The sequence below is a fragment of the Equus przewalskii genome, chromosome 1, assembly GCF_037783145.1.
Source record: "Equus przewalskii isolate Varuska chromosome 1, EquPr2, whole genome shotgun sequence".
Taxonomy (NCBI): domain Eukaryota; kingdom Metazoa; phylum Chordata; class Mammalia; order Perissodactyla; family Equidae; genus Equus; species Equus przewalskii.
This window is the reverse complement of record NC_091831.1, coordinates 138,192,916-138,263,765: the sequence shown is the minus strand read 5'-3', so window position 1 is coordinate 138,263,765 and position 70,850 is coordinate 138,192,916. Positions and strand designations below refer to the sequence as shown.

The 70,850-nt window shown below is 46.9% G+C and overlaps 1 protein-coding gene and 1 long non-coding RNA gene across 3 annotated transcripts; one reads left to right on the top strand and one right to left on the bottom strand.

The window, feature by feature from the left end:
• Positions 1–20,950: 20,950 nt before the first annotated feature.
• On the bottom strand, positions 20,951–53,810 carry ONECUT1 (one cut homeobox 1). 2 transcript variants are annotated; one of them, XM_070623873.1, is made up of 3 exons: positions 52,262–53,771; positions 49,023–49,115; positions 20,951–23,145 (listed from the first exon to the last, which is right to left on the bottom strand). In XM_070623873.1, exons 1-3 carry the CDS (start codon positions 53,364–53,366, stop codon positions 22,856–22,858), a joined length of 1,488 nt encoding a protein of 495 aa, XP_070479974.1. In that variant the 5' UTR covers positions 53,367–53,771; the 3' UTR covers positions 20,951–22,855. The 2 variants fall into 2 exon arrangements, with proteins under 2 accessions (XP_070479974.1, XP_008514476.2); XM_008516254.2 differs by lacking the exon at positions 49,023–49,115 and having other exon boundaries at positions 52,262–53,810.
• An 8,647-nt stretch (positions 53,811–62,457) lies between these two features.
• On the top strand, positions 62,458–64,697 carry LOC139083935 (uncharacterized). The gene is made up of 5 exons (XR_011541097.1): positions 62,458–62,512; positions 62,633–62,714; positions 62,871–63,059; positions 63,321–63,428; positions 64,086–64,697. It is a non-coding gene; the product is annotated as an uncharacterized lncRNA (long non-coding RNA).
• The last annotated feature ends 6,153 nt before the right edge of the window (positions 64,698–70,850 follow it).

The window sequence follows — 70,850 nt, the reverse complement described above, 5'->3', positions numbered from 1 at the left end:
CAGCTCCTGCAGGGTCTTTAAGTGACTGTGTGTCCTGGTTTGCTGAGCATATTGTTTAGACGATAACTTTTGTGGTCATCTTACTTATTGGCTATGGTAAGCAACATACATATAAAGAATATGAATTTTATCCTATGTGCAATGGAAAGCCATGGGTTTGAGGGAGGAGAAAAATCTTTGGATTTTTTTTTTTTTTTTGAGGAAGATTAGCCCTGAGCTAACATCTGCTGCCAATCCTCCTCTTTTTGCTGAGGAAGACTGGCCCTGAGCTAACATCTGTGCCTGTCTTCCTCTACTTATACGTGGGACGCTTGCCACAGCGTGGCTTGATGAGCGGTGCGTAGATCCACACCCGGAATCCGGACCAGCGAACCCCGGGCTGCTGGGGCAGAATGTGTGAACTTAACTACTTGCCACCAGGCGGGCCCCAGGAGAAAAATCTTGATTGGGAAGTTTGACTGGGCCACAAAGTAAGGGAAGGTTAAACCCAACCAGCTCTTACCCAGACTGTTCCACAGACCTCATCAAATTGTTGACAGTGAGCTAATGAGGTTCCCTACTGTTATTGTAGTGTTGTCTATTTCTCCCTACAGATTTGGTAGTACTTGTTTAATATATTTACGTGCTCCAGTGTTGACCATATATATATTTACAATTGTTATATCCCTCAATGAGTTGACCCCTTTACCATTATGTAATGATCTTCTTTGTCTCTTGTTACAATGTTGTTTTCAATTATTTTATTGAGGTCATTTTGGTTTATAACATTGTGTAATTTCAGATGTACATTATTATATATTAGTTTCTGTATAGACTGCATTGTGCTCACCACCAATAGTCTAATTTTTATCAATCACCATACATATATGCCCCTTTACCTCTTCCACCCCCTTCCCCTCTGGTAACCACTAATCTGTTCTCTTTATCCATGTGTTTGTCTATCTGCCACATATGAGTGAATTCATGTGGTGTTTCTGTTTTCTGTCTGGCTTATTTTGCTTAACATAATACCCTCAAGGTCCATCCATGTTGTTGCAAATGGGATGATTTTGTATTTTTTTATAGCTGTGTAGTATTCCATTGTATATATATATACCACATCTTCTTTATCCATTCATCAGTCTATGGGCACTTGGGTTGCTTCCACATCTTGGCTATTGTGAGTAACCCTGCAATGAACATAGGGGTGCATAAATCTCTTTGAATTGTTGATTTCATGTTCTTTGGATAAATATCCAGTAGTGGGATAGCTGGAGGGTGTGGTATTTCTATATATACATATATAATTTTTTTTGCTCAGGAAGATTCACCCTGAGCTAACATCTATTGCCAATCTTTCTCTCTTTTTTTTTTTTTTTGTATGTGAGCCACTGCCACAGCATGGCCACTGACAGACAAATGGTGTAGGTCTGCACCCAGAAATGGAACCCAGGCTGCCAAAGCAGAGAATGCAGAACTTAAACACTAGGCCCCTGGGGCTTTCCCTGGTATTTCTATTTTTAATTTTTTGAGAAATCTCCATACTGTTTTCCATAGTGGCTACACCAGTTTGTATTCCCACCAGCAGTGTATGAGGGTTCCCTTTTCTCCACATCTTCTCCAATGTTTGTTATTTTTTGTCTTGGTGATTATAGCCATTCTGACAGGTGTAAGGTGATATCTCATTGTAGTTTTAATTTGCGTTTCTCTAATAATTAGTGATGTTGAGCATCTTTTGATAGCCTGTTTGCTATCTGTATATCTTCCTTAGAAAAATGTCTGTTCATATCCTCTGCCCATTTTTTGATGAGGTTGTTTTTTTTTGTTGCTTAGTTGTATGAGTGCTTTATAGATTTTGGAAATTAATCCCTTATCAGATATATGATTTGCAAATATCTTCTTCCAGTTGGTGGGTTGTCTTTCCATTTTGTTCATGGTATCCTTTGCCTTGCAGAAGCTTTTTAGTCTGATGTAGTCCCATTTTTTTTTTTTTTTAAGATTGGCACCTGAGCTAACAACTGTTGGCAATCTTCTTTTTTTCTCCCCAAATCCCCCCAGTATATAGTTGTATATTTTTTAGTTGTGGGTCCTTCTAGTCGTGGCACGTGGGATGCCACCTCAGTGTGGCCTGAGGAGTAGTGCCATGTCTGCTCCCAGGATCTGAACCAGCAAAACCCTGGGCCTCTGAAGCAGAGCACACAAACTTAACCACTCGGCCACAGGGCCAGCCCCAAGTCCCATGTTTTTAATCTTTTCTTCTGTTTCTCTCATCCGAGTAGACATCGTATACAAAAAGATCCTTCTAAGACTGATGTCAAAAAGCGTACTACCTATATTTTTTTCAAGGAGTTTTATGGTTTCAGGTCTTACATTCAAGTCTTTAATCCATTTCGAGTTAATTTTTGTGTATGGTGTAAGATAATGGTCTACTTTCATTCTTTTGCATGTGGCTGTCCAGTTTTCCCAACACCATTTATTGAAGAGACTTTCCTTTCGCCATTGTATTGTCTTGGCTCCTTTGTCGAAGATTAGCTGTCCATAGATGTGTGGTTTTATTTCTGGGCTTTCAATGCTGTTCTATTGATCTGTGTCTCTGTTTTTGTACCAGTACCATGCTGTTTTGATTATATAGCTTTGTAGTATATTTTGAAGTCAGGGGTTGTGATGCCTCCAGCTTTGTTCTTATTTCTCAGGATTGCTTTGGCTATTTGGGGTCTTTTGTTGTTCCATATAAATTTTAGGATTCTTTGTTCTATTTCCATTAAGAATGTCACTGGGATTCTGATTGGCATCGTATTGAATCTGTAGATTGCTTTAGGTAACATAGACATTTTAACTATGTTTATTCTTCCAATCCATGAGCATGAAATATCTTTCCATTTCTTTACATCTTCTTCGATTTGTTTCAATAATGTTTTATAGTTTTCAGTGTATAGGTCTTTCACCTCCTTGGTTAAATTTATTCCTAGATATTTTATTCTTTTTGTTGTGATTGTAAATGGGATTGTATCCTTGACTTTTCTTTCTGCTAGTACATTATTAGCATATAGAAATGCAACTGATTTTTGTAAGCTGATTTTGTACTCTGCAACTTTGCTGTAGTTGTTGATTATTTCTAATAGCTTTCTGGGAGATTCTTTAGGGTTTTCTATATGTAAAATCATGTCGTCCACAAACAGCAAGAGTTTCAATTCGTCTTTTCCAATTTGGATACCTTTTATTTCTTGTTCTTGCCTAATTGCACTTGCCAAAACCTCCAGTACTCTGTTGAATAGGAGTGGTGAGAGTGGGCACCCTTGTTCCTGTTTGCAGAGGGATGGCTTTCAGTTTTTCACCATTAAGTATGATGTTGGCTGTGGGTCTGTCATATATGGCCTTTATCATGTTGAGGTACTTTCCTTCTATACTCGTTTTATTGAGAGTTTTTATCATAAATGGGTGTTGGGTCTTGTCAAATGCTTTCTCTGCATCTATTGAGATGATCATGTGATTTTTATTCCTCATTTTGTTAATGTGGTGTATCACATTGATTGATTTGTGGATGTTGAATCATCCCTGCATCCCTTGTATAAATCCCACTTGATCACGGTGTATGATCCTTTTAACGTATTGCTGTATTCAGTTTGCCACTATTTTGTTGAGGATTTTTGTTTCAGTGTTTATCAGCTATATTGGCCTGTAGTTTTCCTTCTTTGTGTTGTCCTTATCTGGTTTTGGTATCAGGGTAATGTTGGTCTCATAGAATGAGTTAGGAAGCATTCTGTCTTCTTCAATTTTTTGGAATAGTTTGAGAAATATAGGTAGTAAATCTTTTTTGAATGTTTGATAGAATTCTCCAGAGACAACACCTGGTCCTGGGCTTTTGTTTTTTGGGTTTGTTTGTTTGTTTTGTTTTGGCGAGGAAGATTGGTTTTGAGCTAACATCCGTCACCAATCTTCTTCTTTTTGCTTGAGGAAGATTGCTGCTGAGCTAACATCTGTGCCAATCGTCCTCTCTTTTGTATGTGGGACACCACCACAGCATGGCTTGATGAGTGGTGTGTGGGTCTGTGCCAGGGATCCAAACCCATGGACTCTGGGCTGCTAAAGTGGAGTGCACAAACTTAACCACTATACCACCGGGCCAGCCCCTGGGAGGTCTTTTTTTAAAATTTGAGTTCATAACAGTTTATATCATTGTGAAGTTTCAGTTGTACATTATTTCTTGTCTGTCACCACATAAGTGCTCCCCTCTCTCCCTGTGCCCACCCACACCCCCTTCTTCTGGTAACCACTGAACTGTTTTCTTTGTCCATGTGTTTGTTTATATTCCACATATGAGTGAAATAATCTTGTGTTTGTCTTTCTCAGTCTGGCTTATTTTGCTTAGCATAATTCCCTCCATGCTGTTGATGGACCAGCATAAGGTCCATCCGTATTGTTGCAAATGGGATGATTTTGTCTTTTTTTTTTTGGCTGAGTAGTATTCTATTGTGTGTGTGTGTGTGTGTGTATATATATATATATATATATATATATATATATATATATATACCACATCTTTTTTTTTTTTTTAAAGATTTTATTTTTTCCTTTTTCTCCCCAAAGCCCCCCAGTACTTAGTTGTATATTCTTTGTTGTGGGTTCTTCTAGTTGTGGCATGTGGGACGCTGCCTCAGCGTGTACCACATCTTCTTTATCCAATCATTAGTTGATGGGCACTTGGGTTGCTTCCATGCCTTGGTTATTGTGAACAGTGCTGCAGCGAACATAGGGATACATATGTTACTTTGGATTGCTGATTTCAAGTGTTTGGGTAGATATGCAGTAGTGGGATAGCTGGGTCATATGGTAGTTCTGTTTTTAGTTGTTTTTTTTTTTAAAGATTGGCACCTGAGCTAACAAATGTTGCCAATCTTCTTTTTATTTTTTCTGCTTTTTCTCCCCAAATCCCCCCAGTGCCTAGTTGTATATTCTAGTTGTGACTGCCTCTGGTTGTGCTATGTGGGACACCGCCTGAGCATGGCCTGACAAACGGTGCTATGTCGTCACCCAGGATCCGAACCAGGGAAACCCTGGGCTGCCGAAGTGGAGCGTGCGAACTTAACCACTTGGCCACAGGGCCAGGCCCTATTTTTAGTTTTTTGAAGAATCTCCATACTGTTTTCCAAGGTGGCTGCACCCGTTTGCATTTCTACCAGCAGTGTATGAGAGTTCTCTTTTCTCCACACCCTCTCCAAGATTTGTTATTTTTAGTCTTAGTGACTATAGCCATTTTAACAGGCATAAGGTGGTATCTTAGTGTAGTTTTGATTTGCATTTTCCTGATGATTAGTGATGCTGTACATCTTTTCATGTGTTTATTGGCCCCTGTATATCTTCTTTGGAAAAATGTCTGTTCATATCCTCTGCCCATTTTATGATCGGGCTGTTGGTTTTTGTTGTTTAGTTATGTGAGTTCCTTATATATTATGGAGATTAACCCCTTATCGGATATATGATTTGCAAATGTCTTCTTCCAATTGGTGGGTTATCTTTTTGTTTTGATCCTCATTTCTTTTGCCTTGCAGAAGCTCTTTAGTCTAATGAAGTCCCACCTGTTTATTTTTTCTTTTGTTTTGCTTGTCTGAAAAGACATGGTATTTGAAAAGATTCTTTTAAGTTTGATGTCAGAGTGTACTACCTATATTATCTTCCAGGAGTTTTATGGTTTCAGGACTTATCTTCAAGTTTTTGATCCATTTTGAGTTTATTTTTCTGTATGGCATGAGATAATGGTCTGCTTCCATTCTTTTGCACATGGCTGTCCAGTTTTCAGCCCCTGGGAGGTTTTTGTTTACTGTTTCAATCTCTTGTGATTGGTCTATTCAGATTCTCTGTTTCTTGTTGATTCAGTTTTGGGAAGTTGTACGATTCTAAGAATTTATCAATTTCTTCTAGGTTGTCCAATTTGTTGAAATATAGTTTCTCATCTTATAATCCTTTCTATTTCTATGGTATCCATTGTAATTATTTCTCTTTCATTTTATTTTTTTGAGGAAGATCGGCCCTGAGCTAACATCTGTGGCCATCTTCCTCTACTTTATATGTGGGAAGCCTGCCACAGTGTGGCTTGACAAGTGGTACATATGTCTACGCCTGGGATCTGAACTGGCGAACTCTAGGCTGTCAAAGCTGAGCATGCAAACTTAAACCGCTATGCCATGGGGCGGGCCCCAACTTCTCTTTCATTTTTAATTTTATTTATTTGAGACTTGTCTCTTTTTTCCTTAGTGAATCTGGCTAAAGGCTTGTCAGTTTTGTTTATGTTCTCAAAGAACCAGCTCTCACTGATCCTTTCTATTGTTTTTTTAGTCTCTATTTCATATATTTCTGCTCTAATTTTTATTATTTCCCTCCTTCTTCTGGCTTTGGGCTTTGTTTGTTCTTCGTTTTCTAATTCTGTTAGGTGTAGTTTAAGATTACTTATTTGAGATTTTTCTTGTTTGTTGAAGTAAGCATGTATTGCTATAAATTTCCCTCTTAGCACCACTTTTGCTGCATCCCATAAGAGTTGGTATGTTGTTTTCATTTTCATTTGTCTCTAGGTAGGTTTTAAATTTTTAAATTTTTTTGCTGAGGAAGACCAGCCCTGAGCTGACATCCGTGCCCATCTTCCTCCACTTTATATGTGGGACGCCCACCACAGCATAGCTTGCCAAGCGGCACCATGTCCGCATCCGGGATCCGAACCGGTGAACCCTGGGCCACCGAAGCAGAACATGCAAACCTAAGTGCTGAGCCACTGGGCTGGCCCTCCAGGTATTTTTTTAATTTCTCCTTTTATTTCTTCATTGATCCAATGGTTGTTCAGTAGCATGTTGTTTAGTCTCCACATATTTTTAACTTTCCCTGCCATTTTCTTGTAGTTGCTTTCTAGTTTCACAGCATTGCGGTGAAAAAAGATGCTTGATATGATTTCCTTCTTCCTAAGTTTATTGAGTTGTCTTGTTTCCCAACATATGGTCTATCTTTGAGACTATTCCATGCGTACTTGAGAAGAATGTGTATTCTGCTGTTTTTGGATGGAATGTTCTATATATATCTATTAAGTCCGTCTGTTCTAGTATTTTGTTCCTTTAAATGAAATACTATTTCCTTGTAGACTTTCTGTCTGGATGATCTATCCATTGATGTAAGTATGGTGTTGAGGTCTCCCACTATTATTGTGTTGCTGTCAACTTCTTCCTTTAGGTCTGTTAATAGTTGCTTTATGTATTTTGGTGCTCCTGTGTTAGGTGCATGTATATTCATGTGCTATGTCCTCTTGGTGGAATGTCCCTTTTTCATTATATACTGCCTCTCTTTGTCTCTCATTGTCTTTTTTTATCTTGAAGTCTGCTTTGTCTGATATAAGTATGGCAACATCTGCTTTCTTTTGCTTGCTCTTAGCTTGGAGTATCATCTTCCATCCCTTCACTTTGAGGCTATGTTTGTTTTTAGAGCTGAGATGTGTTTCTTGGAGGCAACATATTTTTTTTTAAATTAAGATTATGATAGTTTACAACCTTGTGAAATTTCAGTTGTACATTATTGTTAGTCATGTTGTGGGTACACCACTTCACACTTTGTGCCCTCCCCCCACTCCCCCTTTTCCCTGGTAACCGCTGATCAGTTCTCTTTGTGTATATGATAACTTCCACCTATGAGTGGAGTCATACAGAGTTTGTCTTTCTCTGTCTGGCTTATTTCACTTAACATAATGCCCTCAAGGTCCAACTATGTTGTTGGGAATGGGACGATTTTGTCCTTTTTTACGGCTGAGTAGTATTCCATTGTATATATATACTGTATCTTCTTTATCCAATCATCAGTTGCTGGGCACTTAGGTTGGTTCCATGTCTTGGCTATTGCAAATAATGCTGCGATGAACATAAGGGTGCATGGGACTTTTGGAATTGCAGGAGGCAGCATATTTTTGAGTCTTGTTTTTTAATCCATCCCACCACTCTGTGTCTTTTGATTGCAGAATTCAATCCATTTACATTTAAAGTGATTATTGATATATGAGGGCTTAATACTGCCATTTTATCTCTTGTTTTCTAGTTGTTCTATATTTCCATTGTTTTTTCCCCTTGTATTTTGGACTGCCAATTCAGTTTGGTGATGGTGATGATTTTCTCAGTTTTTCTCTTTATTTATAATTTGTGGCTCTGCTCTCATTTTTTGCTTGGTGGCTACCATGAGGTTTATATAAAAGATCTCATAGATGAGACGGTCCATATTCTGATAGCCTCTTATCTCCTTTAGCCCAAGCAGGTTTCATCCCTTTCCTCTTCTCCTCTGAGTTAGTGCTGTCACAAATTGTTCCTTTTTTTTGTTGTAAGTCTGCAACTAAATTGAAGTGTTTATAGTTATTTTTGATGATTTCCTCCCTTTTGTCTTTTATGTTATAATTGGTTACTGACCTATTCTGAAATAGAGCTGCAGCTTTCTGATTCTGTCTGTCTATTTATCCTCTTGTTCAAGGTTTTGCAAACCTTTGCCTTTTTGTTACAGGTAGGAGGGCTTCCTTCATCATTTCTTGTAAACGAGGTCTTGTGGTGATGAACTCCTTCAGCTTTTGTTTATCTCGGAAAGCTTTTATTTCTCCATGATATCTGAAGGATAGTTTCACTGGATAGAGTATTCTTGGCTGAAAGTTTTTGTCTCTCAATGTTTCGAATGTATCATTCCATTCTTTCTTAGTGTGTAAAGTTTCTGCTGAGAAATCTGCTGAAAGCCTGATAGGGGTTCTTTTGTAGTTTATTTTCTTCTGTCTTTCTGCCCTTAATATTTTTTCTTTGTCATTGACTTTCACCAGTTTTAAAACTATATGCCTTGGAGAAGGTCTTTTTGCTTTAATATAATTAGGAGTTCTATTGGCTTCATGTACTTGTAAGTCCAGTTTCTTCCCCAGGTTTGGGAAATTCTCAGCTATTATTTCTTTGAACAAGCTCTCTGTGTCTTTCTGCTTCTCTTCTCCCTCTGGAATACCTATAATTCTTATGTTGCTTTTCCTAATTGTCAGATATTTCTCAAAGAATTTCTTCATTTTTAAAAAAATCTTAGTTCTTTCTCCTCCTCCACTAGAAGCATTTCTATATTTCTATCCTCTCAATCACTAATTCTGTCCTCCATAATGGCAGCTGTATTTTTTATGGAGTCTAGATTTTTTTTTTTATCTCATTAATCGTGTTCTTCATCTCCAGAATTTCTGTTTGGTTTTTTCCCGAGTTTCCATCTCTTTGGTGAAGTATTTCTTCTGCTCGTTGATTTTATTCCTGAGCTCATTGAACTGTCTCTCTCAGTTTTCTTGTAACTCATTGAGTTTCTCTGTGATATCTGTTTTGAATTCCATGTCATTTAGATTGTAAATTTCTGTGAGTTCAGGATTGGTTTCTGGAGACTTGTCATTTTCCTTCTACTCTGAAGTGTCAATGTAGTTCTTAGTGGTGTTTGATGAAATGATCCTTTGCCAGCACATTTGTAGTAGTATCAGGTTGCAGATTCTACCTGCTACTGCTGGGGGGGTGGTGGAGTAGGAGCTGTGTTTCTGATCCTGCCCCATCTGCTGGAAGTTTTGTGGGTAGGGCTACTCTGCATTTGCCTGAGCTGGCCACAGCCACTCTGCAGGTTGTGCTCATGTGGGCAGGGCCTCTGCGTGGGTGGGCACATTGGGAACCATAGGCAGGGCCTCTGTGTCCCAGCATGGGACTGGCTGAGCTGCTGTGCACTAGGCAGGAGGGGTGTCTATACAGGGGCTGAACCACCACTCAGTGGGTCCTGCAGTTTGCTGTGTTCCACAAGCAGGGGCACCTTCATAGTAGGTATAGCACCTTCTAAAGTGTCCTGTGTTCAGCAGGTGGGTGCCTTTGTTGGGGGCTGAGCCACTGCCACTTGGTATAGAGCTTTCCTGCCAGTGGGGCCACCATGGCATGGGAGATACTCGCATGGGCTGGGCTGCAACTCCAAAAGTGCTTTTGCAGATTGGGCTGTCCCTGCCTCCTCTTATTGTTGCACTGGATGCTGTGTGAGGGTCCATGACCTGGCTTGCTGCCACTGGGGTGGGGGAGGGGTGTGCTCACCTAGTTCCACTGCCTCCTGGGGATGCAGTCCACCCACCTTCAGATGCACAGCTGCATGGATCTCTCAGACGTCCTGTTGTGCTGTGCAGGTAATCCTCTGCTGGTTAATGAATGTCCATTTAACTTAAAGGGGAGAGACTAAAGGAACAATTCAGTTTGCCACGATGCTGACATCCCCTCTACAAATTCTGAGTTAAAGTCTATATTCTCTGATATAAGTATAGCTACCCATGATCTCTTTTGGTTTCCACTTGCATGGAATATCTTTTTCCATCCCTTCACTTTGAGCCTACGTATGTCCTTGAAGTTGAAGTGAGTCCCTTGTAGGCAGCATGTAGTTGGGTCTTATTTGTTTGTTTGTTTGTTTTCAAATGTCACCATTTAATTACTTCTTAGAAACCCTTTAAAAGCCTCAATGACCAGCCCACAGTGGACAGGAAGGGGAGAGAGAGCTGCTCCTGACCTCCACTCAACATTACCTGCCTTGTGCTTTTCCTCTGGCCCACAAGCAGGACCCATGAATCCTGTAGGGAGCTTCCAAGTCCAAGGTGGAGTCAGGGCTCCACAGGATGCCACCTCCTCTCATGTCTGGCCAGAGAGTGGAGCAGGAGCATGGGGGCAGAGGGAGGAGTAGGGGCACAGACAGGGGCTGGACCAGGGATACCAGCAGGCACAAGGCATCTGGAAGCAGCAGTGCAGAGTGCAGACTGGGCCCTGAGGCCAACTTGGTGCAGTGGCAAGGGCCCCTCGAGTGTGGACAGCATGCCATGCACAAGGCCCCAGGGAAGCCCCCTTGGGCTCATCTGAAGGCTCTGCCCAGGTACCACAGTGCAGGCACCATGGCCTGCACCTCCTCCTCTGTCAGCCTGACTCTGGGTCTTGTTTTTCTATGCATTCAGCCACTCTGTGCCTTTCGATTGGAGAATTTAATCCATTCACATTTAGAGTAATTATTGATAGGCAAGGACTTAGTAATGCCATCTAATTGTTTTCTGGCTGTTTTATAGTTCCCTTGTTCCTTTCCTCCTCTCTTGCTGCCTTCCTTTGTGAATTGATGATTTTCCATAGTGGTATATTTTGATTCCCTTCTCTTTGCCTTTTGTATATCTACTGTAGGTTTTTACTTTGTGGTTACCATGAGGCTTATATAAAACTTTCATAGATATAACAGTCTATTTTACACTGATAACAACTTAATTTTTATTGTCTACAAAAATTCTACCCTTTTACTCCTTCCCTTTTATGTTTTTGACATCACAATTTATCTCTCTTTATATTTTGTATTCATTAACAAATTATTGTAATTATAGTTATTTTTAATACTTTTGTCCTTTAACTTTTTTTTTTTTTTTTTTTTTTAAAGATTTTATTTTTTCCTTTTTCTCCCCAAAGCCCCCCGGTACATAGTTGTGTATTTTTCGTTGTGGGTTCTTCTAGTTGTGGCATGTGGGACGCTGCCTCAGCGCGGTCCAATGAGCAGTGCCATGTCCGCGCCCAGGATTCGAACCAACGAAACACTGGCCTGCCTGCTGCGGAGTGCGCGAACCCAACCACTCGGCCACGGGGCCAGCCCCTGTCCTTTAACTTTTATACCAGAGGTAAGTGGTTAACCCACCACCATATTATAGTATTCAGAATTTGAATATACGCTTACCTTTATCAGTGTGTTGTACATTTTAATGTTTTCATGTTACTAATTAACATCCTTTTATTTCAGCATGAAGAATGCCTTTCAGTGTTTCTTGTAAGGCAGATCTAGTGGTGATGAACTCCGTTAAGTTTTGTCTGTCTGGAAAAGTCTTTGTCTCTCCTTTGTTTCTAAAGGACAATTTTGCCAGATAGAGTATTCTTGATTGGCATATTTTTTTTTCTTTCAGCCATTTTGAGTTCTCAGCCATTACTTCTTTAAATAAGCTCTCTGCTTCCTTCTCCCTCTCTTCTCCTTCTGAGACTCCAATAATTCACAGATTGTTTCTTTGATGGTATCCCATAGATCACATAGGCTGTCCTTAATCTTTTTCATTCTTTTTTCTTTGTTCTCCTCTGATTGGATAATTTCAAAAGTCCTGTCTTCTAATTCACAGGTGTTTTTCTTCTGCCTGATCCATTCTGTTGTTGATGCTTTCTACTCCACTGTTTTATATTTTATATTTATATTTCATTTTATATCTCATTCATTATATTCTTCAGCTCCAGAATTTCTGTGTGGTTCTTTTTTATGATTTCTATCTTTCTGTTAAACTTCTCATTTGGTTCCTGTATTGTTTTCCTGATTTCATTGAATTGTCTTTCTATGTTTTCTTGTAGCTCATAGAGCTTCACTAAAATAGCTGTTTTGAATTCTTTATTAGGTGAAATCACAGATCTCCATGTCCTTGGGGAAGTTTACTGGAAGATTATTGTAATCCTTTGGTAGTCTCATGCTTCCTTAATTTTTTTCATGTCCCTTGAAGTCTTGCATTGCTATCTTCACATTTTAAGCCACAGTCACCTCCTCCAGTCTTTAATGACTGACTTCAGGAGAGAAATACTTTCCATAAGCTCTGCTAGGGATTCTGAGGCTTTCTCAAATCTTCTATGGATACGTCTGCTCCACACTTCTTTCTCCCTCTTGTGGCAGAATTATTAAGCTTGTATGCCTTCTCTTGATCCTGCAACACACCAGGTCAAGTGCAGACAGCCTCCCTTTTGCTTTCCCAAGCGTGGTGCTAAAGCTCAAGTTTGTGGTCTCACTCTGGCCCGTGGATACGGACTGTCTTTCTGTGTGTGCTCACTAGCTCTTTCACTGCTGTCGGGAGCACACACAGGGAGCTTGTCACAGGATGTAGGGGGTGTAGGTGAGGCTTGAGGAGTGCTGGGGGTGCCTGTGGCCAGTTGGGGGATCTGCAGGTGAGGCCTCCCGAGTAGATCATGCATGAGCTTCTTGATGGATTCCATGGCAAAGGATCTGCATCTCCTATTGCCCTCTGAGAATCCTATCTGTGACTCTCCCAGCCATTTCCCACGCCCCACTTGTGAGCTCATGGTTTAGTATTCTGAATGGAGTAAGAGAGAAATGGGCCACTTTGGCAGCATCCTGCACAGCTGGGGAAGCTGGGTGCTCACTCATATGCTCTCACTTTCCCCTGTGGGAGAAATCACGGGCCAAGAAGGTCTCTCTTGGCCCGGAGCTGTGCCGCCTTGGGGGAGGGATGACGCAGGTAAAGTCAAACCTTTCTCTTACCCTCTCCAGTGCATCCAAAATCATATGTTTTTGCTCCAATAGTGTGTTGGAGCTTCTCTGCTGGACTCCTGGACTTCCACAACAGCTCTCTCGTCCATGGGTAATTGTCTAAGACAGTGTTCGCCAGGAGCTCCTGGACCATGGCCAAGAGGGGCTGGAGCCAGTTCACAGTCCATTGCAGGGTCCACAGTAGGGTCTATAGCCAGCACTGAGGTCTGTATGCCTATTACTCAATGCACGGGTGGGCGAGACTCCTCTCAAGTCCCTTGGCTTATGGTGCTGGATCCCATAGCCCCCACAAAGCCACTTTTGTCCATGGATGCATGGACAGATGGATGCCAAGTTGTTATTGTTGAAGAGAGGATAGGAGTGAACGACTTCTTATTTGACCAATGTTGATATCATTCCCCAGATGTCAGTTTCAACAGCTGTTTTCTTAGGCTGCTGGTTAAGAAAAAGTGCTGTATCCTATGACTGAAATTCTTGCTGTTTTGGAGAGATGGCTTTTGAGATCTAACCCTTTTTCCCCCAAAAACAAAAATCCTTAAGGAAGAAGCCAAAACAAAAATACTCCTGCTTAATGTTTTCTAAGGAACCGGCTGATAGAATAAACAATGTGTGGTCCTGACCATGGCAACTTGATTAAAATTCAAGTGGAGGGAAGTGAATGACCTGGTTTCGGAGACTTCTAGGGGTAACACATCAAAGGGTTAGAGGTGGGAGTAAAGGTTTAAACACCTGAAAAGAGAGCAAGGTGAATTCTTTCCCATCACCCTCTTCATGCTCATGAACACCTCTATTGAGTGCTCATGCTCTTCATGAATGCGGTCGCTGGAAGCAAGGACCCGCCCAATAGGGTAGAAATAGGAAAAACTGCTTTGGAAGTAATGGAAACCAATTAAAGTTTATAGATCTTTATTTGCCATCTGCAGTCAGTATGTACACTATTTTCAGTGCTTTAATGAGATAGAAGAACAATACTGACCCCATCTGGGAGGCTTCCATTTTTCTTCTGGCTTTCCTCCCCTGGGCTTCATTTATAACATTTTCCTCAGGTACTCTTAGCTTCCATAGGATCTCCCTGTGGAGCTTTCCAAATCTACCCAAATTAGCTCCAGTCTCCTGTAGATTCTACAGTTGAGGCTTTCATGGGACACTGTTTGGGATGCCTCCAGGAGTCTCTTCCTCCTCTGTAAGGTTCAAAGTCAACTCGTCCTTCAAAAATTTCTTCTTCACAGAGAACTGTTTTTTCCTTTCTGGTGTCCTGGTACTTAGACATTAAGCTAGAGACTGCTTCAGGGTCAATGCACTGGACCACTTGAGAGGGCCCCATTCACATTTTATTCCACAGCTTCTTCCCCTTACCTTTAGAGAATAATTATCATAATTACTAGAATTATGTGAAGAAAGCAGCCCTGTTCTTATATTTTAAAAAATGAAAAACCTGACTTAGAAATGAGTGATTTTTTTAAATTGGAAAAAACATCTGCATTTTAAGATGTTTACTGATAATAATAAAAATAGCTAAGATTTATTGAGGGTTTGTTATACGCTAGACACTGTGCTAAGCTTTACTTACTTCTAATTTCCAAACTTCAAAGCAATCCTGTAATATAGACATTTATCCCTATTTTACAGATGAGGAAACTGAGATTTGGGGAAGTTAAATAACTACCGAAAAATCACTTGCCCGAGGTCACACAGCTAGTAATCAGCATGACAGGAATTCAAACCCAGTTTTCCTTTTCTCAGAGCTAGGCCTCTTGATCAATCACTACACTCTATTAAATACAAGTGGATCCTAATTTCCCGGCTTGCCTCTAGCTCCTGAGACACACACACACACACACACACACATTATCTTACTGGAAAGGACTTTTAAAGGCCATCCTCTCTAAGAATAATTTTTATTTCTTCCGAGAGTCAATCAGGTTAATACTATAAATGGCTAACATCCACAAATAGAATGTTCCACTTCCATTTAAAAACATCCTCTTGCTCCACTAGAGAACACCTCCTTCTTTTTTCCCCTTAATTCATCTTTCTGTAAACCATGGCAGTGACTTTAGTTCTCAAGTGTCTTGTCCTCCCGGCTTCACCCTGCCTCCAACGAAATCCATGAGTGACTTGCTGAGGATTGCAGAGAGAATAAAAACAAAAGAAGGCAAGAATTCTCTAAATTTAAAGTGCTGGAAAATCCAACATTTTATTTACTACATTTTGGTGACTACATAAATGCTGAAACATTTTAACACTGAAAAGCATGATGGCATCATCACTTGCTTTTTTTTCTTTTTTTCTTTTTTGCTTAGCAAACACAGCAGATGATATTGCACGGCATAAAGTGAGAACAGTAGCGAAGCTTAAAAAAAAATAAAAGAAACCTTAATGCAGTACAGGAAATACTCATAAACAAACCAGAATAATGCCTAATGCATTACACTTTTTGTTGCTACACACAAAAATACAGAAGAAGCATTGGACAGAGAGAAAGAGAGAGAGACAAAATATTTGCAAACAACCGTAACTGGGTACAATAATCATTTAGTCTGAAATGTAGATGCAACATAGAAACTACTACTGCTTTCTAATTGACAAAGAAAATGACAGCAACATTTGTCTTTTATCAAAAAATCTTCTAAGCCCCTCATGGTTAGGTTTTTAAATTAATTATTTAATTATGTATTTACCTTTTTTTTTTTTCATTGCTAAGGATGAACTCCCTCTGCTCTTGGAAAATTTCCTACTCTACTGATCTTTTTTTTAATTTTAATTTAATTTTAATTTTTTTTTTACCTGATGATTGTCTTAGGCACCCTCCTTACATAATAAACCATCAAGCTATCTTGAACAGGGAAACTGAGTCACACTCAAACAATAGCTAAGGGTAAAGGTATACTGAAAATAGAAGAGGGGGAAGGGACAGACCTAAGTGAGTGACAGATGGGCTGACTCCAGAAGGGACAAGAAACACAGGAGATATGAAGACAACTACCAAAGCAAGTGGAAGACAATGTTTTAAAGTTTATTTTGTTAGAAAATACTTGTCACTTGGTTCAGACGACAAATCTAAAAGGAGCCCACAATGATTATGTAATAAATGCAGAACATACCACGAACAAATCGAGACTAAGAGAGAAACAGAAAATATGACCTTGTGAATACAACTCTGTTCAGCGTTTCACTGCTGATGGTAAAAATCTACTCCCTCAACCATTTTCCTGGGCTTTCTATAACTCACTGCACAGCGTTTGTGTTAAAAACAAATAGTCAGTGTTTACCACCAGAGCACTGAATGGTCCTGCAACTCAGAGCAGATTTATTGCCCTATTCAAATACATAACCTGTATAAAAATGTTTCTAAGAAAATGTAACATTTGACCAAAAGTCTAAGCCCTCCCTTTGCTTCCCCCCCACCCCAAACACCCCTGCAAAAGAAAATAAGGTCAAATTCTTGTATTGGGAGGAAAAGTATTTACATCTATGGATTTATCCCATGTAGTTGAAATAACTTATTTCAGCAAAATAAACTAAAATAGTGGGTACTGGGCATTCTGAGGATGCCACCAGGCAGCTGAGAACTCTGTGTGTGTGTGCCGATCTTAAAGCTGAGCCAAGTATCTGAACAGCCTCGATTAAGAGGGCCTGGGGCAGGGATCATCTCTAGTGTGGAAAAGAAAACTAGTGGGAGGATGAAGAGTGGGAAACGACAAACCCAAATAGGCTTGGGGTCCATTCACCCGGGGCCCTGACATTCGAGGAGAATTCTTCCAATTTTGTTGGCGTGGGCGTGGTTGGGGAGGGGAGGGGGTAACTGTGGGTAGCAGATTCCAAGAAACAGATGTGGGGAGGAATACGTAACTTTGAAACCTTTTCTTTAAACTCGATAGCTAGTTGGGGTCCAGCAACCATGTTTTGCTTCTTGCATGGGTTAACCACATGGGCAAGGAGCCTGGTCCCAGAACAGTCTGGAATTTCTCCGTAAGGGCGTAAAGCCATTATCCTCTCCTCCCAGCTCTGCAAAAGGAACTCTGTCTCCCTGCCTTGCCCGCTGCCTTGAAGCAGTTCAGAGACTTGGTGAAACTTCAGAGGATTTCCAAACTCAAGTTAGCTTGTCTCTTTGCGTTTTCACACTCATGACTTCTCATACCCGTGCGAATGGTTTTAAAAAAAAAATGCAAAGTATCTCACCAATGCCGGTGCTTTGAAACATTAAATGAGTCTTAAATTCTCTGGAATTTCATTCAGGTCTAACCTGCAAAGTAATCTTTTCCCAAAAAAAGAAAAATTAATAAATTAAAGGAAGAATACAAATAATGCCTTTCTTCTTTCTAAGTGACAAAAAGGACGACCTTGAAACACTCATTTTGGCATGTACAAATTTTTCGAGGGGGGAACCTGGCAGTGTTCACAACACACACTGAAGTGCCTGCTAAGAAAAAGCTAAAGATACACCCTGCAGTTAAGAGAAGCTCTTGCCTTCAGCTTATCTTAGCATCAAGAACGAAAAGATTGTAACATAAAGCTTTGGCCATTTCGAATCTACTATATACATTTTAAAAACTACACAGTCATAAATTAAAGCAGTGATTAAATAAGCTCATATAAAATGTAATTAAATTAAAAAAATCACAGCACATTAGAGAGAAAAATAGGAACCAGTTTCACAAAAAAGAGATTATATATATATATTTTACCCTGTGGAAACAAATTTACTACGAAACACAAAAACTTCATAAGTAACCACCAAAATGAAAATCATTTCTTATTCCATTCTTGCATTTTTACACAACCCTTAACCCACCTGGGGGACATTTCCAGAAATTAATTCTTCCTTGAGCATCAGAGCAGTTCCGCCAAGAAAATAAACCCCAAACCGAAGAGGGTGGGGTGGGGGGGAACATCCCAAACATACAAACTACAAAATAAATAAGAATTATAAAGTTTCTTTTAAAAGTAACCTTAACAATTATCAAACTAGTAAGTTCTGCCTTATCACATAGACTCTCTATACGACATAACCCTAAAACTTTATTACTATGAGGTATTTGGAAGAATTGGTAAAAGTGATGCACGGCCTGCCTGGGGAAGGGACCCGGTGAAGTGGGGGGAGCCTTGAGAGGGAACGAGGAGCAGGAGGAGCTTTGGTTTATCAGCAAGAAATTGGGAACAAAAAGTCATCCTTTGGTATCAAAGAAAGTTTCATTGCATGGTTGCACGGAAAAAGCACCACGGTGAATAATTATTCGTTTTTTTTTTTTTTTCATTAGTGGCCTTTCTAAGAGGCTGAGGTATTCAAAGAGTATAAGGTGAGAGAGGTCAACAGCGGTTTAACACTTTGGTTCAAGCAAGGCACTCATCCTAGGAGTTTACAAAGTTTGCAACATGTTTGCCTAGAGATTTACAAGTAGAACTAGCAGTAATAAGAGTAGTATTTCCTAACGTTGTTGTTATTATTGTATCATTATTATTAAGAATGAAGACAAGTTTACACACTGAGTGAAGAGTGAGGAGGGTGGGAGAGGAGGTGGGGGAGGGGAAAGGGAAAGGGGCGGAGTTCCCTCTGCAGACCAAGGCCGTGCATGAAAATATCTTTGGTATTCTTTGGTATCATCAATGTGATTAAAATCACCAATGGAAATCGAGTGAGGTAGCGTCTTTGGTTCACACTATAAATAGTAGATCTTTACACTTTTTTTTTTTTTTTTTTTTTACACGTGGAAGTAGCTATTTCTTACCTTCTGTTTCTTTGTCCTTACTATTTAGGAAATAGTTACCAAATGTATTGTAAAGCTAACCACACCACAAGAATAGTCCAGAAGGCCCATCGTGTCTCAAAACAGCCTCTGGGGTTTGAATGAACCCTAAACAACTAGATAGGAAAAGAAGTGCTTTCTCTTTGTTTGCTAAATGCATAGTTTTCATTCTTTATGTACAAAGAAGGGAGGACCTTTCTTAGGGAAAATGCCTTTATAGCTCATGTGAAAATGTCCTAGGACTCTTTGGTATAGCGAAATTTGCATCTAACCTGCAAAGGCGGGTCATTCACCTGGGGTAGCAATGGGAGTGGCATGAGTCCCACCATAACATAATGCTTTGACTTTTTTTCCTGGAAAATTAATTACGCTTTCTTTGGGCAGAGTGAGTGACGTGTTCAGTTGGAACTTCTGAATTTCCCCACACATTTTCTTTGGTTTGGGGGGTCTGTTCCAGCTGCATCCAGGGACTGAAATACTCACTTACTGACATCCAGAATTCTTTCACCTGAACATTGCCTGAAGTCTGGGCTTGTGGGGTGTCCAGACGTCACATCTCCCATCTTTCTCTTGACCCCCTTTCAGGGAAGCTTCCGGTCACGAGAGGACCTGAATGGTTTATGGCCAAAACAGTCTAACTTTCATTCTACCAAAAAAAACCCCAAAACATGTTATTTGCAGTGCAGTTTTGGAGTAAACAAACATAAAAATAAAAGAGTGGCATACCTTTTGAGATGAATTTTGCTAAAGGATTGAGAAATGAAGGGTGAACAAATGGCACGTGATCTGCTCTGTTGAATGCGGCAGGTTAAGAAAGCTGAGCCATAACTTAATGCCATATGAAAGGGGAATGGAAGCATTTTCTCTCTACATGCCAAGCAGAAGCAGTAAAGAACCAGTCATACATGATGGGAGTAGTGTATTGCTTGGGAGAAGCTGAGTTTGTTCACTACGATTTCTAAAAAGCAAAGGCTGTGAGTATGCTTAAACAGTCAAGTAAAAAAATTGCTTTTCAGGCTCTGATTTGTGCATCTGTTTATGAGAAAATATATCTCTAGCCCCTGAAATTGCATAATGGGTGCAAATTCAATGCTGGTATGAAAATTATCTTTGGTGTTAGCAAAGAGGATCACTGGTTATTTTTCAAAAAACCATTATGGTGGGAATATTAAAAATGTAGTAATATTCTTTGAGACTGTGTCTACACAGTACTAAAATTCTTGGTTGAAAATTTAAAATGCAGTTGGATAAATTTGAGGGAGTAATATAATAAAAACAAACAAAAAAAACCCATGGTTGTCTGAATTCAACTTTCATTTTTCCTAGGGTATTGAATTTGGTAAGATTGTGTGTAGACACAGCTTGAATTTCCCTGCCTTTAAAATTCTCATGTTTTAAATAAATAAGGCTTTCCTCCCTCCTAAATTATAAATACCTTATATAGCTGTACCCTTGGCCCCCTCCATTCCTGGAGAGAGGGAAAAAGTTAATCAGTTTTTTTCCTTTTTGTTTATGTCATTGACAAGATGATATTTTTAGCAAATCTCAAAGGGTGGCCATTTAAATGGTGTCTTTAACAGCTGAATTATAATTGTGCCATATTTAGAAGGGAAAACTTTAAGCTGGAATTTGGGGTGAGATTAAAAAAAATACTCAGACAAAATGTGTCAAGGCAAACGCGCTATTTCATCAAAGGAGAAGGAGGTGTTCGTTTCCTTTTCTCGTTATACAGCAAACACGCAGGAGACACAGATGGTTTGTTGGTCTGGCCTCCTTCCTCCAGGTGCCTGCCTCTTCCAGACCTAGACAAGATGCTGAGATTTGATCCTAAGGAGTTAGGTTTTGTGTCAAGATAGTTGAATTTTTTTTCTTTAGTGTTTTAGTGAATCTCAATAAACAACTTATTGTTCAGCTAATATTTAAGTTTATATTTCTAGTTAGGTGTGTTAATTAACCAAGAGTATCCAATTCTTACTTAACAGTGCAAAAGGCATCCACTTATATGAGTTACAATTCAACGGAATTCAGAGAATTTTTCTAGGAATCAAGTGATTCATTCAGGTACTACTTTTACAACTGTTATCTTTTTTTTTGGCCTTGATTTCTATAGCCCTGGTTAAGTGATTTGAAAAAGTAGAAATTTAAAATGTCGTATTTCGAAGCCCAGGTCTAGTTTTTCATCTGTCCCTGCTAGAGAGTGGAATTTATGTTATAAAGCTTCCAGCTTAATGCAGTAGCAAGAAAGAATGCAGTATGTTTTAGAGGCTATGCTGTGAAATAAATAGCTTCATACGTATAGAACCCAATGTCTTGTCTTTCACTAGAGCTCAGGCTTTTTCTATGCAGTTCCACCAATTCTACCATTTCTTGGTCGTACCTGCTATTTTTGTTGATGTCCAAGTCATAAAATGTCTGGGACTGGCAATAAAATCAGTTGGATTACATTTTAAGGATGATTACAAATACTATATAGTTAATTTTAATAATATTGTTGGTCTACTCACTCTATTTGTGTTTGTAAAGTATTTTAAAAAGCTATTTGGTGTCAAATGCATAAAGTGAATTTAAGTCAAATTAACCTAAGTATGGAGTCTTTTATTCAGTGGTCTTTTACTAAAAAGCATTACTTGGAACAAATTTTCCAATTTAGTTACCTGCCCTGTTAAACATAGTTGTGTAGTTTACAAACGGGGCCCTACTTTGGAAGAATCTCCAGGTTTTCTCAGCTGTGAACAGATTATGGAATCATGTCTGTGTCTACTTATGCGACATTTATGGATCCCGAAAGGGAGTGTGCCATCTGGATGTACACGTGTTCTGCATCGACCTCTCTGTTATGATATTAATTGCTTCCCTGAAGCTACATTCTTTCTTGCCAGTTCTGAAAACTAATATTTCAAATGCTTCCAGAGTCATAAATAATAGTCATGGTTCTATGTGGCATGTGTATTACAGCTAGATCAGTTCACACGTATAACTTTACATAGTATCTTGTGTAAAAATAGCTTTGGTTATTAAAATCATTGCAATAAAATACCTGCACTATAATATTAAGTGTGTTCTTTGGTACCTAGGTGATTTTTTTTTAATGGGTGGATTCTTGTTTCATTTCTTAAAAAATATCTGAACATTCCTTAACAAACAAAGAGAATGCACTGGTTTAGGTGTCATTCAAATTTCCTCTGCTGGGTTTGAATCTGCATTTCGGTTGCGGGCCTGGCAGGTTCAAACACTCTAGGCTAGGCGAGCGAAACCACACTCCGAATCCAATGAACTCAGACAACCCCACACTGTGTTGGTTGCACTCCTACAGCACAACCGTTCCTGAAGACCAGCCCTGCCTAAGTCCCTAACCACTGGTGGGGTGTGTGTGTGTGTGTGTGTGCATGTGTGTGTACACACGCACACATGCACACACAGTACTGAGACACCGTACACCTTCATGGCATAGTGGAACAGATAAGAAAGTTCGATCTTAAGAGATGTCCACTCAACGGCTCCCAACCACTATGCTCCAAACCACAAAACAGCCAAGCACAGCGAGAACAATCCTAGATTAAAGGGATGAGATCCACTGGTGTCTTCCCGCTCATAATTTTTCTTGCCAAGTTGTCGCCCCGCTGAAGTGTGTGTCTCCGAACAAAGTCAGAATGCAGGTGAGCTCAGTCTTTGGTTTCTTTGGACTATAAATAACACTTTTTTTTCTTCAAATATTTCTAAGTATAAACCTGCTATCTTGAGGTCCTGGTCTTTTAAAAATTTTTTTTTTATTTAAAGCTTTTCCACCGAGGTTTCAGTTTGTGGTTACTCCTTCATGCTTTGGTACAAGTGCTTGATGAAGATGAGTTGCCTGAATTGGAGCTGCCCTCGTCCTGCCACTTGTCCAGACTCCTCCTCCTCGCGTTCATGAAGAAGTTGCTGACGGTGCTCAGCTCCAACCCCAGCTGCTGGGAAATGGTGATTTGTAATTCTTTGGATGGACGCTTATTTTCCTTGAATATTGCATGGAGAGTTCGACGCTGGACATCTGTGAAGACCAACCTGGGCTTTTTGGGTGTGTTGCCTCTATCCTTCCCGTGTTCTTGCTCTTTCCTTTTGCATGCTGCAAAGAAACACAGAGGATGTTAGGATAAACTGCCCGGGGGAATCAAGAGTAGAAAAGTAGAGCCAATAAAATTTGTTAGTCATTCTTCACGCCCGCTTTCTGTCTGCTGACTTCTGATTTCAGGGCCATGGTGGGCTGGGAGGGAAGTGTAACAAAAGGATAGAGAATTAGGAGGAGGGGGAATTCCGTGAGTCCTGGGCTGGGTCCTGGCTTTGAAAAGCATCTGCATTTTGTCTGTGGTAAATCAATTAACCCTACCTGGGCCTCAGATTCCTCATAGCAGAACGTAGGGTCCTGGCTAAATGAACTTATTGTTTGAATTTTTATAACATCATCTGCAAAATGGTTATGAGAATACCTACCTTGCTGGGTTGCCGTAGGGATATGTGAAATAATACATGTAAAAGTTTATGTTTACCGAAGTGCTTTACAAACGTAAAATATTATTAGCTAGAAGTGGGTGTATTCTTCAAAGGCTTTAGTCTGCTGCTGGTAGAATACCAAGAGCCTAAGTGAGACTCTTAAAACCAAATAAAAAATAATTGCATTTGTTTCCCTTCTGATCTTTTTTGTTTTCCAGGAAACTCTGTATGTAAGAAGATTCTGCATATCGTGTCCCACCACGCCCATCAAACAGTCTTCCACTGACTCTTTAGTGGCACTGGGACTGGTGGCAGTGTGAAGCCAGCTTCCTCACTGTGGGACTAAAGCTGTCGAGTGAGCCGTGTTCACCTTTGGGGTCTCTCTGGGCCTCCTTTTTGATCGTGGTGAGAGTCTTGCCCTTGGAGCCCCCTCTTCCCTTACCTCATCTCCCACTGAGAAGGTCCATTCCTTGCTCATGCCCTTTGGTCCTGGATCATGAAGCTGCTTCTTGGCTACTAGAGCTATTATGGAGCACCCTATCACAAGATGCCCTCAGGCCCACAGGGCTTGGTGCTGGGTCAGGGTCTCTCCCCACCTCAGAAGCTGTCCTCCTCTTTCTAGCCTAATGTGGCTCACTGGCTTCCACCTGCCAGAGGGGCACTGAGGGCTGCATTGCTAACCGCCTCTCACTCTCCACCATCATCCCTACGGCCATCCCCAAAGAACCATATGACTCAAGTAAAAGCAGTGCTCTGGTTATGCTGATGCAACTTTAAGACAAGGCTCCTCTGCCCTGACTCCTATCAGATTGCTGTCTCTTGGGCCCCTAGGTAGGCGTTCTAGAGCAGCCACTGCTATCTTCATATCTGGCTGGCTCACTCTGACATGCGCTCCAACCATAGTGAGAGGCAGGTGGGCCATCTTCCTGGTGGAGGTTGGGACTGTTGCTCTTTTGTATCTCCCCAGTCCTCCAGTTGGCTGCCCTGCCTGTTGCTGTTTCCTGCTCCACCTCCTGCCTTTCTATATCCCAGTTCTCAGTCTCTCACTAGGTGTCCACCAGCTCTGGCTACGTGTAGCCTCTGCTCCCCATGTCGCTCTGCTCCCCTGCCTGCCCCTACCTGTCATTCTTAGCTGTCCAGATCCTGGATTTCAGAGTTCCCCTAAGGCCTTAGGTGCCCAACAATCAGATCCGCTGAGAAGCTAATAGGTGAAGGGTGAAGACATTTCCAGTCTTTCGAGTCCAATTGAGGGGTCTTCAGATTTTTTAATGATGTACTACTTAGTAAAAAATGTTTTGAGTGTATACTCTCTTATATTATTTGTTTATAAATTATATATATATGTATTATTGTATTACTATATTATGGACATTACAAAGCATTCATAAAATAAAAATAAATAGACATACAAATTCCCTTCAACAGAGGCATCAGCTTGCCCAGGCTCTAGAGTGCTCTCACCCCCCTCACAGGACGACTGGTCCAACCGTTAGGAAAAATAAGGGTAAGAATTTCAGAATGGACGCGAAGGGAGACCCCAGTCATCAAAGAGAGATTTTTAGGCAAGTCAGGCCTTACGGTACCTTTCATAACATATCCCGTAGGTCACTGGCTATGCCCCCTGCCCTGCGTGAGGGGCGGCATCAACATCATGAGAAGTATTCATTTGATGCCCAATTCCCTCAAAGTGTTGAGCTGCATATACTGAACCAGATGAGATGCCCCAAACAGAGTCCCTCCCCCCAGGGACCTAAGCCTTCATTGAGCAACTGGATTAAGTCCCTGAAAACACAGCTGACTAGACTGAAGTAAGCTTCAATTAGTTTGAGACAACCCATGTGGACGCAGCTTTATGCAATACTGATGTGTATGGCTGATGGGTTCACTCACATTCAAAACTGAATATAACCCAGGCTCTGCTCTTAAGGAGGTCAGTCTAGCAGTCACATAAGTAAATAACTGCAAGAGTATAAAGAGAGTATACAGGATGTTAGTACTGCCTGAGCACATTAAGGAAGGCATCACAGAGGAGGGGGTGCTTACGCTGGGCCCTAAAGGATGAATACGAGTTTGCTAGCAAGAGAAGTGGGGAAAACTCATTCCCAGCAGGGGGAGCAGCATCTGTGAAGGATTGATAAGTATTAGTAGATTGGTGTTAGTGGCACAATAGTGCATGCAAAGAGGAAAGCTGTGGGAGCAAGGCTAGAGACTAGATATGAATTATCTTGTAGGCAAGGAAGAGTTATTGAAAGGTCTTGAATGAGGGTGTAGTGTGATTAAATTTGGGTTTAGAAAACTTCGCTGTTGTGGGGCATGAATTGGAAAGTAGCAAGGTTAGGGCCAAGGATGCTGTGGCGCATCACCCTGATCCCCCTCAAGACTAAGGCACACATTCCTCCACCTGCTGTAAGAGTTGGGGGCTGGTGGCTCTCAGCTGAGGTCCATTCTGGAATTGCCATTGGCCAAAGGTTGCACCACCCTTGGGGGGAGAGGGGGGCTGCCCACATCCAGTGGGGGTGGGAGGATAGGGAATGTGGGTATGGAGGGTGGAGGCTGAAGAGAGTGGGAATGTGTTGGTTGAAGGCTCCCACCTCCCATCCCCTTGCAGCAAGTTGGGACAGGTCTGAAGGGTCATCCAGTTCCAGAACATTCCATAGGATTCGTTGAGGCTATTCTCCCAACTACATCAAAGTTCAACTTCTCCCTCTGCCTGGGCTTACTTCCTCTGCTCTCCACCCTCTCCTCTGCCCCCCTGGAGTTATTCTCCATAGCTCTCTCCAATAACCTTCCTGCATGCAAGTCTCAGAAACCCAGAGTCTGTTTCCCAGAAAACCTGGCCTAAGATAGAAGCCAATTAGAAAACCACTACAGTGAGGACCCCAAATTAGATGATGGCAGTTGAGGATGGAAAATAGGGAGAAAATTCAAGAGCTTCTTGGAAAGTAGAATCAGGAAGACTTAATGACTACTTGGCTGGGAGGGTGAAGTTCAGAAGATCTCCCAGGTTTCTGCTTGGATGGTAGTAATGGGGCCATTAGGGAATGTGGATAGAGAACTGGGTTTTATGAGGGCAGTAATCACTTCTGTGTGGGACAAATTGCATTTGAAGTGCTTGTTGGACATTCTGTTAAAGATCTCCAATAGGTGGTTGTCCAGCAGATAGCAGGATATATGGGGTCTGGAGCTCAGGGGAGAGGTCTGGGCTAGGAGTATAGACTGGGAAGTCATTAGGGCTCTAGATGGTAAGTTACATAGAACACACACATATGGAAAAGTAAATAACTGAGTGTCAGGTGCACACAACTTCTTTATCATTCAAAGGGCATAGCTAAGGGAAGTCACAAAGAGATATCCGTTTTCCACCTAACCAGGATGTATGTTCGAATGACTTCAATTTGGTCCTTGGCATTTGGCAGGACTGACTGGGCTGAAGCTACTTTCCAGCCAGCAGCTCCCAAATGGCGTCAGAGGAATGATACTGTCTCAAATAGGGGTTCCTTGAAAAGATGGTTTGCAGGTCAAGTACATTTAGAAAAACCTACTATATATCGCCTCCTCCTCAACATTCATAATATGTGTTTAGCATGTGTAATTCTATTTCCAAAATTTCCTTAACCCCAGAACCCTGTTTGGTAGAGACCATCTAATAATGTCTCCTCCATTACTAACGTTGGGGAAACACAGTTTGGGAGTTTCTGCCCCCAGCTCTCAAGCATTGTCGACATCACAGTGTCAGAACCTGGGAAGGGAGATTCTCCCAGAGCAGGGAGCCTGGCTGGCTCATTCTGTGTCTCCAGGGCATCCTGGCATAGTGTCTGGCTTGAAGGGGAGCTCAGTACCCGTGTGGGTCCTGGAGGGGGTGTCTGTGACTAAATGCACGTGGTATATTTGGAGAGAACTCTGTGTAGAAGTTGAAGTTGCTTAATAAGAAAGCAGAGACATCAGCAGAATGGAGAGTGGAATAAAATTTGTTGAGGGTCACTGGGTGATCTCAACAAGGAGGCTAGGAGAGGCAACCCACATAAATAAAACCATGCTTCTAGAAGGTTGTACAAAATTATAGTTTTTGGAACTGTTAAGAGAACATGAATGAGAGCAATGTTTTGGAATTTCCACGGAATTCATTGCAGGGCAGAGATTACTCATTATAAGGTAGGAAGCCCCCAAGTGGAGCACACGAGAGTCCACACAAGTGTGCAAGGCAGAGAGAGTAAGGGAGTGGGAGCGGAGCATGACAAGAGTTACTGTTGCTTGGGGAGCAGTACTGCACGTGTTTTATGTGAAAGTTATTTTGTGTTTTATATGAAATTTTCTGTTTGGGTATGCAGTTTCCACTAAGAATAGAGAAGTATTTATTATCCAACTGGGTTAAAGAGAAGGAGATTCCTATCGTTTGTGAAAGGCAGTACTGAAAAGGAAGATGACCTGTCATGAGTCACCTCCACGACGTGGGCAAGCAGATGTATCTGGAGGATGCAGTGGCAAAGTGTCGTCAGGGCTGTCTCAGACAGGTGACTTTGATCTTCTCTGTGGGTGAGGTCACCCACAGTTGGTACCACATAGGAGGAAGAAGTTGGCATGGAAGATGGTAAAAGGCAGAGCATGACTTTGTGCACCACAAGAATAAAAGATCATAATGAGTAAAAAAAAAAAAAGCAAAAGGCAATGCATGAGGATGTGGGCAAAGGACAGAGGCTTTCATTTCAGGTATGCCAGGGCCCGTGCTTTGCCCACAGTTGGCAAGACAGAGCCAAGGGTACTCCAGGAAATATGAATTCTGAATGATATTGAAAGATATTCCATGCACAATGAGTTTTCAGGTCAGTCAGTTTCGGAAATGCTGAGCTAATGAACAATTAAACAAGCTTCTTCATTGCAGGACTTCTCAGAGCCTTTAATATGCTAATATGCACTGATACTTTCTAGTTTATGGAGTCTCCCAAACTTATTTGATTTAGGAACTCTTTATTCAGGAAATTTCTCTCAGGAATGGTATTGCTTACAACAGTGTTCTTCAAAATGGGGTTGCCAGACCCATGCTGGTCTGTGAACTGTCACTGACCTGCAGCAAGATCAGTACAGAAAATTGAGAAAAAGTAATTAGAAATTTTTACGGCAGTTTGACATTGCTGCAACATTCAAGTGTGTGATTATTTTTTTTGTACTATCAAAACTATTGGTCCAGGACAAATGGAAATTAGAAATGAACAACTAGTCCTTTACTACATAGAGTTTAAGAAGCCCTGCCTTAGAGCACACTTTATCAAACATGGTACAGAGAAACATCCTAGAATCACTGTCAGCCAAGCATTCGTGTACCAACTTATATCCATTTTCCTGATTTAATGACACAAAGGACGTTACAGCGTGGAAACTGCTGATCGAGCTGTGCAAACGTCTGCCAAGAATTCGTCTGGGAGTATGTAGGCACAGACATATTGGCCTGGGAGACACTTATAAAGCCAGAGGGATTTATAATACAACTTCTTAGATGAACCTGGGCTCAGAGGAGACAAGCTCAAGTCCCAGCTCTGTGGCCACTGACAGATGTGTGATCTGGGGCAAGTCCCTCACCCTCTTTGAGCCTTAGTTTACCCAGTTGTAAAACAGGGGACAGTGGCCTTCTTTCCTCACAAGATTGTCATAGGAATTAAATAAGATATACTGAAGCGACTGTTAAAACTATAAACTCTCAAGGAGTATTCTAGACGTTTGCAACTTGATTTTCTGATCCTTCCTTCCTTCTTTAGTTGAGACAAAAGGATAAACGTCGAATTACAAAGCAGGCTTGCATCTCTGCTGTCTCTAGCCTGTGCTGTGAACTTGGATGCATCACTTGATCAAACGAGCAGGCTGTGTTCTAAGGCCCCTGCGGGCTCGAAAGCCCTGGAGTCAACAAATGCACGGCTGCAGGGTGCCCCCGGATTCCAAAGGCTCTCATTCTCTCAGTTCAAAACATCCGAGCTAACCTTAGCCCATCACTTAGAATACATCGCCACTCTGTTGACTTTTCCACCGCATCTTCTCCATCCCTACGGCTGCTCAGAGAGAGCAGACAATGGCTGTGCAGGGACATCAGCCGGTCCAGCCAATCCTCCACACCACGTTCATCTGAATGAAGGTGATACAACATAAGCTCACAGTTCCTTTGACCTCATGAGCTTAGAGGTTAAAACAACTACCACCATCACCACAGACCCTGCGGATAGTCAAGTATCTACCTGCCTAGGACTCTGAGCCATTAAACGACAGGTACTATATTTTTACTGAGTTCCTACTTTTCATTAAAATTGTAGGACAATTTGTTTAACTTGCTTCCTGAGGTCCTTGGTATATTTGTCCCAGAATTGGTTGCTTCACATAGAATGCAACTGTGGATTAGAATAGGCTGTCTTCTTGGGGGCAGCAGAGCTGTGTGTGTTCCAGTGTGTACTTTCTGGAAGTACGCTGATGGTCCAGCTCTAGTCAGAGGGTGCTCTACATTCCTGGCTTATGACGGAGGAAGCTTCTGTCAAACACATTGCACTAGCTGTCAGAAGGTCTGGGTTCTGGTCCTGGCTCTGTCATGAATTAGTTGAATGACTGGGTCAAATCCCTTAACCAAGCTGGGTCCAGGTTCTTTGGTTGTATAACGAAGGGATTGCACTAAGTAACTTACAGTCCCTTCTAGGTGCCGCTCTATGACTGGATGTGTGTAAACAGCTGTCAACATCCCTCTGGGGGAAGCAGCAGGTGGTACCGTACAGGCAGGACCATTGGTTTCTACATCATAAATGGGCGCCTGGAGAGTGTGAGGGTTAAGCTGTTCACTCTAGGGGCAGCTGGGCCACCCTTCCAGTCCATGCCCCTCTTTGGTCAGACTATCCACATACCACTACCTGCATGTCACTCCTGGCAGGCAAAGATGGGCCGGGGGGGGGGGGGGAAGGGGGCAGTTTGGGGAGGAGAGCACCTTTAGATGAGGTAGGAAAGGAAACAAGACCTGTGTGCTTAGTAAACAATATTATCAGGTAAGGTCAGAAAATTGGACTTCATCAATTGAGTTATTCTTAGACATAATTCGTAAATTTATGTAATTTTGTAAATCTTTGGGAAATTCTAGCTTATCTTAGTTACACTCAGGAGGAGAATGGAGAATGTGTGTTTTTGGTGGGGGGACGGTGGGTGCACAAACAGACAAGAGAAAATCAGGGATTGGCGCACTTCTAGGGCGGCATGGCATCTGACAGAATAAGACGGGAGTGGAGCCAATGAATGGTAAACCGTGTGTCTCCCGCTTTAGACACATTATTTATTTAATTTTGGCAACAGCTCTCTGAGGTGTTGCATTTGATGGGCTAAAGGAAATTGAGGAACTTAACCTGAGGAGAGGACAGTTTCAGCCTCGAAGTCTGGATGGAGAACCCTAGAGACAGGATGCAAGGATTGAGGGGGCTGGCGCAGAGCCAGGCCTGAGTGACTGAAGTCAGATTTACTTGGTAGTCCAAATCGAATGGACTGAAGAAGGGGACTATGCCTACAGCTTCCCCATTCACGTGTGGCTTGTACCCTGTGAGTCTTTACACTGTGGCCACACAGTTTCTCCCTCCAAACTCCTGAGTGCCTGCTGTCCTCACGTGATTGCAGGGGAGAGCAGGAAAGGAGAAAGGCTGAGATTTTCAGGGCACCGTGAAACTGCCTTGCCACCTAAAGACAGCGTGGCATTTAATAGGGGCTGCTAAAGGCCCAGTGTCTTCACCCCAAAGGCCAATGCCAGTGCTGAAAATGGCAAGCCACAAGGTCAAGGACTTTTGAGCAGGTAAGCCTGTGATGTCCCCAGTCGCAAGCCTGGATATAGAGGAAAGCCAGGCACGGCCGAGGCCCCTCAGCTCCTCTGCTGCTCCAGTGCCTCTGGGGGCAGGGAGGGTGCACGGGTGAGGCAAAAGCACACCCTTGATTCTACCCAAATTCCAGATGGGCTTGGCAGGGACATCCCTGCACCTCTGCTCAGGGGAGCTGGGGGCTTCAGGGGCAGGAAAAAAGGATAAAAAAGCAGCCGGGCCAGAATAGGCAAATCCATAGGGACAGAAAGTAGGTTGGTGGTTGCCCATGGGAGCAAGTGGTGGAAGGAAATGGGATTGAGTGCTAATGGTTTAGAGTTTCTTTTTTTGGAGGCAATGAAAGGTTCTAAAATTGATTGTGGTAATAGCTGCATAGCTCTGTGACTATACTAAAAGCCACTGAATTATATACTCTAAATGGGTAAATTGTATGGCACGTAAAGTATATCTCAATAAAATTGTTTAAGAAAAAAGCAGCTGGGCATGCACACAGGGCGAGCCCTCTGCTCTCACCCCTCCTGCCCCTCTGTCTGCCACTGAGAGGGAACCTTTCTGGACTGCGGCAAGGACAAGAGGGGGTCGGCTGTTACTGAGGTCTACTGAGCCCCCAAAGACCCCTTCTTGACAGCTGAAGCTGTTTTTCAAAGTTAACTCTACAAGATGATGTATATGGATGAGCAAGCATGCAAATACAACAGATTTCAGTAAAACAAGATCGGGGCCGGGAGGGACATAAAGGGGAGCTATGGGAGCGAACGTGGCAGGTTCCTGAACCCATTTTACAGGCCAGTACCCACACTGTGGAGGTCAAAGCCACAGCCTCAGGATTAGAGCTTTGACTCCAGGAGTCCTGGGTCATCACGTTACCTGCTTTGCTTCAGATTATTTTGCTGCACTGTGCATATATTTATAAGCCGGGTCCCCCAACTGTTTTTGGAATGAGGCAGCTCTCAAGTGGCAAATTTAGAGGGCACAGCACAATGTCCAATTTGAAAAGCCGCTCTAGTGAGTTCTAACTGATAGGGACAAGGGCAGCCTTGCACGGGAAGCGAACTTGTGCACCGACTGTCAGGAAAGTGAGACGCCCAGGAGAGGGAGGTGGAGCCAATGCAACGTGCTGGACACGGCTAGCTGTGCTTGTGTCTGTGAGTTTGTGGGTAGCCGGAGCACCTGCAGAGACTCTCCTGAGCATGGACACGAAAGGCTTAGTGAAAACACACAAAGAGCAGACATCCCCAGTCGGGAACGATCCCTGTAACTCACCCCTGTACCTTGCTTTACAGTGCTTAGACCACCTCCATAAAGCCTGACTATGTGATCCCCACAAAACTCAGGGGAGGTAGAAATGGGTAATATTTCCTTTTCTGTAGATGAAGAACACAATGTCAGGTTAGGTAACTTGCCTATGGGCACACAGCTAAAAGTTGGGGACCTCCAACTCCACTGTGCCCTGGAGGCAGATGTCAGCACAGTGGACACATCATGAAAACTTTCCCTAGGATGGTTCAACAGGCAGGAGCAGCTGGGGAAGGGGAGCCCAGGGAACCCGCAGCCAGGGTGAGCGGAACGGGAGCAGTTGGCCTGCGGGCAGCGGGCTGGCTGTCAGCCAGACCTGCCTGGCTGTGGCTAAAAGGATTGTGTTGGCCCATGCAGGAAAGTGGGCTGCATGGAAGCTGAGATGGTGGGGGTTCGGGCAGCATAGGGGACTGCACACCCACACTGGCCTGGGAGAGGGACCGGAGTGAGTCTGGTTTCAGTAGGGGTGCAGAAGAACACTGTCTCCACATGGTTCTTGGCTTTGAGAGAAAACTGAAGGAAACTGAGCTGACCCACGGGAAAAGGAAAAATGGGGAAGGTGGGCTTCAGCTACAGCTAAGAGAGGTCTGTTCCATCAAACTCAGGTTGGAAAGTCGCCCAAACCTCTCACCACTCCACTTGGTTTGCTTTTTTAACAGAGCTGTCCAGGACAGAGACCTGCCTTCCCACGCACCTGCTGCCTGGAGTCTTCTGAAGTCAGCAGAGAAAACATTTCCATCAACCGCTCTTCTATAGATACAGCTCCCTAGCTGTAGTCCAGGAGAGGCAGGCCTATTGGACTTTACCATCAAAGGAGGGCAGAAGATGCCTGGACCTGGGAAGGGTGGAACAGGACCAGCTGAAACATATGGCTGCTTCCTCTGTGCTAAGCCAGCAAGCGCACCACTTTACAGAGCCTCACGACAACAATGGGAGATAGGTATCACTATTATCTCTAGTTTAAAAGAGGGCAGCCTGAGGCTCAGAGGTTAAGAGACTGGCCCAACGTCACCTTGCCAGTAAACGGTGGAGCAGGTGTTTGAGCCCGTGCGGGGGCCCAGCAATGGTCCTGGAGGAGACCAGGGCATGTGGCCTGGGTATTCTTCTGGCACAGGGGGGAAGTCAGGGAATTACCAGCTTCCACTTTTCATGGCTCCTCAAACAGCCCTTTTTGTGTGATTCTAGACTATCTTCATTCTTCTCCCCAAACTCTTTTTATCCTGTATTCCCTCTGGCACAGGCTGAACCTGAGACAGGAAGATGAGCTGGGCATCCTTGTTGAAGGAACGCACGTCCAAACCGCTAAGAGTCTTGCATCATCCTCTTGCTGCCCGTTCCCGCTCACAGGCACACATCTTCCTGAGCACAGGCTCAAGGTTTCTCATACTCACAGGAAGAGACACCACCCTCTGACCCTCTCTCCATGAAGCCCTTTCCCTGCATTGCGGCTTCAGAGAAACTGGTGGGGAGAGAAGCCGCTGCCTTGCGCCTGCTCTTCAGTTAGTGACGAAAGGTAACGTGGCTCTTTTCTGAACGGTTGCTTCAGGAATTCTGATTTTTAAATTCCTAAACTTCTGTTAATGCCTGATCCATTGGCATTTTATTACATCAGTATCCCTCATCTTAAAGAGCCCCCCCAATAGTCTGGACCCCAATCATTGGAAATACATGATACTGAGGCCCTAGTTATGATGATTCCACAAAACAGTCAAAACAAATGACTCATCTGATGACTTACACACTTATTACGCATTGTTATCTCATATAGGCCTACTGCGAATTCTAAGTCTTAGTGGCTTGATCCCATTTCTTTAATTAATAGCTGTATATAATACTTCATAACATTCACATCAATTTAAAGTTACAAAATGGAATTCCTTCAAAAATAACCTACAATTTTGACTATTCACTAAGTCATCAGACATTTTCCACAAACAATTTCAAATTACTGGTTTTCCTTGTTTCCATTTCTGGAAAGTTGTCAGTAGAGTCAAATTGTAAATGCCAGTCTCCCAATCACATGTATCATACAATTAGCCTCACAAGGGTCTCCCGAAAGCCTGAGAGGAAAGCCCTTGGTTGCTGCTCCATCATGATATTCAAGGACCTTGACACTCTGACCCCAACCACCTTTCCCATCTCACTCGCTCTGGTGCCCACCCACCACCCACACTGAGCCACACTGCTCAGATGTCAGTCCTGCAACCACTATGAACTTTCACACCTCGATTCCTTTGTTCAAATCGTTCCTTCCTTCCTTTTCTTTGATGTCCTTCCTTCTCTTTTTTTTCCATACGAAAGGTTCCCTATGTGATCAAAGCTCAGCTCAAGCCTTTCGTTTTCTGCTGTCTTCTCCATCTCCTCTCCCACCCAGGGAGAACTTCTGTCTCCTGTGCTGATAGAGCCCCCTGAATAATTAGTTATCTCCCTACCCACCTCTCTCCCCAGACCATGAGTTCCATAAGAGTAGACCATGGCTTCTTTCTGTGGTATGCTCAGCATGCTTGTTGGATAAATAAGTTGGATGTGGCCCCATAGAAAATGGAGATGCTCAAGACACAACTCTTTATCTTTCAAAAATGGGTACATAGGGTGAAGCTCCATGAGATCTCCTTAATCCTTTTACTGGATAATTTATTTTGAAGCAGTTTAATGACATTGTGGGGGGATATTTCTGAATTGTCATTGAGAAGTCAGTGAAAGAGGGGCTGAGCTCCTGGTGAAGGAAGCTGGTAGTGTCACCACACTTAGGATTGAGTCAGAAGGTGGTTCAGGGCCAGGTAGGGAGGAGGCTACAGTAACAGAGCTGGAAGAGCAGAAGGTGCGGAGGGGCTGAATTTGGGCTGGGGCACTGAAATGAGCTAGGAATAGGGCAATCATCCCCACCCAGATGAGGTGCCCAGGTGGGGCACTGGGTATCAGAGGGCAGAGGGATACTGTCTGTGTCTGCTTTTGCTAAGTCTGGGTGGTGATTGGTCGAGATATACCTTAGTCAAGTACAGAGTTGATAAAGATCTGATTTATGGATAATCTCAGCAAATATCCATTGCAGAGTCTGTGCGGTGGAAACCATAACAATAAATTAATGAGATGACCCCAGGGGAATAATCTTGGAGAAATTCAATTGACAGGATGAAGGACTCAGATGAAGAATGCTTTATAAAGAAGGCGAAATGAAATACCACTTTGTTTCTTTTTCTTCTGGCAACTGCCAAGTCATTGGACTTCTTGGGTAGGGCCTCTGGCTGTTGGTGGCCTGGATCCATGGGTGGGGGTGTCATTTCCCCTGGGTTTCAGGATTGGCCTGAATTTTGCAGTGGGAGAGGCTGGAGGGACCCTCAGAAGTTCTTAGCCTTTGCTATAAATTGGAATCACCCAGGAAACTTCAAGAACACTGATGCCTGGGATGGATCTTCAGAGATACTGATTTATTCAGCCTAGTGGAGGCCTGGGCCTGGGATTTTTCAAAGATTCCAGGAGATTTTAACACATACCCAAGGATGCACCACTACTCTAAACCAGTGCTGCTCCAACTTGAGTGTACAAATTTGAGTCATTTGGATGTCTTGTTAAGATGATTGTCTGATTCAGCAGGCCTGGGTGGGGCTGGAGATTCTGCCATCTAACAAGCTCCCAGGTAACCCCCAGCTGCTGGTCCAGGACAGCTCTCTGAGTAACCACGGTCTAGAGTCCGGAGCAGAAACTCTAACTAAGGTGTAGGCCAAATACATCAACATCACCTGGGAGCATGAAGGGGAAGCTTGTTGAAAATGCACATTCCAGAAGCCCATTCTATCCCTACTGAATTAGATTCTCGGAGAGAATGGGATCAACAAACATACATTTTAAATAAGCTTCCCAGGTAATTCAGACGCCCAATAAAGTCGGAGAGCCACTTGCCAAGACCAAAAGAATCAACCCATACGGTTGTCAAAAATACAGACGGGCTAAATTCGAATTTTAGTAGTGGCCTGGGAATCTATATTTTAAGAAGAGTGCCAGGTGATCTCTCTGATTTCAGGTTGAGGAAAGCCTGCTTGGTGAGATCTTTCGGTGGGGCTGCGGAAGGTCCAGGTAACCCTTCTCCCTCTCTCCACCATAAACCTGTCCCTGTAAAATCCAGCTACACGGACGATCATAGACCATCTGCAGAGGAACAGAAGCGGATGTGTGTGGGATTGGGGCAGCCCAGAGGTGGAAGCATCCACGGTGTTCAGTGCTGGAGGCAGAGGTTTTTGTTCTGTGATTCTTAGAAAAGAGGAAGTTGGGTGAGAACCAGGGGAAAGGATCAGATTACTGGCTGTGATCGTTTCAGCACTGACAGAACCTCCTTCAACTTGAGTTTAGGCCAAACGCATAAAGCAGAGGGAGGCGGGGCAGCGGCTGTGGAGCTGGAGAGCGCCCCCTCCGGCAAGCGAGGGTACTTCACACCCACCTGCTCCCTCTTCCTCCTGATTGTCCACCGCCCTGGCACCAGGAGAAAAACAAAAAACTGGGGGTTTATTTTCTTTTACATCTACACCTCCACACTCATGCTCTGACAGAGGACCCCTATTAGCCTGCTCTGGACATGTTTCATGGCTGTCACATTTAGAGTACGTCTAAAGTATTATTTTACATAATTACATGGAGGCACATGCACATACACATATGGTAAACCCATGCTGCATAATTTGGGATGCGCTTCTCAAACTTTACGATGCTTTAGAATCTCTTCAAGAGCTTGTAAAAACACAGATTACTGGGCTCTACCCCAGAGTTTCTGAATCAGTAGGATTTCTAACAAGCTTCCATATGATGCTGTAGTGTATGTATGGGGGAAGAATTGCAAATGAGCTCTAAATATTTTTTAACAGGTTTGTTTATTTTACGGGTATAGGTAAAGCAATTTTGAAATTATTTTATATGTATCATAGGATTGAGCAAATAGAGTAAGTGTGCGTGTGTGTGTGCATGGGGGAGAGAGAGAGATGGAGAGAGAGGTGATTGGGTGCCAGGTTCTCACCGTAGAGGAAGGAACACACAAATACGGAGTGGGGGAAGGTAAGGACAAATCCTATGGCGATATACTGCAATTGGATGTGGAGGTCCTGGTGTGAACTCATGATTTTTAAAGTATGTACGTAAGCATGTTTGTGTGCACATGTATATTATGTATGGATGAGTGTATGTATATTTGTGTGTGTGTAAATATACATGCATATTTTTCCTGGCTTTTTCTGAGGTGGCCAAAAAACAAAGTCACCCTAGTAGCCATGAGCCCACCTAGTGTCCACATCTTCTTGGGTCTTCTCTAATACCATTTCCCACCAAAATAAACCTCATCAAAGAAGGGGCAGATTCTAGGGCTGGGGCAAGGTAGGTAACAGATGAGCTTGGAACATCTTATTATAATGCCAAAAATTAAAAAAAAAAAAAAGATGGGAGGATGTCGCAAGAACACAGGAGCCAGATTAAAGGTCTCCCACTGGCCAAATCTGGGACAATTTGAGCACCCAAGAAGGTAAGTGCAAGAATGAATGGCAAACTGTTGGAAAAGAAGGAATGCATGAGTCTACACAAATAATAAATGGATAAATAAAAGAGAGGGACGGGTGCTCTTGCTCATGGAAGAAACCTGAAAGCTGACTGTTAAACATGGCAGGAGTGCTGGAGATGGAAAGTCATTTTGAAACCATGGTGATAAAGATTACGTCAGGTGAGAAACAATAGATGCTAAATCTACGAGGAATTTTGATGAGGAGTGGCCTATTTGCATGATCTTAAAGTGTCTCTCCACAGATTGCTTATTAGTTGTAAGGGAGAACCCTCTCACACCCAAAACAATGATTAAACAGTAGAGAAATTAGGCAACACCTTGACGGGGTGATCAAAATGGACTCACCAGCTAAGTGAGGAACAGACAGACTTCATGGGCCTCCACATGTGATCCCCTGAGAAGGACACACCTCACCCACGCAGCTTTCTGGGCGAGAAAGCATCACCTCAATGTAAACATGATGATACATCAGATAAACACAGACTGAGAAATATTTTTTTTAAAAAGTGGGGACTGTATTCTTCAAACTTGTCAATATTATAAAAGGTAAAGAAAGACTGTGGAAATGTTTCAGATTAAAGAAAAAAAGAGATATGACAACTAACCTGAGACTAGATTTTGTACTGGAGGAGAAGAATGCTATGAAGGACATTATTGGGTCAACTGACAAAAGTGAACTGTGGATACATAAGGGAATATCCCTAGTATTGGAAATGCATTCCTAAGTAGTTAGGGGTTAGGGGCCATGGCACATGTAGCATCATGTTACCTACATACATGTACCCTCAAATGCTCCGTGGAAAAAATGCTGTACGAGAGAGAGAGAGAGAGAGAGAGAGAGAGAGAGAGAGAGAGAGAGCGAGCGAGCTCAAGCATGTGTGTACAAATGATAAAGCAAATGGGGCACAATGTTAACAATTGGTCAGTTGGTCATGTTAACAATTGGGTAAAGGGTATATGGATGTTCTTTGTACTATTTTATTTTTGTACCTTTAAAAATTTTGAAATAATTTCCAAATAGAAATTTTAAAAACATTGCTTTTGCATAATATTTAAGGACACCGAGATATGTTCAATTATAAATTCTCTATAAGCTCAACTTTTTGAAATACAAAAATTTTAGATGTATCTTATTTGTGTACTCTTAAAAAGCTAGAAGGAAACAAATCAACTATAAACAGGTATCATCTCTGGGTTAGGCAATTATGGATGGCTTGACTCTGTTGTATTGTTTATAATGTTTCATATTTCCCAAAGTTTCTACATTGAGCATGTATTACTTTAATAACTAGAGAAAATTTTTGAAAGAGGAAAACGAATATTCAGTTAAGTTTCATGTATAAGGTAGCTGACTGCCGTGTCATTCATTAATAATAAGAAAAACAAAACCAAACAAAAAAAACCTGAAATCATTGAAATGTCCAATGACAGGAAAGGTTGTTGGAGAGGTTATATAAATTATGATACTTCTAAAATATTATAGAGTCGTAAAAATTTATGTTTACCCAATCCATTTATGGACCAACCTAAGTGTCCAAAAATAGAGGATTGGTTAACTCATAGCATAGCTGTAAAACACAAAATCTGTAGAATGTTTTCTTTCTTTTTTTTTTCCTAGATTGGTACCTGTGCTAACAACGGTTGCCAATCTTCCTTTTTTTTTTTTCCTGCTTTTTCTCCCCAAAGCCCCCTGGTACATAGTTGTATACTTTTAGCTGTGGGTCCTTATAGTTGTGGTATGTGGGATGCTGCCTCAACGTGGGCTAATGAGCGGGCACCATGTCCGAGCCCAGGATCTGAACCAGCGAAACCCTGGGTGGCCGAAGTGGAGCACGTGAACTTAACCACCCGGCCTCGGGTGGCCCCTGTAGAATGTTTTCTAACAGAGTGTTCCAGGAGCACAGGGAGCACTTGTACCTCTTTCTCTGCTGTCTTGCAAATTGTAAACATCTATCTACACCTATGTATCTGTTGAATGAATGAATGCTACTCCTGAGGTATTCGGGAGGGAGCAGGAATGGTGGAATTATTAGGCTTTTTTTTTTTATTGTCTCTATTATTCTTTTACGTATTTTCAAATATTCCACCGTAAATTTAATAATATGGGGTAATTTAAAAAGTTACAAAATAGTATGTATGTATCATCCCCTTGAGAAAAGATTCCAAGGATATTCAGAAGAAAAGAATGGGTTATCTCTGTGTAGGGGCTATGGGTGATTTCAATTCAGTAGGTCTGGGGTAGAACCTGGGCATCTGCATTTCATACAAGTTCCCAGAGAAGGCCAAAGCTGCTGGTCTGGGCACCACACTTTGAGTACTAAGGACCTACAGAACAGTAATAATTATTTATTTATTTTATTAGTCTATTTTTTGTGTGTGTGTGTGAGGAAGGATGTCCCTGAGCTAACATCTGGGCCAATCTTCCTCTGTTTTGTATGTGGGATGCCGCCACAGCATGGCTGATGAGTGGTGTGTAGGTCCTTGTGGGGGTGGGGGTGCAGGGGTGGGCATGGGGTCCAAACCTGTGAAGCCCTGGCACGGAAGCAGAGCGCAGGAACTTAGCTGTTAGGCCCCAGGCTGACCCGAGAACAATAATAATTTTTTAGATGGAGGAGAGTATGGAAACAATTATTCTTACAGGAATCTTGAATTTTTGAGTGAACTTTTGATCTCAAAAGAGATAAAAATAAGTGAAATAGTATATAATGATATATAATATCTATATCATACATTATATAATATTTTTATATATATTAAACTATGAAACTATGTTATTCCAGAAAAAAAGGTAAAATAAATAAATAATAAAGGGGCAAAACCCAAAGTCATCTGCTCTTAAATTCTCAGTATCAGCATGCTAATTCTCCACCTGAAGTTATATTAGAATCGCCTGGGAGGTTTTTTAACCAGCACTATCTTCTCCCCCTTTCTTCTCCATCAATCAGATTTGCTCCCTGAGAGGAATCTGAACCCTCTGCCCACCCCTCCCCACCTCTGAAAACCACAGCTTGGAGAAGGCCTTTGTTATTGCTGTGAAGGTACTGTGTCACTCAGCTGTGCCAGGGAAGAAAGAAGCTTCCGACTCTATAATAATTCAGATCCAAGAAATCTTCTGCAAAGGGATTTCTGCCAGGGCCTCCACACATGCTGTTGTTCCCTCTGCCTGGAAACCGCTTCCTCCATTTCTGGCTCAAGTCCTATGCATTTTCTGGATCTTCAAAATTGCCCCTTCATTACACCCCAAACTTCTCCTTCTTGGCACACACACACAAAAAAAAAACAGCCGAGAAGAAGGATATGAACAGCTGTTTGTCTCTCTTCCCTACTAGACTGTGGGTTCCAAGGGGACAAGTCTGCTGGACCTGCCATCCCCAGTACTGAATGAACCCCTCTCTCCATATCTAATGAAATTTCCTCTTTCACTTCTTATGCCTTGTCTGCAACTGGTTAGATATAATTCCTAAGAGGGCTGACATTCAGTACAGGGCTGGGAACTGAGTAAATGACAATACCAATGTCATGGGGTGTGTTTGGTCCAATTTGTTTGGGTTGGGGAACCAGACAAAAACAATCTTTTTCCTCCCCAATATTAAAATTAAATAATATTTACCTTTTACAAAACAATATACATATTTAAGATAGGAAGCATAGCAACAAAATGACCATCCGTGAAGGCAGCACCCAACAAAAGAATTAGAATATCAGCTGCTTTTTGATAAAATACAAGGGTTCTCCTCTTATCATCCTGTCTTCCCCTACAGAAGTAACCACTCTCCTGAATTTGTATTTATTATTCATTTGTTTCTTTAAAATAGTTTTTTACCACATACTTACGCATCTCTAAGCAGCAAGTTTAGCGTTGCTGGCTTTTGATCTCTGTAAAAAATGTGTGATCTTCTCTAGCTTTTTCTTTCTTTTAAATTCAACATTGTTGCTAAGATTCAGCCATGCTGTTGTGTATAGCTGTGGTTCATTCATTTCCATCGCAATATTCTATTGCTTTATATGAATATATCACAATTTATTTATGCACTCCTTTTTAGTGGACATTTGGGCTGTTTCTGGGTTTTTGCTCTTTTGAACAATGCAGTCTCGTACTTGTCTCCAGGAGTGTCTGTGAGTTTACCTAAGGTATATACCAAAGATTAGAATTGCTGGATAGGTGTAGGGTCAGGTTTATAAGACAATGCCAAATTATCTTTTGAAGCAACGGTGCCAATTTACATTCCCACCAGCTGTGTGCGAGTTCCTGATGATCCATATCCTTGCCAACAGCTTGTATTATTAAGACACAGGAATTGTAATCTCAAACGGCAGCATTTTTGTGCCAGAAGGTGGCACTCCTGACTGCATGGGCTGTTTCCTCCTGGCCATCTGACAGGAAAGCCTGGCCTGAGACTCTGCCCAAGAGATCGGCCCCCGGGCCTTACACCTTGTTCAATCCTGATTTCAGGACAGAGCACTAAACTGAGATCAGAGACTTTGCTGTGGATACACCGTCATCATAGAGGGCAATCAATCATAGAATGTGGGACCTGGAAGGAGCCTAAGGCCAAATCCTTCATTCTACATTTTAGGAGACTGAGGCCCAGAAAGGTTAAATGACTTGACAGGTTCTCAGAGCTAATTAGTGCAAAAACCTGTCTCCTGGGCTCTTGATTCTTAGTCCAGGGTTTTTGCTTTTCGTTTTTTTTTTTTTTTTTTACATTTGTCCCTTTGTTTTATTAATTTAAGATGGCATAAGATGATCTATTAAATTCATAGTGACTCTTTAAATATTCAAATAACTGCCAATTTATTTTTTAAAGGCAGTTGTTTGACTTAAGTGACTGATGAATTTGATAACTTTAGCTTCTTTGCTTATGAAATAAACACGGGTAATATTAAATTTCAATGGGATAAATAGGGGAAAGACGCAACCTCCACAATTATAGTTTTCAATATGCAAATTTAACAAATATTTTTTAAAAGACACTGATCTCCTGGGGAAAATAATTCCCAATTTTCTGACTGATCATCCCGTCCTTGGCTCATCCTCCCAGGCAGATGCTAGGCACTGCCTTAAGAAGCCATTTTTGTGAGGAAGGCAAACTTCAAATTCTAAGTTTAAATTCATCCTCCTCTTATGAACAGTCAGAAGCTGGGAGCTGTTTGTGGACATTATGGCAAAATAGGCTTAGTTACCTGATAGTTCATAATCTCAGATGGCTTTACATATGAATGTAGAAAAACACTGCAAAGAGACCAATTCAGAACTGAGGTACTTAGCGCTCTTCAGAGTGTGCATAACAATCAAAGGTGGCATGATCTTGTGTAGAGGACTCTGTCCCCATGCATCAAAGGCAGTAAAAGTGGAAGTGGGGAAGGAAGAAGGAACACTTAATAGGAAAGGTGTCTGTTTGAAGGGAAGTGGCTCCGAAGCCTGCAGTGGAAAATCTCTTTCTGGAGCTGTTTGTTTCAGGAATCTGTCCCCCTACCCACCCTGCCATGTGCCTTGGTCCTCTACCCCAAGAACGCATTTACCATTTAAAACTAGTTTTTGGTTTAACTCTGTCTGGAGGCTGGCAATAAAAGCTTTCTGTGAGCCATCCCTCTTTTAACATCAGGATGGAACCCAGGAGCTGGTTATTACTTTGGGGTGGGGGCGTGGAGAGAAAGAACACTAAGTAATTTTGCTGAGAATGCTGACCCAACGGTACTGAGGTACTCCTGGAGCAGGTTTTCCTCTTAGCAGCCATTTTAATCAGCACTTCCCCTATTTAATGAGCTTGTAGTGCCATTACATAATCACCCAGCTCACTGGATTAATGATGAAAAGAGGAACTGATTTTTCCAGTTGCATCATTTGAAGTAAATGTTAACTTTCTTTCTGAGTCCTTAGTTAACCGCATTAGTGTGACAAATATGTCTTTGTCTAGCATAAGTAATTAGAATTTAATCACTTTAACTGCATCTTAATTACCCCAAATGAATTGAAAGGACATTTAATAGCAAAGATTAAATTGCCTTAATGAACGATTTTTGTGACTCCATCAATACTAGAATCGCGTTAGCCACTCCTCTCACGCACTCCACCTGCAGTGAGCACGGGGGTCACTAGGTGGCGCGCTTCGCTCGTTTATTTATTTAATTTTCCCCATTGATCTGTTTTAGAAGACAACAGGAAAGAAAGCGAAAAGCACATAGTTTATTGTGTTCCTTTGATAACCTCTCTTTGGGAGTATGAGATCATCACCAGATGCGAAAACGAAAGCAGTGATTTCAGAAACTGTCGATTCTGAGTACCCTATGGCATATGCAAAGGAAGATGAGAAACACATGGATAACTGGAAACATGCGGTGTTTGACGGAAATTGTAAGTTGCCCTCTGGATGATTGCCAACATATACACAGAGTTTTAGTCAATTTATTATTTTTTAGTGCAGAGTCCTAAAATATGAGTAACAGGCAAGACAGGCACAGATGTGAAGCCAAGAAATGTAATTGCAGTGTGAGTGCAGATCAGAACACCAATGCCTGAAAGTGGGCAAGGTTCGGGCCTCTGGGCCTTCCTCCAGGCGTCCATCCCAGTGGACCAGTCCTACCCACAGAACACATCTAATGAGATGGGTCTTGCCCATCAACAATTGTTTAAGTGAACAAATGGATAGGGAGACTTCGGTTCCACGTCCAGCTCTGTTACTGCCTTATATTCCCTCTGGCCACTTCTTCAAAAGAGAGCAATAAAAAGTCTCTCTTATAAGTCTTGAGTAAAAAAGAAATAAGTTTCCACAAGTAACTCTCTGAGAGTCCCAGAGGGGAGATCTGCATTCTTTAATTTCAAGACTTTTATTATGCACAGACTTTCTAGATTGGGTGTTTATGACAGTGACTCAGACATTTCCACCTTCTGGGCCCACTGACCTGGCAGACCTGTACTAGTAACAGAGGCACAGGGGAGAGGATCAGAGGGTTCTGGGCTTTGAGCCGGGAAAGCTGAGTTCAAGGCATGAGTGATTTCCAGCTGTGTTACCACAGGCAAGTTATTTAACCTCACTGAACAGAGAAACAGGGAAAATAACGGCAACTAGCGTATAAACTAGTGGCTCCCAAACTTTGCTGCGCATTAAAATCACCTCAAAGCTCTTAAACATTCCAATGCCAGGTCATGCCCTATATAATTACAACAGAAGATCTGGGATTTTAGCCAGGAATCATTTGAAAAAAAAAAAAAAGATCCCTAAATGATTCCAATGTGTAGCAAGATTTGGGAGCCACTGGAATCGATGGTAAGTATTAAATGAGAAAGTCTATGTGCCTAGCACGGTACCTGACCAATAGAATGTGCACGGCAGATACAAGCTCCTTCCTTCCCAATTGCCAGGACAAACATGATGGGTTGTATTTCAGGGTCTGGTTCTGTTCAGCTGTTGTCTTATCAAACTGTCTCACTTAAAGGAGAAGAAAGTTTCTAGAAGCTAACTTTGTGATAACGTAGCATCTTTTGGGAGGAACACAGTGTAGATGACTTGATAGTTAGCGCCGGTGATAAAACATAAATTCGTGTGTTTGTGCCAAAATAATCAGATTGTCTTGTGGTTGGTCTTGTCGTCTAACCCAATCCTATCACTTCAGGAGGAAATTAAACGTCATTAGTGTTAACACACTTGTGTTAAAAGAAAAACCTGTGCAAATCTATGGAAAGAAAATAGGAATTTATGATTGTGCACTAAATTCATTCCTGTTGGAAATAAGTTTTTGCTTTTTACTGAGCTCTGTGAGGCTGACACTTTTTATGTGGAAATAAAGTGACTTTCTTCTCTCAAAGGTACTTCTTCATCTTATTTAAATAGAGACATAATGAAAATAGTGTTTAATGAACACTTGTTGAATGCTTTTATCCAGAATTATAAGAAATCTAACCTCTAACTACCATAACTTCAATAAGGCCCTCCTGTTGCTACTCTAGTTTGGGGACTATTCAGTTTTACCCAAAGTGGAAATTCTACTGTTTTAATGGGGACAGAAATGAAACTAGTCATTTCTCATCCAATCCATCAAAGGTCCTTGGTTGATTAAAAGTATTAAGTTGGTGTTTATTCCAATGCGTGGAGTTTACAAAGAGCACTGAACACTTACTTCAAGGGCAAGGTTTCTAATTATGGATTTTGAGGAGCAAGACAGCCAACGACCTTCTTTTTAGTTACCCACCTTCATCAGACTTGAGGATTTTCCTTCTTACAAGGAAATCAAGAATAAATTTTACCAGTACACTCTGTAAGAACTATTTCTTCTGAGAACTTTGGGTAGCAGCGTCTGTTTGATTAGCTGAATTGGCCATGAATGTGGAAATGATGACATCAAAACAGCTCGTGTAACAACCTCCTTAAAGACCTCGTAGATTAGAGATGACTATAGATTTTCCCCAGCACGGATCAAAGGGAGTGAATTGAACGTTTTCGCTTAATGATCCAACCCCGTCACACCCATTGGGACTCGAATTCCGATTTTATAAGCAGGTGTGCACGTGCAGTCAGATGCACGCAGAAAGCAGCCAAGGAGGGAGGAAAGATCAACCACCTGATCGACGAGGACAGGTTTGATCTTTTCGATTCCGTGACTGTGCCGGTGTATATGCCTGGCGGGGCCTCATGATTTCTCATAAACTTCAGAATATTAGCTGATAGTTTTCGTTTCCTTACTACAACTCTTCAAAGGCATCCTAGCCACCTTCCAGGGGTGAAGAGAAACTAGAGCAGGCGAAGTGCTGGCGGGGCCCTGTCCAGGGTCCTGACGCCGCACCAGGGCTCCAGGCCTGTCTGCAAACGCCCTTTCCCCCACCCCACACGAGAGGAGACAAAGACCTCCAAGCTCAAAGCCTCAGGGCAGCCTCCGAACTCCAGTCAGTTAGCTGAAAGGGGAAACAACCAAACAAAGGAACCGCTAATCCGCCCTCTCGTGCCAAATCCCCCAGCCCTAACCTCCTACTTCAGACATCCAGAGTCCCCTTTGCTACTCTGACTCTGCTTTTCTCAAATAAAAACATTCCAGCAAAAGCATAATTCAGATAGGAAATCTAAACATGCATCTTGCTTGGAGAGGTTGGAGCAGGGGTGTACTTTCTGAGGATGGCAATTTTGTCTCATCAGTGGGGTAATACCCAGGCATTGTTGCGGACCAAGATAGATCCCACTCGGTATCCTTTTTTTCCCTCCTTCACACCCTCTTCCTATCAAAATAGTTATCGTTTTGAAAACCACTAGGACAACGGTGTTCTGAACACAAAGCCGCAGCAAATATCCCTTTCCTCTCGCAGCGGGTTGACCCGCCGAGGTTTGCCCGGCGCGGGGCCCCGGCGTCCCATAGGGGGCGCGCGCAGCTATCGCCAGCCCGTCCGGCTACCGGGAGAAGGTGAGCCCAATGTGGGGCATCAGGGAGGGCAGGAGTCCAGCTCCCCGCGGCGCGCTGAGGGCTCGGGGCTTGAAGATAGAGAAAGACGCGCCCTGGGCTTTGAGTCGCTTGGCTGCTACTGCACAACAGTGTTATTGTTGGTATAGTCTTCCCAAGTGCCAGTTACAAAACATTGATGGCAGGGCTGGGTCTCTAGTGACTGCCACAGCCCTGGGCCGGGTGGGTCGCCCTGGCCGACCCCGATCGCCCTCTAGGCGCTTCCAAGTGGCTGGGGGCTGCACCGGCTGGCGAGACAGCCAGCTGCCCTCCAAGCAGGCCTCGGGGTTTATTTGTCTCAGGCGGTAGTCCTCCATGCGCTGACACCAGGGTTGCCACACAGCAACCGTCAGGCCTCCTCAAGACCCAGAAGCCAGTCTCCTCTACTCTGGTCAAACTATCGGCTCCAGTCTTCACCACACACACTCTTCTTTTTAACCCCATGCACTCCTTTCTCTCCTCACTGGGGTTTGTGCTCCCTAGTGGGGACTGCAAGAGGGAACTACTGTCCCACACCCTCGAGGGGTCTGACATGGCTGTGAGAAAGGCCCACGCAGAGCCTTCTTGTGATTGTTTCCAAGAGCGAGACGCTTTGGTTTCCTCCTGCTCGGCTGATGTGTGTGAGGGGTCCCCAGGCAACTCCTCTGGCGCAAGGCCACCATTCGGCTTGGGAGGGGGGACTCTGGGACTCCTGGGCCTCCGCCTGACAACTGGTCGGTCCCGCGGCCACACGAGGAGGAGGCCACCCCAGGCCTCCCGAGGAGAAGCTCCCCACGGCAGCCTCCCTTGCCGCTGGGCTGCGAGGCGGACGCGGTCGGCCGTGCCCCGCCGGCCCTTTGTTCACGCCGCTGCTGGCGGCTGGGAGCAGCTGCGCTGCGCGAGTCCCGCAGCGCCAAGACGCGGGGCGCGACGGAACCAGTCCGCTTGGCGCCTTCTCCTCCTACTCTCGGGTACAGGAAGCATTCCAGTTCCCGCATACCACAAGCCCAGTCCTGGCTTTTCCCCCGGCCAGGGTGTCTTCGAGGATTGGGCAAGTGGGGTTCCCAGGGCTCAGCACCGCACTCCTTCTGTTTGGCTCCCGTGGCCCAGGGAGGCGAGGGGACAGTTGAAATGTCACCACTGGGATAAATATTAACAAAAAGCAAATGGACTTGCGCGGGGGCCAGTTATCAATCAACCAGGCCACAAGGCCACTTATGGCAAACACGGCCCAGGTTGGTCCCGGCGAGACTTTCTCATGGCCACCTCTTGGCCGGACCGGCTCCCCCCCAACCCCGCCCCGGGCTCAGGCGGGGCAAATCCCGGACAGGGAGGGGCGCAGAGAGTGCAAAGACCCGGCCGCGCCCCCCTCCCCCCCCAGCTCTGTTTGGAGGTTTCCAACCTCCAGGTACCGCAGGGTCGGAGTGGCCCTGCACCCACCCCTGCCCGAACCTGGGGCCTGCGGGCCTCGCCTCCTGGGTCCGTGGTGCTGCACCGGCTGGTGGGTGCGCGTAACAGCCTCTTCCTGCGCAGGCAGCTCCCCTTCTGTGGACGAAGGAAGCCTTCTGAAATCTTTAATTGGAAACTAATCTGCTCACATCTTAATAGGCGCCCACGTCAGAGGCGGGGCACCCACCCACCGGCACAGCCCAGCCCGCCCACCCCACCTGGGACAAGACACGCGCGGGCCTGGTTGCGCTGCACTTTAATGGGGCAGCGGCAAGTATTACATTGAGGGAACATATATTGATTTTTTAAAGGTAGTTAATTTGGTGAGAATTTCCTCCTGTCTCCCGTCTTCCACCAGCCTACGTAATTTCGTAAGGAGAAATCGCCTGCCCAAACACGCCGCCACGTGCCGAGGGTCTGGACCCTCCACAGGCTGCGCCGAGCCTGTGGTACAGGGAGGGGCATGGAGAAGCCCCTCTCCTGCCACCGAGCCAAGGCACCGACCTCGGTAGGCCCGGCCTCCAATGGGGTAGGGACAAGGCTGAGCGGTCTCTGAGTGCAGCAGAGAGCAGAGCTGCGAGGGGCACCTCTGTGCACGGGAGCCTGCGGTGGGGAGGAGACGGCAGCGGCCCACAGCCGCGGCCAAGGTGCCCTGTATTCGTTTTAAGCCTCCTACAGTCAGGCAGAGCCAACTAGAGATCATTTGGAGGGTTCAGGAAACGGCCTCACTTTTTTTTTTTTCCTAAATGAAAACGTTAACGGGACGGCTTGATGTTCTTCAGTGACTTAAAAATAGGTCGTGGCTTTCGCAGGGTAATGGGATTGCTCCCGGTTCGCTCTGCACGCGCCCTCCTCCCAGCGGTCCCCACCCCTTTAATTAAGTTAAAGAAAGGAAAATGAAAGAGAGGTGACGCTCCATCTGGGTCTTAGGACGCGGAGTCCGCTTGTGGTTTGGCGCCAAATGCATGTCCGGACAGAGTCTCCTATTTTCCCCCTTTTTTTTTGTTCCCCCAGGAAAAGGCCACGTGCCTAGGGCCGAGGGCTGCTGGGTGCCAGGTAGGCGCCCCTTCGAGAACCTCTTGGGTCCGGTGAGCCCCGGCCGGCACCCCGCTCGCGCCTCCCGTGTGCGGGTCGCAGTACTGGGACTGTCCCCTCATCTGCACTGCGGTGCCCACGCGGGGGGATCGGGGGAGGGGGCGCTCGGGCAGGGCAGGGCCCGAGGCCGGGTTTCTAGGGCTCAGGAGTCGTCTCTGAACAAAACCTGTCAGTCTGTCTTTCCAAGGGGTGACAGGAGGCAGCGGGGGAGGAAGGTCATTGAAGTCCCGAGCAAGCGCCTTCACGGGGCGGGGGTGTGGACCGAGCTTCCCTGGGGGCACCCCTCTCCATTTCCACTCCCTTCCTCTCTTCCCCCGCCCCTCGCCGGCCTCTGCCGGCACCGCCTGGGTAAAAGGTCCTGAAGCCGGGGCTCCGGGCCGGCGTGCGCGTGTGAAAAGGCTCTGACGACCTCGGGCGCCGGCGGAGGCGGAGCAGTCAGGCAGAGGAGCAGCCGTTTTGCCCACCCCTTCTGGAACTTCGGCTGCCCTGGGGTCTCGGTCAGCCCACGGGGGGGCGATATGGTGGCTGCACACAAGGCCAGAGGGTGGAATCGCGAAAGCCCCAGAGGGCACCTGGTCCATCTCTCCCTTCCCCCAGCCTTCCCCCACCCCCGCCTCGCCCGGCTTCCAGGCGCGGGATGCAAGAGCCCGCACGAGGACTTCGCTGGGAGCGAACGAGCGCGGGGCCGGCGGAGGCTCAGTCAGCGCGGCGCTAGGGCGGCGAGGCCACGAGCGCCCAGACCCTGGGAGTGCTTTGGGTCGCATCGGGGCTCGAGTCGCAGGCTCGCGGGCACGGTGGCACCTGCCTCTCTCTAGCTTCTCATTGGCCCGCCCGAGGCGGGGGAGGGGGCTCTGGCCTCTCGCTTTGATTTTAGACTGTGAAACGGCTCAGTGCCCCCGGCTCTGAGCGGATTGACTGTCTCTCGTCCTCCAGGGACGAATTAATAGAGAACGATCAGTTAATTAACAAACCCTCATTCCGGCTTTTTACCTTTCTCTTCGCCAAGACTCAGGCTAGGGCGCAGGGCTGAGATTGAGGGGAGGGGGACATGGACCCAGGAGTCAATCAGCCCAGCCCGGGTCTCATCAAACCCAGTCCGCCCTCGGCTGCCCTTGGCTCTACCTCCCCTGTGTCCTCCGCCCTCAGGGTCGCCGAATCCGCTTCAAATCCCCGGTGCAATTCGGGCTGGGCTCAGCTGTCCCCTCGGCTACTCTGGCCATAGCCTTCCACGCACCTTGGCCTAGAGAGGCTGCAGGAGCTAGGCGTGGGGTCGGTGCAGCGCCGCCGGGACATGCCCGCTCAAATCGGAAACACCGGGCCAGGGAAACCTCTGCTCGCTGACTTGGGAGTCATCCACCCTCCCAACCTCCTGCATTTTTCAGACGAAGAATCGCGCAGAGGAATAAAACGGAATACGAAGTCCTAAGCGAGTCGGCAGCGAAGGCGGTCCCTGGGCTCGGCTGAAATCTCCCTCACCGAGACCTCGGCACCGTCTGCCTCCCTTTCCTTTCCACCGCGGGGTGCCGGCGCAGAGTGCGTGTTACGCCTTACACAGCGCCCGCGCCACACACCCACTGCCCCGCGGCTTCGGAACCTTTTGCCGGAACTCTCAGAGTGCGCTCTCCCATCCCCCCACCCCGCTCCAGTAGAGTGAACGCGGGAGGTGGTTACCGCAGCGATATCAGCCACACACTGGCGGGGAACTCCGGCACACTCCAGCCCAGCGCCCGGGTATATGCCAGGGGTACTGGCTCGCAGCACCTGCGCGCAGTTCCACGCACTCGTCGCTTCCCTATCCCCAAACCCAGAGTGCCCAACCAGAGAAGCGACGCACAGACCGTGTCCAGCCAGAAGCGGGGATTTCTCTCCGCCTCGGGCCGTGCGACCTTCCAGCGCCGTCTCTGAGCACAAACGCGCCCCTGCAGTCGCGAAGGTCGCGCCGCTGAGCTCCCGGAGCCTTCCACAGCCCATCGTCCTGGAGAAGGCGATCTGCTCCCGGGAGCCGGGTGCTGGCTCTCCCAGGCCCAGAGATCTCCCCCACCCCTCAGGGAAAGGGGGACAGAATGAAGCGTTCCCAGTCCTCCTTCCCTCCCTCCTGCTTCCCCATCCCTTATCTCTCCGCGCGCCCAGCTCCTTGGCCCGCTCACCTGCTAAGCGGAGCGCAGACATGCGCTGGAACTCTGGCTCCTGCAGCCACTTCCACATCCTCCGGAAGGTCTCTCGGCCGGACTTGAGTTTGCTCCAGGGTTTGGGGTTGCGCAGGAGGTCCGAGAGGGTCCCTTGGGAGCGGCAGAGCACCCTCTGCGCGAAGATGGCCTGTGGGATGCTGTAGCGCTTGAGCTCGGTGGTGATACGCTGCGCCACCTCTTTGGTATTGATCTCTTCCATCTGCCCTGAATTACTTCCATTGCTAACCTGCGCACCGGTCACCGAAGGGTTGGGTTCCCGGGCCGTGCCCAGGAGCTGCCCGTGGCCCTGGGCGTTCAGGTGGGCGTGGGGGTGGTGCGGAGGAAGGCCGTTGATGGGCACCATGCCGGCCGAGGTGGGCGTGAGGTGCTGCTCCCCGTGACGGCCGAGCATGGCCGGGTGGTGGGCTTCGAAGCCGTTGGGGGTGAGCATCTTGTCGGTGGGCATGGCGGCGCCCGGGTGGGCATAGTGAGGGAGCCCTTGCTGGGAGTTGTGGATGCCGCCCAGACCGGAGCCGGAGAGGGGCGAGAGGCTCTGGCCCATGCCGGCCACGTCCTTGTGATAGGGGGTATAGAGGTTATTCATGGAGGCCAGCCCGCGCTCGTCCCGCATGAGCGTGAAGCTACCGCTCACGTTGCCCGCCAGGCGCTGGTGGTGGTGCGGGTGATGGTGGTGATGGTGGTGGTGGTGATGGTGGGGGAACTTGTCCGAGACGGTGGAGATGGGCGGCAGCGGCTGCAGAGGGGTTAAGGTGGTGTAGGTGGTGGGCATGCTCATACCTGGGGGAGTCTCGCAGGCCATGGTCATGGTAGGGTGCAGGGGGCCAGCCAGGCTGTGCTCGGGGGCCCGGTGGTGGTGGTGGTAATCGCTGCCGCCGCCGCCGCCGTCCAGCAGGGACGCCATGCCCATGGAGCGCGGGTGCGCGGGGGGCAGGTGGCTGCCGCGGTGCGCCACGGAGCTTCGCGCGTGGGGACTGCCGCCCAGCAGGTCGGCAGGGGCTGGAACCGGCTCATGGCTCACCCCGTGCAGCTCGCCGATCGCCTCCATGGTCAGCTGTGCGTTCATCGTGATCCGGGCGAGCGGGCGGCGGACACAACATCGATGAGGCCGGGCAGAGGCGGCGAAGGGCGCACGGAGTCCGGTGTTCACAGCGGCTGCTGGCGACTGTTGCCTTCCTTCCTTCCTTCCTCTCACTGTGGGGCTCTGTCTCCCTCTCTGTGTGTCTCGCCTTCCCTCTTGCCCCCACCTTCCCCTCTGCGTCCTCCGCTTTTTTTTTTTTTAAATATTAATTTCCAAAAAGGATCCGCGCCGTTGGGCGAGCGCGGTGCCCCCGGCCCTCCCGCCCCCGGCCCCCTCTCGCCCCTCTCCTTCTTAGAATTGTGAGGTCCCCGGCTCCCCTGACGCAGCCCGCGCGCCTTCCGCGGCTGCTGCCTGCCCGCGCCGCTGGCCAGCTCGAGCCATGGCTGGGTTACTGTTGCAGACTCCGGCCGCGGTTCCGCCGCCGCCGCTGCCGCCGCGGCCCGCCCTCACGCCCGCCAGGCGCAGCGCGCAGGCGCGCGACTGGCCCCGCCCCCTCGGCCCCCGCGCGCGCGGCCCGTGACTTCCCTGTACAAATGAAGGAGGGGGGCCCGCGCCTTACTGGCGGCGCCCGGTGGCGGGGAAGCGGCGCGCACCTGGGGACGCCCGGCCTAGAGTGCAACCTAGGGCCGCCGCCGCAACCCCGAGAGACTTGCGCCCCTCTCGGCTCCCTGGCCCGCGTGGGCTCTCATCCCAGCCTCGGGCCGCCGTTGCCAGGCTCGCATCCCGGGTGGCGCGCTGTGCCTGGAGAGCCGTCGCCTCTCTCTCCAGTTGCTGCCTCCCGGCGCAGGTTGCCCGAGGAGCTGAGGACTGTGTCATCACTGCTTCCGCCCTAGCCCACTAAGCTTGATTTCCCGGAGGGCTTCTGGGAGTCCGCGCTCTCCGCTTCCCTAGGTGCTTGTCCTTTTGCGGGGGAGGGGACCACATATTTTAAAAGCCTTGGTCAGCTTGGTGGCAGTTGACCTAGCAACCTCTATCTTCCCTGATAATCCTCTGCCCACCTTTCCTCTTCCATGCGCTGGGGAGAGGCGCGCTCAGTGCCAAGAGTCCGGGCCCGGGCCATACCTCGCTGTCCCCCGCCGCCTGGGTCCCTCTCCGGCTCAGTTGATAATTAAGGCGGCGTGCCGGCTTCGCCAACGGCTTGGCTTGTGTGTGTGTGTGTGTGGTGGGGGGAGCGCCCTGGTGGGTTCCCATGTTAACTTCTGGGTGCTAGTGGGGCCGCTGAGGTTCGGGCGGTTCCTGCGGTTGCTCCACGGCCCTCCTGGTAAAGCACCCTGAGGCCGCTGCTTTGGTGAAGGACTGACGCCGGCAGGGGGGACAGGGCGCGCCAGTCTCCGCTTGGCCCGTAGGGATGCCCTCTTCCCGGCGTCCCCGAGAGAAGCCTCCAGATTTGAAAATCAATTCAGCTTCGGGCATAATTGTCCTCTTCTCACAATCGCGCTCCAATCCGGAATCGAACCCGGTCCTTGGGCCTGGTGGGGACGCGTGGGGAGGCCCCCAGTGTGGGACGTACACCAGACCACCACATGCCGCGGCTTTCTTTCATTTACAAAAGAAAGGGGGAAAAAATCCGTAACAAAAGGCAGAGCCGTGTCCGCTTAGGTGCTTTCATCCCTCAGAGAAAGGACAGATGTGCCCATTGTCCAGCCCTTGGCAGTTACGACCGGGTCAGCGCCGAGCCTCAGCCCCAGGCAAGTGGTGGTCACAATGGGGGACTGCCTCTCAGAGCCTGGGTATCTGGGCCCGGATATGGAACAGTGTGTGTGGCCTGGCCTGGGCCAAACTCAGACTGTATGTTCCTTTGCTGGGGCACCCGGTTGGAGCCCACCAGCAGTGTCCCTACTGGAAATGTTCCCAGACCCTGGGAGAGGCCAGGGCTGGGGTGGTGGTAGTAGTGGTGGCTGGGTCCCCTAGGCAAAATCTTGGGCCAGCCACCCTTGGAGGACACTTCTCACCAGCTAAGGCATGAGCAGGCCCATCTCTTTGCCCTGGTCCCTGCCACCACCAAAGCAACATCATGATCTAGGCAGGTCAAGGCCAGTGGGTACAGTCAACCTGACTTCCTTGAAAGTGGTCATGTCCTGGGATTGGTTAATCTGCCTGGTTTCATCACCAGAGACACTCCTATCTTGTGCAAACAATGCCTATGGAGGCCCTGGAAATGGGAGTCCATCTCAGTGGACTTAGCATCTACCTATACAGAGAACATTTAGGAATTTAAGGCCCCCAGAGAGAAAAAAGATCTTTGGGGGAAAAAACACAGACATAAAGGAACTCAGGAAACAAAATTATTCTATTTAAACTTATATCTATCTTGTCATACCCACATACATACAAGCATAAAACATACATTTTCTGGATTCCAATATGTTGATGGGAAGCTGCGTCTTTGGTTCCTTATTGTTTCTGTTCTCTTTTCTTATAGCATTGAACACGTGGCTCTCATATGAGACCAAACATTGGGTTAAAGTAGCAGGCAGCCCTTGAGCTAACCTGTTGTCCTCCCCACATTTTAATCTCCCCAAAATGATTGATTTGCCCTATGACAACTCTCTTCCCAAAAGGCACTTTGTTCAAAGAAAGAAAGAAGTAAATACCAGCAAGTGCACAAATTGTTCATGGTTTTCTCTTTGTGTAACTAATTAGGGACTTGACCCTGGAAATCCTCCTCCATGTGAGGCTCCTAGCTGAGCTCCTGGAGGCTAAATGAAGAGGGCTGGGATCAGGTGAGCTCAGTGCCCCCCAACTTATGAAAAGGGGTCCTGGTCCCGTGTTGGTCCCTAAAGGAAAAGTCAGCCAAAGACAAGATCTGGATAAATATTATATATGTTGGGCTAACATGTACACAGGACTTGCTTTGGTTGCAAATCTCCCTAATCTTTTGTGGCTATTCATGCCTTTTATTTAACCATTGTTTTCCTGTAGTTGACCGAATTGCAGCGATTTCTCAGAAACATTTTATTTTACTTGACCTCTCAAAAATTTTTCCTATTACTAAGGATGTGTGATGAGTGGGAAGGATGCTCTCAGGCCTAGTCAAGGTGAATGTGCATGTGTGCATACGTGTGGGAGGGACACCAGGCAGATTGCAATCTGCTGGAAGGCTGGGATAGTCTTTTGTCATTTTGCCTCTCTCATCCCTTCTCCCTTCCAGTGCCCAGCACAGTGCCTGGCATCCATCAGGTGCACTGTGGGGGTTAAAAGAATTAGAGCCCAAGGAGGGGGTCCATTGAAACTACTTAGTTGTCCAAGTGTATGCGATTACAAGATGCTGCATAATTCATTATACCAGCCAAGAAGTTTGAGGGGAGGGCCTACTGTCAGCTGGTTAGATTTTGAGTAGCTGCAGGAAACTTCAAGAAGAAAATAGTGTCAATCACCACCACAAAATTATGTGCATGTGTATATTTAAGAAAAAGGGAAATAAGACTATCCACTGGATGCTTGTTGCTGGCAATATTTTCAGTGGGGAAGCAAGGATTTCAGACTGCTTATTTTGTAAATGTCAGGGTGGTGGTGGTGATGCTTGGGCAGGTACAATCCTTCCTATGCTGGGTGGGCTAGAGCTTGCCAAGTAACCTCACCAGGCTTAGACAAGAGAATGAGAATAAAGCCATTCCTCCACATGCTGGCCGAATCAGTTTCCAAGTTATTGCTTTAGTGCTCTTTGTGAGTGATTAGAGATACAACATTTTACCCAGTCCCAGTTTTCAGGACCATTCCAAGGAAATGTTCCTAGCCCCTCTGAGCCGTCAAATGTTTACTTCCCATTGTTGACCAGACAAACAGCAAGGCTGGGAGTCACGGCAGATTGCCCACCCAGAGCTCCAGGGGAAGGCTGACCCTTTGGCTAGAGCCTCAGAAGGTAATTCGCCAGTGTGTCTGATTTCTATAGTAAGTCTAGAATTAAACTCCTGGAGAGAAAACATTTCTTTGGTGTCGGGCAACAGTAGGCACTTGATAACTGTGCGGTGAAGAATTTGGTCCTGGGTGCTTCCTGCAAGCCTCCTGTCTTCCTCCCACCTCTGCAGAAATTTTATTCAGAAAATTGTTGTTGGCTTAAAACAGAACACCAAGAAATTCAGAAGGGGGTGGCCTAGTGATTCACTATTGAAAAATATTTTTTAAAATTAATCAATGACTTCACTTTCTGGGGGCCAAGGAAGTGGCAAGCAATTATTCTAGCCTTCTTTGTCAATCTTAGATCTTCTATTTCGCCTATAGTTTTAAATCACCTGTTCCGTTAACTTTTTTCCTTCTTAACAAATTACGATTTTTGTCCATGACAATATGTTTTTTTACTCTGTATTTTTCTACTCTCCTTTGTTCCATTTCCTACCAACCCCTTCCAAATCCCAAAGAGAAGATGCTCTGGTGAAGGGCTCTTGACAGCTCGTGCCCAGCCCAGCTGACTCCGGGTTCTAGAAGACGCCGCGGGCGGCCAGGGCAACGGTCCCCCGACGTCAGACCCCTCTGCAAGCATCTCCAGTTACTTCCTCTCCTGGGCCATCACATAAACTAGAGGCGGCTTCTCTTGGGCTTAGATCCGTTCCGGCGGTCGCCCACTTCGGTGAGGGCTTTTCAAGACCTCAGGCCGAAAGCGTTGAAGGAATTGGGGGGGTTCTGGTGCCGTGGGGCTGCAAGAGTGGTCCAGGGGTGCCGCTTTGGCCGCAGGAACCCGCGCTGGACGCAGCCAGCTCTATTCCCGGGGAGTTGCCCTTCTCTCGCCAACACTTCAGTGGATTTTCTTTCTTGGTCTTATCTTTACATTGTTGAAGTGTATCACAAAGCAGATCTGTGCCCGCCACGAAGGGCAATGAATTTTCCTGGTTTGGGGCGGTGGTTAAGGCTCCTCTTCTGGTGCCTCAGCATCTGGGGTCCTTCTCTGGATTAGCCGCGCGCGGGGGTAGAGAGCCAGGGCTGGGGGTGGCGACGACAGGGGCGGGGAGACGGAACCCTCGCGCCAGTGCCAGTCAAAGTGTCCCGAAGTGAGGAAAACTCAGAGCGGAGGGCAAAGTCGGCTCACGACGGTCTCCAGGTGCACCGTCCTCCTACCCTGAAGGACAGGAAGGGCGGAAGTCGCGAGTCGCAGCCCGGCCAGGAGCCTCAGGCCGGAGGGACGTGGGCCAGCCACCCCCACCCGGGCCCACTGCGGGCTCGGCGGCCGGGCGCGCGGCCCACTTGGCGAGCTTCTCCGCAGCCTCTCAGGACAACGCCGACCCTGGCCCGAGAGCAGCTGCAGTTGGGAAGGAAAACTCTTTAAACAAATCATTTTGGTGTCTAATCAATTAGTGTTTGCGCAGTCAAGTACCATAGATTTAACAGAATAATCGTTACCGCCCTTGTCTTTATGTGACCCGCAGACACCTAGAAGATTTAAAAACGAAACGCCGGTGTGCCGGCTCCCCACTCCTTGCCTGCGCCTCCCACCAGGCCTGCTGGCCCCCGCCGGGCCTTTTCTTTTCTCCAGGCCGAGCTTCCTCTTTCCCTCCTTCCCTTCGTCTCTCCTTTCCCACTCCCACTCTCCACTCTTTTCCTTCTTTTCTTGCCGATCCGGCTCTGTCCGCCTGCTTTGCACGTCTCGGCCTCCTCATCTCTTTCCACTCCGTGGCCGGTGGGACCCTTCGGGTTCCGGGCGAGCGCGCCTGCCCTTTGGCCCGAGCGCCATTCGGGCGCGGGATTATGGAGTCGTCAGCGCCCTGAAGTCTTTTCCCCGGACCCTCACCCTCTAACCCTGAAGCTCAACCTCTCGCCCTTTCTTGGACGTCCTAGGCCCCAGAGGTCCTGTGCGTGCCCTTTAACTTCAGTGGAGCTCGGAAAAGACCTTCACTTGCGCGGTGGGGCCTGCGTGCGTCGCGGGGTCTGGCCTTGTAAATGCGGGGACCCCAGGCGCAGGAGCAGAGATGAGACGAAAAGCTGAGAGCGCGACTTTGGCCCCCAATCCCCGAACGCGGGGCGAGGAGGCAGAGCCTGCGGGGAGCGGCGTCCCTGGCGATCGACGTGTAGGGGATGTGGGTCGTCTCCGAGGCACACTTTTCAGGGTCGGGCCAGCGCCCAAGGTTCAGGAGCCGGGCGGGAGGGTCTCCAGGCGTTTATGAAGAGCCGCTCGTGTGTCTCCCTCCCCACCTCATGTTTTTTCTCAGGCCTAACGGGTGTGGGTGCATGTGTAAGTGTCTGTGCTTGTATTTGCGCAGGGGCGCCAGCTGTGCGCCCCGCCTGGCGTCAGGCCACCGACGCTGGGATGTAGGAACCCCCAGCTCTGGGTCAAGACCCATGAGGGTTATAGGAATGGTCCCCGGGGCCAAGAGACCTGGAGGTAGGGTTAGAAGGCTGTAGGGAAGATGGGTGGGCACGGTGAAGAATTTTGGGGGACCCCGGTGGCCAAGAACACGTCCACCTGTCAATTTCTCTCATCATCAGTTAACCCGGCAGAGGTCGAGCCTGACACAATTGGGTATTGGCTTCGTTAAACACGGGGCTGTAATTCTAAGAGAGGGGAGGAAGAGCGAGCTGGAGATGAAGGTGCCTCCGCCTTCGCACACTGCCAGCCCCTGAGGGCTAGAGCTGCCCCAACCTGTGCCTGGATGGTCTCCTGCCCCTGGAACTGCCTCACAGCCCCGAGTTTCTGGCAGTCACCTGAGAAATGTCGCTCTCAACAATAGATGATTATAATGTACTTGACTAATGCCTGTACTTTCCTGTTTAACATACATTAATCCAAGTAACAAAAAAATCAATATTGCTAACAATATTGCAAACAAATCCTAGTCTCTCACACAAAAACGTTGTCCGATTTTCAGTCACTCCTACTCACTTGAATTTTGTTATTTCTCCTATCCCACTGGCAGTTCCTAGCTAGTCCAGAATCCAGTCCTGGCTTTCAATGGCCTTTCTCTAAAAATCCTGTATTTTTTTTTTTTTTTTTTTTTTTTTGCCAAGAGGGGAAACTGGGACGCTCCAAATCCCAGCCTCTTCCCTTCCCGAGGCCCTTTGAGGACTCTGAATTAACCTCCAACTCTGTCCCTTCCAGCACCAGTGGATGCCCAAAGTCACTGCCCAAGACTTTGGCTTTTGTCTTCCCTCCTTAACAAAAACCCTGTATGGCAGCCCTCAGCCCCTCTGAGGGCTGGAGACTCCTTGCCACCTGCAGCTAATCGCAGCTGGTGGTTCTTGTTAGGAGTTTATGGGGTTTTTTTTGTTTTTGTTTTTGTTTTTTTGGTGAGGAAGATTGGCCCAAGCTAACATCTGTTGCCAATCTTCCTCTTTTTTTTTTCTCCCCAAAGCCCCAGTACATAGTTGTATATCCTAGTTGTAGGTCCCACTAATTCTTCTATGTGGGTCGCTGCCTGAGCATGGCCGGACAAGTGGTGTGTATGTCCCCGCCCAGGATCCGAACCTGCGAACCCCAGCACCCCAGCACGGCTTCCCAAACCCAACCACTATGCCACCAGACCAGCCTCTATGATTCTTATTATGATTATTTTAAGAAATTGGTGTTTTCCACCTGGAAGAAACAAACCGGAGGGACTGACTAATGAAGGAACTTAGGTTTGCAAAACACTGTAAATAATTTAGTATTGTATTTCAAGGAAAAAAAATAGCTTTCTTAAATCATCCCCATAATATAAATTGCAGACTTACAGTATGGCCCTGGTAAGTCTAAATTTTTAAAGGAGCAATATTCAAAGAGACATAGATGTCTGTATTAATTATTTATTCGCCAGTGCCTTCCTTCGTTTCTAACTTATTATTAATTAGGCGCCTCTAGTCTTTCGCAGAGCGCTCCACCGAGCCGGTTGCAGCTTTAAATATGAATTAAAAGCAAATCCAAGCTACTGTAATGCGAAAATTATTCCGTGTCTTGCATGGCAGAGATGAATAGCCCCGTGGATCAATACCGTGAAACTCGGCTTGGAACGACAGGGTTATTGATAGCTTATATTAATGATGTTAATGATGGAAAAAGGAAAACAACGGCCCACCCGACTTAGAAACTTTTTAGTCGCTGAAACCCCGCAATAAAAACGGGAAGGGGGCAGGAATCGGGCTTAAGTATAATAAGAAAATTATTTATGAAACCGGATAAATGACTTCAGAGCCCTGATGCATTTGAACCTAACGCTCTCGGCTCCTGGCGGCCCCGGCTCCAGCTGGGGAGACCGCGAAAACCCCAAGCCGCGGGGGGCTGGGGGGCGGGGGACGCTCTGCCCGCCTCGGCAGCCTCCGGTTTGCCGCCCGCCTTCCCCCGTCCCCGCCGGGAGAGCCCTCTGGGGCGCCGGCGGCAGGTGCTTTTGGAAGTTAGCGGAACGGGGCAGGCTCGAGGCTGGTCCTCACTGTCCCGGCGGGGACGGTGAGGCCATCGGTGGGGCCGGGTAGCCTGGACTTTGGACGGATTTCTTCACTGGTTCTCTTGGCATTCGTTCCCGGAGGAGCCAAATGCTTTGGGCTTGAGGGTGGGGGGGGGCGCAAGTCTGACTCTTGCACTGTCGCCACCGGCCCATTTGTCCAAGGCTCTCAGGATCCCCAAAAAGCAAACGGATGACTGGTGTCTGAGCGTGTGTGTGTGTGTGTGTGTGTGTGTGTGTGTGTAGCTTTGGATGAAAAGAAACTGCCCTAAACAGGACAGGGAAACTGGGAAAGTAGCCCACTCTCCTCCTCCGTGCCCCAGCGGGTTCTTTACCAGGCACGGGGTTTAACTGGGCCTTGGCACCGGCGCCAGGCAAGCACGGGATCCTCGAGGCTCGGTTTTCTGGCCGTGGGGAGAGGAAGGAGCGCGCTGGTTTAGGACTCATCTTCGTGCAATTCGGCCTAGGCGGCCCCCCCCCCGCCCCCCCCGCCCCGCCTCGGCTGGTCCCAAATATCGACCCACTCTCCCCAGCCGAGGGCCACTGAGTGGCAGAGGTGGGGGGGGGGGGCAGGGAGCGAAAGGTTAAATACTGACCCTGGAGGGCGACGGGAAAGGTCAGAGCCCGAGGGTCACTCACAGGCCCAAGGTTCCATCCCTCTCTGCCAGGCATAGAGCCACCAGGTCCCCTCCCCCAGCCAGGGTCCTGGCCCACGGAACCGGCGAGGGAGGAGCAGGGAGGGTGACTCCTACCAGCCCTGGCCCGGGTCGGCGGACGCTAGCGTGGCGGGTGGGTCCCAAGTCTGACATCGCAGTCCGGGCGCGCTCTGAGTCTAGTCTTTTGGATTGGAGTAGGAAGTTGGGGGGCTTTTAATTTATGCTCAGGACTATCATTTGTTCTGGGTTTCAGGAGGGAGGAGAAGCCACTAGAAGCTTCAGGAAAAGTCCCACGGAGTCCCCAGGGCAATCGCAGTTTCCCTCCCAAGGATGGGGTAATTTTGTAATTTTGTACTGTTTCTTTATTAGGTCCTTTAAAATCTGTTTTTCCTCCTTTTCCTTCCTTCACTCTCCTTCACCACCCTTTTCACTTCTCCTTTTCCCTATCTTTAAAATTTTCTTTTTAAATTCATTTTCTTTTTTTGAGGAAGATTAGCCCTGGGCTAACATCTGCCACCAATCCTCCTCTTTTTACTGAGGAAGACTGGCCTTGAGCTAACATCCGTGTCCATCTTCCTCTGCTTTATCTGTGGGACGCCTGCCACAGCATGGCTTGACAAGGGGTGCATAGGCCTGCACCTGGGATCTGAACCGGCCAACCTCAGCCGCTGAAGCGGAAGGTGGGAACTTCACCGCTGCGCCACCGGGCCAGTCCCCTTTTTCCATATCTTTTATTTCTATCTTTCCCCTTTCCTTCCGTTTGTTTTTTCCTCTCTACCTCTCCTTTCTCATTTTCTCCTCCCTTCCTTTCTTCCTTATCTTTCCTTCCTTCTTTCTTTCTTTTCTTCCTATCTTTCCTTCTTTCTTTCTACCTCTTTCACATTCTTTTCTTTTCTGCAGCTTTCTCCCCTCATCCCTCCCTCCTTTTCTTCCTTCTATAGCTAGGTGGAGGCCTGGCCCACCCCTCTCCACCTTGAGACTTTCACATGAAAGGTGCTGATTCCATTCTACATCGACAGCAAATAATCTTATTTTGAAAAAGGAAAGAGGTAAGTGAGCACTGGCATGCGGAGGGAGCACCTGCACCTCCGGGCTCTTTCCCCGTGGCTCCCCTGACACTTCTCAGCTGGGCCTTTGCAGGGTCCACGTCCTAGCCGGCTCAGGATCCTGCCCCCTTCCCGAGCTTGGGGCCCGGGCGTCCAAGGGCGTCCCTTTTGCTAACGCTCCCCACGGCGCCAGCTGGGCCCCTGACATCAGCAAGATTTTTTGGTTGTTGTTTTTATTTATTTGATTGTATTTTGAAAAGTAAAAATTAAACAAAGTGAGTCTCTGAGGCCATAACTCCTAAAAGCACCAGCCAAGCCTTAAATCTACCCTAAGGCACCAAGGATGGCCCAGTTGAAACCATTATCTAGATAATTAGACAAAACCCAAACTTCCTGCCACCCAGGAAGAGCCCCTTCTCAGCTATCCAGCTTCAAAGTCCACAACTAACTACGTGTTTCAGATAAGTGCACTGGCCGGGTGTGGAGGCAGCCTTATAGCCAGACAATCTACCAGCAAACGGCCCTTCCTCGGAAAGGAAACACAACAGATACTGCACAAAATCACTTGATTCTGGAAAAAAAATCAATATCAAAATTAGGTTTATTGTCTGCTTATATGATTAAAAATGACAAAGTGTTGCCTTTTATTTTTATAAAAAGACGGAAGGCTGAACAAAATAATTTACCATCGAGTTCTGCTCGTTTCATTTGCCTGGCAAAACCTGGAGAAGGCCGAAAGGGCGTCTGGGAAACGCAGCGGCGGAGCCAGAGGCCCCTGGCGTAGGGGTGAACTCGCCGTCGGAGGAGATGTGTGCTACTGTGTGTGCGAGGAGAATACATTTCCTAATCTCCAGTTTTCGGCAATGCTGGTCCAGCTGGATAGTTCTCAGTTCTGCCTCGTTCCAAAGAAATGCTGGGCCATCTGTCCCTTGCCTCTAACGTCTTTAACTCAAACCCAGGTCCCAGGTCTTTTTCCCCAAAATAACTCTCAAGATGACGCTGCTTTAGTGGTTGTACGAACCCGGCAGCGCCAGAGGTCTGCTTGGTCTGGATTGGGCTCGCTTCCCCGGAAGGCTTGCGGGGTTCCAGAGTCTGGGCTGCAATCAGGAAAATGGGGTTTCCGAAACCTCTGTGGGCTGGATTCTCCAAGTGTGGCGGGCGGTGCGCGCATTCGAGGAATACGACTGCATTGGGCGCGCGCTGGTTACACCAATGCCGGGGGTTACTGATCTACGTTAAAAACAAAAAGAAAAACCAAAAAAAAAAAAAAAATCCACCGTGTGAATCTCAGCTTAAACTCCTCTCCCCTATCCCCCAAATCCCAAAAGCGGAGTTAGAATCTACCCTCATCTCTCGGCTGCTGCTCTTGAGTGAGAGTCCAGAGTGCACGGAGCAGCTCCCAACCGTCCACTGCCTTGTTCTAGAACAAAGTGGCTCCCAAACGCGTGAGGGTTCATGGAGTGCGGCCCTCGAGAGCGAGCGAATACCTTCACAAACACTTAGCACCATTAAGAAAATAGCTACCAAGCCGGGTCCCTAAGAGCCCCAGACGCGCCTTCCGATTTGGAGCTGGCACTGTTTAGAGGGCTGCACACGCCAGAGGACTCATTTGTTAAAGTACTTAATTGGTCCTCCTTTTGTTCTGGAAACAAGAGGGCTTATCTCCTGGCGGTTGCTGAAATGGAACCCAACCAAACCTTCTCTTCCACGGAGTCCCTTGGGGCAGGGCTCAGCCAAGGTCATCCTGGCCTCCTGGTAAAGCAGTAGTGGATTATTTGTTACTTGCAAATCAGACAGGCCCGGTTGGGCGCCGACGCCGGGCTAACAGTGGTGGAGCCCCACTAGCTCAGCTGCCACCCGCTGTCGGCCTCGGCGTCTCCCTGTTCGCCCCTGTCCGCCCCTGTCGTACCGGGCCAGCGCACCCTCGAATCGGGTCACCTTTCCCACAGACGCTGAAGGGAGGTGGTGAGGGCGCGTGGCCTGAAGAGGCCTCCTTGGGGAGCAGAACAGCAGCGGGAGGGTTAGGACGTCGGGTGGCCCCTGCTGGGGGGCGGCTCGGGCTCCTTTCTGCAGATTCAGCCACCAGTTCCTCGGGGGAACAAACCAGACCTCTTTTTTCCCCTTCCCGGTACCTCTCTCCAGCCTCTTTTCCGGACCGGCCTCCCTCTCCAGCCTCGAGCACCAGGGAGCTGCCGGCAGAGGGTCAAAGGTTAGGCCTTCACTAGGCCCGGGTTTCCTCTCCGCACAGCCGTTGGCATGGCGCGAGTCACGAGTCTGGTCATTGCAGTCAGGGCACCCATTGCAAACCAAAGAGAGAACAGATGCTGATCTCACGGCTCCCTTCCCTCCTTATTCCTCTCTGATGACATGGGTGTGGACAATTAAATTCCGGAAATGATATCAAGACAATAAAGTCACTCATTTGGATATTTTAGGATTTTTTTTGGGGGGGGGAGGTTAATGATTTCTGCAGGTGTCCAAATTGGGGTGGTTTGAGCACAGGATTGACCTTGGGAGCAGGCTTCCATTGCATCGTTTCTTGTGCCCTAGAGCTTTCCTGGCCAGAGCTGAAAAGAAGTTGCCAGAAGGAATCCAGGAGAGGCAAATGAATGCCCAGCCTTCCAAGTAGGGAGATGTGTTCCAAAGGGGCCGACCTTTCGCACGAGTGGGGGCAAGGCCAGGAGAGTAAAAAGCAGATTTCTATGCATGTTCACGTGGCTCAATGTAATGAACACATCTCCATCAATTCCTGGAGGCAGAGGGCTCAATTTACTTCGGTTTTAGCTAAGGAACGTCCTCAGCCTCAGCTCTGACTGACTACAGAGCAGCCTAGTAGTTAGAATTCTCTCTCCAACGAAAGCGATAGTCAATAGAATTCTTGGTATCAAATGAGCAATAATTTGCTGTGGCTACATGCTGGATAATGAAAGATGTTAGCAGGATCAATAAAAAATGAAAACACTTTTACTTACATCTTGAGACACTGTTTTAAGAGAGCGAGAGGGATGCAACAAACCCAAAGCTAGGTTCAGAGCCACCCCACACCGGCCCTAGACCCACAAAGCTCTGCTACCACCAGACAGAGGCTCCTTGCTGCCAGGGCCTCTACCTTCCTCCTTCTGTGCTCAACGGCATGGAGGTTATTTACATCAAATTAACCCCTTAGAAACCAGTAATAATTTAACTATCAGGGTTTTAAATTTTTTCTTTTTTTTTCCTACAGCGAGAAATAATTTTAAATTGTTTTCCATCAGAACTAAAGGTCACCTAACTGGTTGTAGTTTACAGAAAAAATAGGAAAGCCTCCCAAAGCTGAATTGTCCTTTGAAATGCCTCAAAATGTGCACTTGACCAAGAGCCCTCCGATGGGCTGTGTTCTTTGGTTGTGCATGCACAGGCAAAGGAATAGATTTAATTACTTTTGATTTATAATAGATGGCCATTAAATCTGGAAAATTCAGACCTTAAACTCGCTCTTTCCAGACTAGTTAATTCCCTCATCTACTTTCATACTCATTTTGTCTGTTCACTTTGTTCTCAATTTGCACCTTCCAGCCTGCTTTTCTCACCGTTCAATCTCAAACATTCCTCTACGTACCTGGTCCCTAAGAAACCTATTGTGAAACGATCGAGAAAGCATTCTACATATTTTTAAAGATACCAAGACTTGAAAAATGAGAAAAATATCCCGAATGCTCTGCGTAAAACAGGTGCAACGAAAAAGCTCATAGCCAGACAGCTTCCAGCACTGGAACCAATACAAGGAAAGAACATTGGGAAATGTGTGTTTGGCTGCTTCTGTGGGTTTAAGAAGCTTACATTTTCTCATCACTTAAAAAAGAAAAGACACGAATTTAGCCGCCGCTTTATGCCCTCTGACCAGAGGAGCTGGTTCTGTCACCGAGATAACGGTCAGTGTTACAAGAACAGTGGCCTGGGATCATCTTTGGCAGCTTTGGGCTGGATTTGGAGAGACAGCCTATCAACCTGGGAGACTTAGCGGGAACCAGCCCAGGGAAGTGCAGGCAAAGTCCAAGCTGTGGATTTCCCCAGGTGAATGAATCTGGCTGGCTCCCTTTCTACGACGCACCCGAATGCAGGTGCGGTTCTGCCGCCGTACGCTGCTTCCCAGGAGAACCGCGCACAAACCGCAGACGCGAGCTCGCGCACCGGCTGCCGCGCTGGGCACGCCCGGATATTTACACGCTGTGTGGGAGGCTTCCTCCCCGCCCTCTTTTGCTACTTTAAACTCCCCAGGAGGACCTGTTAGTGGCAGAAGCTGGAAGGGGGGCGCCCCCCCTCGGTTCCCCGGCCGTGACGCGGCTGCTGCCTTCCGCCCTTGGCTCCCACCCTGTTTGCGTGGCCGCAGGCTCAGCAGTGGACCAGCGTGGCTGGGCCCCTGGAGCCCCTGCCCGGGCCTAACCCCCCGCATGCGCCTGTGAGACTGGCTTACCCCGGTGGGCGAGTCGCGGCGCATTAGCGGATTTCATGGCAAGTTGCTTCTGTGACAAGCGATCAGGTTCGCGTTTGAGGATTTGCCCCCTAGGAGGGAGGGAAACGAGAGTCAATCTGCATAATTTCAAATAAGAAAGTAATCAGGAAACGGGGGAGCCTAATTTCAAGCCCCCTAATTCCCCTCTACCCCGAACCTACAAGTACCCCCGCCACCCCCTACCCCCGCGCCAATGCACAGTAATTGTAATCCGCACACGTCGCAGGTGATACCTTTTATTGCGCTCATTTTAAAGACAGGGACTGGATGGCCCCCTCCACGAAGCCTTTCTCGGCAGCCGGGCCCGGGGCAGATGGGCCCGTCAGGCCGCTCCTGGGCCCGCGGATTCCTGCAAGGTCTCGAGGTGAGGGGTGCGGCAAAGAAAGACCTCGGGCTCCGTGCCAAGCGGCCCCGTTCGGCGCCCAGGGTCTGAGCCAGACGCACAAACCCAAATTCCCTCCAGCGCCTTCGGCTCCATCTTTAAGTCCAGGCAAAGATCAATTCTCCCTCTCTCTTGCACACACACATTTGCAGCCATAAATAAACAGCTCCCAGCTAAATCAGGAACCGGAGAAGAGAAAGAGAGAAGAAAGAAGAGAAAAGGATGAGAACCGTAGCACCGTTCTTGTTTCTCCCGGGCGCCGGATGGCTCTTTTTGGTCAGGCCAGCCTCTCATTTGGGGTTGCAACTTGCATTTGAATAGCTGCCTGGGCTTGTTATGGACCCGGGAAAGCTCTGAAAGGGAATCACTATGCAAATTGTCCCAGTTACAATCGAAAGGTTCGATCTCCAGGAGCTGCCTGACGGAAGTTGATGTCAGCTATCTGTGCATTAGGGTTGCATTACTGCCTTCGCCGGCCTCCTCACCACCCCCGCTCGCGCCTGCCAGGGAGCCTTTTTGTTTTTTTTCTTATGTGTATATTTTCCCTCAGTGATTAAAAAAAGGGAAGAAAAAAAGGGCTGAAGGTAGCGGCGTAGCTGGCTCAGGCCTGGGCGGCCCACGGGCGGAGGGGAGGAGGTGCGGCCCCTCGGGTGGGCGGGGGGTGGGGGGTGTCCATTCTTTTGCAGCAGGTGTTGACGGTGCTTCTGAAATCAGACATTTAGAAACGGTTTCTAGCGCTTTGCAGGACTCGGCGACTGCGAGGGGTGGGGGCGGCGATGTCCGCCTCCGCCCGCCTGCTTGATCCTACAATGCCGGCTGCAGATCAATACCCGCTCACTGTAATCCCAGTAATTGTAGGGCTCGCGGCTTTTATTTTAAAGAAATAGGACACTAGGGCGCGGGCGGGCGGCTGAAGCAGCGCGGCTGGGCCGCGGGGCCTCCGGGCGCCTCGTGCGGCGTCTTTTACCCTAGAGCCCTGAAAGCTCCCCGCCGTGGGGTGGTTTTGGGATTCCAGCGCGCGGGTCTTAGCTGGGCCCGGGCCGGGGGCCGCCGGCACCGTGAGGCTCGCCGGGCTTCTCGCCGGGAATGGCGCTCGCGCGAACGCGCTCCTGGCCGCTCAGGGCAGGCCGCGTGCTGCAGGGCGTGCGGCGCGGGATCCGGCCTTTCCTCTGCAGGCCAGGCCCGGGGATGGGCATCTTGGGCTCGGAGGCCGCCCAGGCTCCAGACCTCGACGGTCGGGATGCTGGAAGCCCGGCCTTCCGGCGTAGAAGGCGAGAAGTTTTGTCCCTCACCGGCCGCCTTCCAGGGCCTGAGGCCGGGCCCGGCTGCCGGAGGCCTGGCGGAAGCCATGCTGCAGGCCTAGCTTGGGCCCGCTCTGCGTCGGGCGTCGGCCTCGGAGGCTGGCAGGGCCGCCGAGATCCGGCCGTTTTTCGCCGGCGCGGCCTCTCGGGCCCTGGTTTCCTCCGGGAGCGCGGGGCGGCGCGTCTGGCCGAGGCCCAGCGACCCCGCCGCGCCGCGGGCCGGGCTTGTCCCGCAGGCCGCCTGCTGCCTCTGCTGCCCGCGCGTTGCTGGCACAGCCGGGGCAGGACCGCTGGGGCCTGGGGCCGCGGCCCCCGCTCGGCTGGCAGCCCGCAGCTTCTGGCGCCCCCGAAGATGACCATCTGTCATTCAATTAAGGTTTCAGGGCAGCTGATGGAGGAGCCAGGGTCAGCGACCCCAGGACAAAACGGCCTGCTGCCTCGGATAGGAGAAGTTCAAATGTTAAATGCAGAACATTGTGTCCTCTCCCAGGCCGGGCCCCCACCCCGGCCGCAGGTCCGGCCGGTGGACAGCAGCGGGGTGAAGGGCAGCGGTCATTAGCACTTAGATTTCAGCTCTGGGCCGGGCTCCTTCTGTTGGGTCATTTTGACCAGAGAACCTTTAACCCTTTCACACCAGCCCTCCCTCTAGGGAAGGCCAGCTTGTCTGAAGGAGGAAAGAAAGAGAGGGAGATCAGATGCACCCATAATAAAGAGGGGTCAAACTATATTTCTGGCCACTTCTCTGTAAGAGAAGAAAACCTGTAAGAAGAAAAGCAGTTCCTTATAGCTAAAACAAACTCCAAGGTCTTCATAAAGTTTTGTTTCTTAATTTTTAGTTTTGGGGATGAAGTACATTCATTAAGTGTGATCATGGAACTGCTGGGCTAGGGTGGGGAGAATGGGTTTGTAAAAAAATTCCAGACTCGGGGCTGGCCCCGTGGCCGAGTGGTTAGGTTCGCGCGCTCCGCTGCAGGCGGCCCAGTGTTTCGTTGGTTGGGATCCTGGGCTCAGACGTGGCACTGCTCATCAAACCACGCTGAGGCAGTGTCCCACATGCCACAACTCAAGGGACCCACAACGAACAATATACAACTACGTACCGGGGGGCTTTGGGGAGAAAAAGGAAAAAGTAAAATCTTAAAAAAAAAATTCCAGGCTTAACTAACATAATTAAGTGAGTGGTGCTGAGCCCCAGCCAGCTACAGACAACTCCATTTAAAATGTTGGTGATGAAAAGTCTCCATTGCAGC

What these genes read in the sequence shown, in the direction of transcription:
- ONECUT1 (XM_070623873.1), bottom strand. Translation starts at nt 53,366, where the DNA reads ATGAACGCACAGCTGACCATGGAGGCGATCGGCGAGCTGCACGGGGTG. An exon ending in GTCTGCGCTCCGCTTAGCAG is followed by an intron (nt 49,116 to 52,261) that starts GTGAGCGGGCCA and finishes CTTCGTCCACAG; the next exon opens with AAGGGGAGCTGCCTGCGCAG. An exon ending in GCGAGGCCCGCAGGCCCCAG is followed by an intron (nt 23,146 to 49,022) that starts GTTCGGGCAGGG and finishes GTTTCTTTGCAG; the next exon opens with CATGCAAAAGGAAAGAGCAA.